Source organism: Sipha flava, unplaced genomic scaffold, assembly GCF_003268045.1.
Source record: "Sipha flava isolate LNK unplaced genomic scaffold, YSA_version1 20183_pilon_pilon, whole genome shotgun sequence".
Classification (NCBI taxonomy): Eukaryota; Metazoa; Arthropoda; class Insecta; order Hemiptera; family Aphididae; genus Sipha; species Sipha flava.
In genome coordinates, this window is record NW_020272788.1 from 808 (window position 1) to 62,668 (window position 61,861).

At 33.3% G+C, this 61,861-nt stretch overlaps 2 protein-coding genes across 4 annotated transcripts; both read left to right on the forward strand.

Moving 5' to 3' along the window:
• The first annotated feature begins 21,673 nt into the window (after positions 1-21,673).
• Positions 21,674-52,469, forward strand: LOC112682250 (transcription factor Sp9-like). 3 transcript variants are annotated; one of them, XM_025552784.1, is made up of 6 exons: positions 21,674-21,789; positions 21,861-22,096; positions 22,160-22,266; positions 43,905-43,976; positions 50,043-50,649; positions 51,311-52,469. In XM_025552784.1, exons 3-6 carry the CDS (start codon positions 22,189-22,191, stop codon positions 52,372-52,374), a joined length of 1,821 nt encoding a protein of 606 aa, XP_025408569.1. In that variant the 5' UTR covers positions 21,674-21,789; positions 21,861-22,096; positions 22,160-22,188; the 3' UTR covers positions 52,375-52,469. The 3 variants fall into 3 exon arrangements, with proteins under 3 accessions (XP_025408569.1, XP_025408568.1, XP_025408570.1); XM_025552783.1 differs by having other exon boundaries at positions 21,861-22,266; XM_025552785.1 differs by lacking the exons at positions 21,674-21,789; positions 21,861-22,096; positions 22,160-22,266 and adding an exon at positions 35,210-35,898.
• LOC112682251 (POU domain, class 3, transcription factor 2-like) lies at positions 52,375-53,249 on the forward strand (the record flags this gene model as incomplete). The annotated part of the gene is made up of 1 exon (XM_025552786.1): positions 52,375-53,249. A coding segment is annotated over one exon (318 nt), but the record flags the coding sequence as incomplete, so codon positions are not given.
• Positions 53,250-61,861: the final 8,612 nt, after the last annotated feature.

The window sequence follows — 61,861 nt, forward strand, 5'->3', positions numbered from 1 at the left end:
ATACATGATACTCATATTATAAGTCGTAGTTTATAGATAAATTTAATATATAAGACAATACTTTCCAACGACATTATTTAAATATGAATACACTTTTAAATTATTTCAAAAGTACCTATATCTCTATATCTATTAAACTATTAACTAAATAAAAATTAAATCAAGTTAACTAAAATATTGGTTTTTATAAATGTTAATAACCTAACGGTACCCATTGTATATCACACGGAAATAAGAAATGTAAGTTATTGTAACAATTCTTGAAAAAACCAAACAAGCAATTATAAAAATATAATAATTGCAGACAATAAAAATTAAATTAATTCATAGAATAGAAGTAATGATCCTCTTAATATTAACCTTGGCCAAGTATAAAAAAAATGATAAAATAGTTTTTTTAGTGACTAATTTCCGTGTTGAAATTGTTTTTAATTATACTTTATAAGTATACTTTTAATTTAATTTTTTCAGTTTTTGTAATATATCAAAATCTCTATACTAACAGATAATTATCGAGGCATTTAAATGTGTTCGATATATAGAGGTGTCTTCTATTGAAAGGACTGAGAAAATGTATTATTAATGATATATTTCATATTTTAATAAGAGATGTTATTCTGTATGAATAATTTTCTATCGTTGGTTAACTTTTAGTTGTAAAAATAATTTTCATATTTAATAATTTATGATTTTAAATGAAAAAGCTTATATTTTATGTATAAACTAACTGCTATAAATATATATTTTTGGGCTTTTAAGTTAAATTATGTACATATACTTATGTATACTTGTATATACTCATATATATATATATATATGAATAGTAGTATTATATATAGTTTTTATTACTCTCTTCAACATTAAATTTTATGAAACTCTGTAAATGCACTAAACAGAAGAAATCACATTTTTTATGTTCGTGTATTTTCAAAGATTTTATATGAACCCTCGAAAAAATGCTCTTCCGCTATGTTAAACGGTGTGAAATAAACCAGAACGTATTTTAGTGTTATTATATTTACTTAATACTGGTTGGGGTGAGGAAACTTTTTTTGTAGTATAACTTAAGCGACAACATTACGACTCTATTCTATCATAAAATGTGTTCTGGACTTTGGAGCTCTTTTAATATCATTATATAGTATCATTATTGAATTCTACGAATAAACTTAATATAGTATGTAACGATAAAAATGTACTTTTATAAAAAAAAAATGTGTATGTTTTGTTTTGACATTAAATGGTGATTAATAAATAAAAAAAAATCGATTCACAATAAACATATAAGACACTGTAGAATTTGCGTGTTATGCATCTCCTGTGTTTATTATAGTTTGTTTTCAGTAGCATCAAAATATCATGCATTGTACACAAATTATTGTAAAAAAAAATATAAATAAATAAATGAAAGCAATTATCTTTTTCTTGGAGTACACGATATCCACATTTTTTTAATAATATCAATATTTTTAAATAACCTATACAAGGTCCTTCTTATAACATTTAATGGTTCATACAAAACATGAATAAAAAACACATATGAATCCAATCTATTTTAAAAAAATTGAAACGAGGTATCGTAATTACCTTCGTGTTGCATGTTTGTTTTTAGATATCTTCCTCTCTTTGTACATCCGTCGGCCTTGAAGGGGTCGAGGATAACCTGTTCTCATCAAATCAAGCTCCATTTTTCTAAAGTTCCTCAAAATATTTCTCCTTATATCTATTATACAGATTTACACTCTTCATTAAGTTTGTATTATTTTATCGTTTTTAATGTCATCTAGATGGTAATGATAAAAAATGAATGTGATTGGTTTGGCATAGATTAAGATCCTAATCGAGGATATGTATGAAAAAAAAATTCTTTATATTTTTTACGGTTTTAATAGGATTGAGGGTAAAAAAAAAAATGCATTGGTTATATTCTATATTCCTATATATAACTGGTTTATTTTTTAAATTTATGGATAATATGTATGAGGATTTCATAAATTTGGTGCGATTTTTGCATTGAAAGAGTTAACATTCTAAATGATTCACCTGAAGCAAATATTAATTCAGACAAGAATCTAAACATGATTTAGTTATATTATTCACCGACAATGTGTTTTATTATCATAATTCTCTGCTTTAGGCAATTATAAAAAGAATTTCTGTTATTATACTTTATATTGTAAATTAAAAATACCAATAAACAAAATAATAATAATAATATTTTGTGAAAATTATTATGATATTATAAGCCATTTTATTGAAATCATTTACATTGTCTATTAATTTTAATTTTTTACGATATTAAAAATTTTAATTATTTTACTTAATACAGGATTTAATTTGGTAACTAATTATACACGAGTAATATAACTATAATATGTTATTAATTATTATTGGTAATGCATTTTTGTTGCAGTTTTATTCCTTGGCATTGAATAATAATAACTCTAAAATATTGGTATCTATCGAGTTTGTAGAGAATTTTTTTTATTATTTTAAAATTAAACCAGTATTGCTAATTGTTTGGCTATGATCTAAAGCTCAGAATGCATATGGATAATAGATATACATGTATGATATACACACATACTGTACGCATGCACTCACACGCGCATGCACACTCACACACACTCTCTCTCACACACACACACACACACACACACACACACACTTACAAAAATAGTTTTCCTCGTGTAGACGTGCTCCGTCAGATAATTATAGGTTGTATGCAGCCACAAAATATGTTCACCCAATCTTTGGCCGTGAGAAGAGAGAGGAGACTTATTTTTTCGTATTTGATCACATAAGGTGTAGAAAAATGTTTTAACACAGACTTTATAATGGTCACATAGTTTTTGAAATACATTTTAATCCATATTGGTTGAAATGGTATTGTATATGCATATGTAAGTGGTATATAATTTGTTATTATTTTTAACAAGTACTAGCTTTCGTCGTATTAAAATAAAAAAAAAAGAATTATATTTTTATTTTAATATTAGAAGAAATAAAAAATGTTCTTGAAATAAATAAATAAAATATGTGTTTTGTTTAATGCATCATAATCAAAGATTTATCACTGTATAATAAAAACCTTTTCATATTAAATATTCTATAAATAGCATAAAACATGTCTTAACTCACGAATATAAAAACGAGTTGTGAGATCGTAATTGGATAGTATAATAATAAATTAGAAAAAACATTTAATTAAAAGATACGTAAATTAAGCATCCAATACACCAATTATATTTGTTTGTTGGATACCATCTTAATAAAGGTTTTACGTAGATTCTAGTGTCCTATCGAGTATAATACATGTGGGTGGAGTTCTAAAAATAAAAAAAACGCCTTCAACTCATTTGATATAGCGGAGAATAAGTTTGAGGTTCAGTACATCAGAAAATCTTGGTTAAACAATAGATACATCGAATAATATACCACTCGCAAAAAATGTAATTCGATTTTCAGAACATAAATCAATATTACTCGTAGTCAATATAACCTTGTGATTTTTTATTTTTCAATCTGATGGTATGAAATATATTCAGCAAGTTTTTATAATTTGCAGATAAATAATTGCATTGAATCAACTTTCGCAGTATAAATACATATTTTTCGATCGTTTTATTTTTATTTTTTTTCGCCATTAATGTTTTTAATACTGTTAAAACCAACACTGTTATAATAAATTATTCCCTCTAAAAAAGCTATACAAAATAATACTGACTATTCAAAAGGTGTTGTCATTTGCGAGTGTTTGGTGACTGATGGCCGAAGGTAAAAAATATAATGGAAAATCGAAGGGTTGAAAAGTAATGGGTTAATGTTGATTGATGTCATCTGTTTTGAAGTACGGCTATTTGCAGGTTTATCATTATTTTATTTTTATTTATTCGATTCCAAACATATAGCTTTTGATTATTTTGATTGATCACTTATAAATTTTTTTTTTAAATATGTTAAATGGAAAACGGAAATAAACCGTATTTTACTTTCAATACAATAATTATAGTACTATACTGTCAGTCATTAAAAATATATATAAATCACAAAGAGAATAAGCAATACATTTTATTGGTCCCTTTTTTTTTTATTATTCCCGGACATGGCGTTTTTTTAATATGATTGATAATCTATTTGTAAATAAAACGGTTCCGGTATTCATACACTTTATACAACAAGATATCTTATAATTTTTAAAATTAAAAAATATTTGCTTTATATTTTAGTTTATAAATTTCAAACTGTCTAAATTTCAAATAGTATCTCACCTATTGTATAATTAAGTATAATTAAAGATCAAATAAAAAATTGTTAACTAATAAAATTATATTTTTCAATTTTTTTTTAAAGAATTCATATAATGTAGAAGAAATAAATTAATCATTATAAATTAAAACTATCTTTAAGTATTATTTTTAGTATCAATATTATTATTATTTATTATTACTAATAACTAATATTATTATTGTTGTATAAATGCTGTAAACTCAATTGCCCTAAATGGGCGTAAATAAATTATTATTATTATTATTAAATTGAATTCTGATGTCATTTTTAACGTTATTATTCTAATTGAAATTCCACAAAAATGAATCATTTCCGTCCATAATCTTAATTGTTTATACTCATAAAAAACCAGAATAGATCATTAGAAGTTCTAAGAAAGCCTTAAGCGCCAAGTAAATCCTTATGTTAACATAGGATACATAGGTACATGTATTTTTGTTCTTATGAATTTATATTTTTTTTTTGTTATATTTTTATATTTTTATAAGTTCTTGATTTTTTAAAATTATATCATTAAATGATTTAAAAAAATAACTACTCGTATGTGGTTATACTAATTATACTTAAATGTTCTAATAACGTTAAACTATGTTAGATTTAATACATTAGAATAAGAAAAATTATTATATGTGAAATAGATGTTTAATATTGTAAGAACTACACAGGGATCTCGTCAAATCTAATATATAAGTATTTAAAAGATAATATTCTTATTGTTAATTTAAATTAAATTTTTACTAATCGTTGAATAGGATGAATTATTTATTATTTATATATTTTTTTTATTCTACAGTGATTTAAATATAAATCAGTAGTTTTTTCTACATTCGAAAATAAAAAAATCTTTTTTTTAATATATGTCCATTTGATAATAATTACAGGTTATAGATTTGAAAGCAGAAAGAGTAATAATATAATATATAGACAGTACACAGACCGCATGTTCCCAAAGCCTGCAATACCTAAACCTACCTCTTTATTCATATACAATTCATGTCTTACACATATGTGAGCATGCACCATATATATTACTGCTATATAAATATTTTGAAATTACTTCTCTAAAATTATGAACTCGAATAAAAAAAATGTATTCTATGTATTAGATTTTAAATTAAAATACTTAATAATATATAAAACTAAATTGTAATTTAACTTACAACTTTATATTATAATAATAGTTTGTACTACTAATTGCAGTCTTGGGTTAAGGGTAAGATTCGTAACAAACGTTTACTAATGGAAACATATTCTTTCAGTCGGTTCAATTTTTCTTTTCTGTAAATAGGCTTTTATAATAAAGTTATCGGCAATTTCATTGAATAATTTCAATGACTCCTCCCAAATATCACTTAATGTCATCGGCCTTGTTGTAGCCAAGTACGTTTTAATCGCATTTATTTTATTTAACAGTCTTTAAATATATTAAACATTAAATATGACAATCATGTATATGGTTTTTAATTTATATTAAAATACTTAATATGTTTACGATTATATAAAATAGCAATTCATAATTATACTAGATGCTATTACCGGACTATAAAACTTAAGTAACGCATTTTTTCCATGTAGTTAAACCGTACTAAATATTTCAACAAAGTCTAAATTGCTACTTTAATTTCCAGTTTCGATTGCTTTATTATGCATAAGCCATAACTATATATCTTATTAAGTTTTTTCAAAGCGACATTATAAAGTGCAACTTTTTTACGTATATCAATTTCTGTATGCGATGTACAATTAATGAAAATGTATTATAATCATACAACATATATTGGAATCATCGAAATAGTGCTATCAGTGGATCAAATAATACGAACAATATAAATGGAACAGGGGCCTTACCTGATCTAATTGTGCTTCAACAACAATTTATACGGTATTTTTCTTGAATTTACACCGTGTAATGTGGAGTCTCTTGATGAACTCGTTAAACATCGATTAACTTCATTTATATATAATATACCTGTCTGGCGCACAAACCCAAACAAAACGATATTTTTCCTTTGGGCTGCGCGCGTATACAAAAAATAAAAAAATCATTAGTTCAAAATTCCGGTAGTTGAGTGGATGATAATAATTTGTCAGGACTCGCTTAAAGCGTTTTTTTCCCCCAGTTCCCCCAGCGTGACGTATTTTCGTTGAGGAGGTTCGAAAATAGTATACGTACAATGTTCGGTCGGTGCGATGATGGTGAAACGGATTAACGATGCGAAAATGAACGATTATACGGGTCGATGTGTATATGTATTTTTGTACGCTACGTACGAGACGCGACGTGTATTACACGCAGCTGTATAATATTACGACGTATCTACCTATATACGATTTGATTTTGGTGTGATTCAATTGAACGCCGTAAACATTTATCCATTGGGCTATAAAAGTATACAAGCGTAAAAGACGCAATAACGTCTTGATTTAGTTTTAACGTATTGAAGGAAGCAATGACAATAGAGATCACGGTTACAAAAGCATATGGTTAAAAGAAAAACTGCGGTCCTAAACGTTTGGTCAAATATATGGGGAAACGGAGACAATTAGAACGTAGGGCATTTATATACGTACGTCGATATGTATACAGTGTACGGGCATATTTGGATTTATGAATTATGGGTTTTACGGATTGCCCGAGTAATTCGGATATCCCGCTAATTTTCGTCGTTCGAAAATTGCCCATTTTCATATTCTTATCAATTGAATTTCTACAAAAATTGATTAGAACTTAACGTTTTAAATGTTTATAACAATAAATAAAAAATAAACTATCAAGCCGGGTTCACAATACACCGTGAAGTGTATTTTACCGGACCGTGTACTTTGAAAATGTGTGAAAGTACCAATATATATCTTACGGTGATGCTATCAAATTTTGGTTACATATTACCGCAGTTTTTTTATTAGATATGAAATATTTTCAATAAATAATAACTGATGAATATTAAATTATATAGTAGACAGTATGTGTTATAACACATATATTATTATTAGGGCTCGGAACTTAATGCACTTAAAAAGTACTTAATATGCTTTAAAAATATTTAATATACTTGTACCCGTACGTAACCACAGTACAAATGTTGTTGGTATATTATACTAAGCTAAACTTAATTTCTAGGTATAAATATATAAGATAAAACAAAAAGTTTGAAATTTGAAATTTTCTTTCAAAACGTTCCCATTAGGTTTTTCGTAGTGTCATGAAAATAATTTCAAGGTTACTTAGTAATAAATTGAATAGCCCAATAAAATCATGCAAATGCAGCAACATCTTCCCAGCCCTTTGTTATTATGTATAATGTTATCATAGAATATTAAATTATTACTATTAAAATCGGTAACCACGCGTTCAAAAGTTGGCTGAAATCAACTTCGCGGTAACATATGATTAGTGAGGTAACTTGTACGGTATACCTTGATGTAACAACATGGTTCAGTCAATCGGAGATAATTATTTTAGAAGACACGGCACGATGGTAATGGTAGTTAACCCGGCTTTAGTCATGTCGAGAAAACAAATCGTTGAATCCGGATGATTCGGAAAATCCGGATAAGAAATCGATTCAAATCCGGGTTTTAATATCCGAATATTCGGATTTCATGCCCACCGCTGGTACGCATAACGTCGCATGAAATATTTTTATAAAACGTAATACGCCGCAGCGGTACTGTCGTGAACAAAGACCGAATAAATACTACGGAAACCTGTGTACAAATCTCGAGCGCAAGTACTATTATATATATATATATATATATTATTATTATATAGAGGTTAGGTGTTCATATACATAACGTTTAAATAAATATGCGTATACGTGTTGATGTCGATTGTTGCATTTCCGATTCGCCCGATGACAGTCCGGTCATCGACGGTAATCGACGCCCATCAATCAGAAATTACCGGGCCATCGCGAGCGGCAAATCGTGCACGCGCGTTCAGCGGCGACCATAAATCCACCGCGGCGGTCACTCGCGCGCGCACAGTGGCTACCAAAAGATTACGATGCCTGACGGGCTCGTACAGCATTTAACACATACGCGGCGTGTACACGATAATTCCGAACGCCAGCCGGTGTACAATTAAAATTATCTCCACCGATAAATTACCGCTTTCGCCGGTTTGTATTCTTATTTATCTCGCGCGTTTAGCGTGTGTGTGTGTGTGTGTGTGTATGTATGGGGGGGGGGGGGGGGGGGGGGGTCGATGAATCTGCCATAAAACACATGCGTGCACGTCGCAGCGCGTCTGTATTGTACCGGTACCAGTTGTAATACCCTTGATCGGGTTGTAAACACGGCGTACGATAATTTTTTTCATACGATTCTCTCGTATAGTTATATCATACTCAGGCGTTTGTAGGAAGAAATAAAAAATCGTACGGATTGCGTGAACCACGCGGGTCTGCAGGGCGATTAGCAATGCAATTTAAACGAAACCGGCAATTTGAACGTCAACCGCAGACAGATCCGTTCGCCGTCGACGGCCGCATCGTTCCCGCGCGCACCGTACGCGTAAACGTATACGCCGTATTTTAATGTAATGCGGAGACTGTGATAGACCGTGATCGGCGCATTATGAATTATTATGTTTGATTTATTGCAAATATTACACACGTATAGTGTACGACATGTACCGAAAATAGTACAACGTGTTTCACAGTCAATCTGTTCCTTTTATTTTTTTTTTTTTTTTTTACGGCATATACGAAATAATATTTCTGTGTTCAACATATACATAAACATACATACATGATACGCAAGTGGGTACGCGCAGTTGAACCGGACCGCAGATATAATCAAAACTAATAAATAATCGTTTCAGAGTACCAGTGAAAAAAATAATAATAATAATAACAACCATTGGTCATCAAACCGATTCTCACGAAAAGCGACTGGTTTTTTTTTATGAATAAACAATCCACTTGTCGTGTATCTTTTTTTTTTATACGTTACACCTGCTGCAGTCGTCCAAAATGCAATTAATACATGTACGTAATTAACCTATTGACCTTACATTAAAATCGATATAATAACTATTAAAGTATTTTAAACAGACGGAGGCGGGCTCTATATGTTTATAGGAGTCGATTATGATTTGTAAACAATAGCCATTTAAATTAAAAAAAGAAAACAACCAAGTATTTGTTATTTATAATGTTAACGGCTTAAATTAACAAAAATGTTGTTCTGAAGAACGACCAATAATAGTCATAGATTTGCAAAGTTATTATTATGAGACTTGATAATGTATATTTTATAACAAAGAGTCAATTTCATTTAAAAATTATTGTCATCTCCAAGCTATTTGTATATATGCGTGAGTATCACACATAGTAAGAGTTAAAAATATTCATGTTCACATTATGATTTTAAAAATAAATATATGCATCTATAGTTCATAATAGAAAGTAAAATCATACACTAAATGTTATGAATATTAAACTAGAGTAAATTCTTGAACATATTATTTTTTATTACAAAAAAACGACTTATCGACAATGTATATTTATATCTATATACAGGTACCTACATATTATATATAAACGAACAAAAAAAGGGTTTTTCGTAATTAATGCAAAACCTAGTATGGAATAATAAAGAAAAACTATTAGGTCAGTTGCATACGAACTGATGAATACTGTAAGTTATTTTCAACATAAATGTTTTATTTTTATATATTAGCATAAATGATGATATTTTAGAAATAAAGAGCACAACCGATTCCTTTTAAGATATAGTTTTGGGCTTTACACTTTTTATAATATATATGTTTTAAAATGTAAATGTATATTGTTAAAAGAGAAAATGTTTTCTTAGGAAAAAATAATGATAAAAATAATGAATAATGTGTATACTTTCACGATATGCTTGTATAGAAAGGTTAAATAAGCAAAAACAAATGATGAATTTACATAAAAAAAATGCTTAAAAATTTTGCAAGATTCTGTACATATAAATTAATCCAGGAATTTTTTTTATTATTCACATATTACATCAATCTTTAAAATCAAAAACGAAATCCATTATATTCAAATTTAAAAAGTTCTTACCAACGTTCTCACACAGGATGAATGAATATCTGTGAAACAGACAAATTATATTTATTATTTTTCTTTTTGACTTGTCTACTTCTTTAGATTTATCGACTAACCATTTACAAATGTCTACATATAAAACATTATAGATACTATTTACCAAACGGTCGACGTAAAAATAGATTTTCACTAGAATATACTACATATATACCTAGTACATTTAGTGTGTGTAACATAAAAATTCATAGGGCTATCATCATATGCGCCGAGGGTCATGTGATGGAAATTTGTTATTCATGACGTTACACACGCATACAATATATATATATATATATATGAATAAATGTATTTTGCAGTATAATATGTGAACTTGTGTGAAGTCAGTCCGGGAGTCGGGGGTAGTGTATGGTAGAAAGTGACTCTTCGGCGAGTGGTGGTCGCGGCAGCAGCAACCGTGGTGGTAGCGGTGGCGGCGGCTCAGGTTGATTTATTGTTAATGCGGAACGCCCACCGTGCGCGAGCGTAACGCCGGTCGGGGGTTTTTGTGAAAAAATAAGCGGTGCCGCCGATTTCAGACGAGCCAGCGATTGATAATGGGCGGAAACGGCACTTCTAGTCGACCCTGCGCCGACATTTGGTGAGTGTGTGCGCTGCGTGTGCGACGTATATGTATGTGCGTGTGTGCGTGTGGTATATGTGTGTGTGTGTAAGACGCGGACGAGGGTTGTGCAGTGGCGGTCGAAAGCGATGCGAGAAAAGGGACGGTGGTGGCGCTCTCGAAGAAAACGCCATGCTTTACAAATAAGGGAGGTGATGATGTCAACTTTTCCGCACACACCGTACATATAGTATCATATTATCATTGTGTATAATGTGACCGGGTGCACGGCGCGTGTGCGCCCGTTGACTGGCAAGCTGATTGATATTTCGCACCATCGTTTGGTTTATATTCTTATTCGTATTATAATCTGCACGCGCCCGAGAGACTCTTGCCATTTGCGATTGATTTAAAGTAAATGAAGATCAATGTGCAGTTGGAGGTATCAGTATTATAATGAAAAACAAAGATTAGTTATCGTTAGGTTAGATTAAATTATTATACATCAACAATTAATAAGAACACGAAGGTTATAATAACAAAAGTAGCAGTTAATTACATAGATTAAAATAAAATAAAAAAAATAGAAATGATACAATTTCCAGAAAATATGGACAACTATTTGTTATCATATACCAACAAATTAAATCGTAATTATGACTCTAGCCATATGGAATAGGTACATAAAATAGCTAATTACTTTTATGTACTAGCCAGAAATATCCATATGATGAACTATTATTAATTATTATAATTTACTGGCTACTTTATGTTGTTTATGTACTAAATTGAACATTCATATCAATCAATGAAAAATTAAATGAATAATGATTTTTAAAAAATATTGATGTAACTAGTAGAATATAATGGTATAATAATTTATACTATACACGAGTATTTAATATAGAACAATTGAAATATGAAAATTAAGATGCTCGTGCTCCCCAAAATCATTGAGAGGGTTAATCGAATATGCCAACATAAATTACTCGTTTAATTCGAAATATTGATGTGAAATTATGAAAAAGTACACTTCATATTATAAAACTTATGATATAAAAATCTGACATTTTGCACTTGCAAAGTCGAGAAAAAGAAAAAAATAACCTTTGATGATTTTGTAAGCTTCATAAAATTATAAAATTATTATTATTGTGGTCTTATTATGATCAAATAATACTGAAATAAATTTTAAAATTGTTCAATAACGTATATTTAAAATAAGTAAATGTCAGTAATTTATTTTTATGAACTTTATTTAAATATTTATAATTTTTATATACATATGCAAACGTCATTAATTTTTTAAAACAATGAAAATATTTAATAGCTCTATACACAATACATAATTTATTTTTAATTATGATCAATTATTATTCTTATTATATTCATTTTTATGATTTAAAATTTATGTATATAGTACATATATGTATACAATTTACATAATTATATTCAAGTGTTATAGTTTACATATATTTAAATTTAAATTATGTCTGAATCAATTAAAATGAAATAATTTAATGAAAAAATACACTTCTAATTAGTTTCACGTTTAAAATATATAATCGGTAATGAAAAATCCTACAGTAATAACTTTCTTAAATATAATGAGTCCATATACAAACCTAATAGATTATCTGTAATTTTTATGAATAGTGTTTAAATATTTTCATGAAAAAAAAACTTATTTTTCAAATATCCGGCTTATGAGATAGTATATATAGGTATATTTCTGGAAGTATTACACGGGTATAAGTCAATTTGTTCGCGGGTATAGTTAACACACATATACGACAGGTGCGAAGACCTGTCGATAACCAATTTCCGTCGTAGAAAAAGAAAAAAAAATCTTTGATCCTTTTCCAAAGATTAATTAAAACCGAATTTTCATTTTGTAAACCGATTAACCACCAAATCATAATATACAAAACCGGATTGTATTTTTCATGACGGTGGTCTGAGTGGTGAACGAACGAAATTAACCTGAACCGACTAATGTCTACCACGATGCGGACGAGAACATATTACGTGACCGGCAAGAAAGATTGGGCTTTTTACCGTGCTTGTGATTGCGCGGTGATAGTTATTAACTAGCACTACAGACGTAAAATATAATGTTATAACTTAATATTCTGCTATTCAATATATTATATAGTTATTGTATGTGATCGGAAAGAAATAAAAATTTATAGTGTTTGAAAATTGCTTAATTTTTTAAGTATCAAAATAGTGTGGTAAATTATTGTTTCTAAGATTTTTTTTCATGATTGAAATCCGATAATTTTATGAATCTACTTATACAGTCAATACGTACCTATACATAATGTATCACGTATGGGTAAGTGATAATCTAAGATCAAAAACAATATATATAGTTATGGAGATAGACCGACGGATTTCCTGAAACTCTGACCCTGTAATTATATCTGGTACACGGGTAGAATAAGAAATTAATTTTATAACAAGTTCATTCGTTATTACGGATACGCATACAATCTAGTACCAAAATATAATCCCAAATAATACCTAATAAGTCTATATTACCTATATATTTTTATGGAATTACCATCCATGTGTATAGATATATTAATTCGTATATATATTACATACATAGGTATATAAAGACGATTTATGGGTATATAATATATGTATCTGTATGGTTTATTCAATCAGTATCCTATATAACAGAATTTAAATCTATATGATGCATATATATACAAAAATAATTATTGTTTAAATATAAATTAGTACAATTATTTCACTAATATCTATCAAATTAGATTAGGTATTTATTTGCATTAACGGTTTTTGCAATCTTGTTAAATAGTATTATACAAATAAAATTAAAAATAGTGTATATACATGTAATAAATTATTTAAAAATATCAATAAATATTAAAATATTGTTGGTCTAATACTGATTCGAAATGTTTTAAAGTTCTTTTGATGTATCAATTTAATTGTGTTATATTGTGTTATTTTTTATATAAGTATAGTCGTTTGTTATCAGTGCAGTTAACATACGTTCAAACGTATAATTATATGAATAAATATGATGAACAAGTAAGTTAACACTATTAGCACAAATGCTTATGAACAATATATTATTTTGTTTGGTGTATCTATATATAAAATATATAGCTTGTGCCTTTTCGCTCTCTTACTGTAGCACACCGAAATTTCTGAAAGTTTGTGTAAAATATTTTATTGCCCTTGTTCTGTGGATTGTTGCCACGGGAAAATAGTTTTTCACCATTTCTCTACCCTTACTGCCGCCGCAGAGTTTTCCTCGAGGGCACGTGGTTACCGCCCATTCGCGTCTCCCGTGGCAACACGACTTCCGACCATTGGCCGCCACCGCCGCCGCAAGGCTCGTCGCGACATTAATTAATGATTCACAAAGACAACTTACTTTTGCCTCAGAGCTCAGAAGACAACTCAGGACTAGACTTTATATACTAATATAAAAATTAATAATAACACTAAATCGTCCATAGTAATATTTAAAAAAAAAAAATTAATAGGTATATTTTAGACAATATATTGATTAGAATATTTTGAAATTTTATTTTTATATATTATATTTTTTTAATATATATATATATGTATTATATTCATAATGTTTACTTGTAGAAACATTTTACCGCATTTACATATTATTATATTAATGTATTTTGAAAATTAAATATAAAAAAAAGTTTTAGTTAGCAAGTTATACTTACGTAGTTATAGATTGCTTTTACTAATAGCACACTTATTAACATAGGCGTGCGCACAGGGTGTGCCAGGTGTGTCGTGGCACACCCTATGGCCCGTGGTTTTTTTTTACGACTTTTATTCATTCGGGAACTTAGTTTAAATTTTAAGCTACAAATAGTGAAAATTAGATTAAATAAATTAAGATCTCCATTAAAAATGACAAAATACTAACCCAAATTTATTATTTTTTTTTTTAGGAGAGAGGGTTAGGTGAGATTTGGTAAGGCTCATATAAAGGAAAGTGGTCAAATTTCAAAACCCCTTACAAAATTCCTGCACACATCTATGATTATTACATATAAATTACAATCATAAATTAGGTGATTGTATCGTCTGATTACTGCAAACAGATGTACTTAAGTATAGTATGTGCCACATAGATAATAGATACTTAACAGGAGGTATAATCATTGACATTGTAGTGCTTGAACAAATTAATAATTACATTCATATTGTGTGCTTGTAGAAACGAAAAATTCAACAGTCCTATTAAAAATATTGATTTACTAACCATTAATGTTGACAGGAATATAAATTTAAAACATGATATTCTAGAATATATTCTCGATAAGTTTTAACTAATTGTACAATTACTATTTCCTTCATTCAAGGTATTGATGCAGCGAATTGTTGTTAAAAAATTTAATTTGTAGTTATTAAAGTATTATAGACTTGGTAAAGATATAAAACATACTATACGTTAATATATTAATGATCAGATGATCGGTTCGAGTGATTAATCAGATAAAATAGATTACTTCTCTTTGCACGAGTGTAGAAGGTCATTTGAAAATTGTGCAATGAGAAATGTCGTGATTTTATTATTCGATGGGACCGGATAACTAGAGATGACAAGATATACGAAGAGTTTCACACATTTCCAAACTTCTATAAGTTAGATACATGTGTAATAACTCGTTCATGCCGCTTAATTTTTAATTTTTATTATTATATAGTGTTTATAAGACGATGTGATTATTTCGTTAAGGAATAAAAAAACAATACTCGTGAATTATAATTTATTACAAACGGTTGTAAGAAGAAAAAAAAATATACATATCCATATGTGTGTGTACAGGTTTTCTATATAAGTGGTTCCTCTATATACGTTTATAAATACGATTCGATGCGCGCTTTTTCCGCTTTGTCAGTTTTTTAACGCGGCGGCGGCAATGAATCATATTGGCGGCGGCGGTTCGGTTAAAATTCGACCGCCGCCGCCGCCGCCGCCGTAGTACGGTCGCAGAGGATTATCCCCCTAAGCCTATAATTAAATACGGTCGCTTCCCCTGTAATTATAGCCTGTAAATTTTCGTCCCGTCCGTCCGGACGGATTGTACACACGTACGTGCGCGCACGCACTGGGGTCCACTCGCGCGCAGATTATCTCACGGAGAATCTCCTCCGTCTAACTCTTTTCCACTCGCAGCACCGAATTATATTGTACGTCATATGTACATTACGCAGAATACGACGATGTTGTGTGGCACGTCTCATATTTCATACGACCGTATGCTCTTAGGTCGGTATACGAGTGTATACTTGTAAACGTATACGTACGTGAACGTGTGTTACACGTACGTAGGTACGTGCGTATACGTGTACCCGTGTGCACGGTTTATTTATGTACATTCGCGCGTGTGTACGTACAAAATGTTAATTTATGTATGGTCGTAAATTACGTAAACGGCCGTTTAAAATATTACTCGTGATATATTTTTTTTTTTTTTTTTAATAAATTATCGCTATCGATGCTATAAGTTTCAATAGACAAGCGCACGCGCACGTATTCACGTACGTACTTGTATAAATGTATCAAAATGTATCGTCACCGCAGGGGCATATTTTAGGGGGAGGCCAAAGGGGGCGATTGCCCCTCCCTTGAATCCGTATTTAAAGAATCGATCATATGTGAGATACACATTTAAATTTTTTTTTAATGTGGATCATTTCATAACGATACTTAGTGAAAAATGAAATAAAACACAAACGTAACTTTCAAAACACAGACAGGTGTTAAAAAAGAACTACACAAAAGTCGATTCTAGAAGATCCGGCATTAGATTAAAAAAAAAAAAAACCACAAATATTAAGGATTCATCTGATTTAAATATTACCAAAAATTTTACTTGTAACTTTTGAGCTTGAATTAAAGAAAAAATTTGAATCATTCCCCATAGAATAAAGTTTATATACGCCCCTACATCACCGGTACATGTCATTCCAAGGAAAACTGTGCGTGAGGTAAAATACACTACGTACGAGTTTAAGCTCTGGGCCGTATTTATAACTTAAAAATAATCTAAATAATGTTACGTGTGTGTACGTGTCTGTTGCCAATCAATAACACACGGTTATAACCCTAAGGTCACGTGTGGTGAATATTTTACAAGTGTTTATTATTTAGTGTGAAAACGACTTGAATAAATCGTCATGCGCGCGTACCTTGTGGATTTCCGTGTTGTATATATGGATTGGATTGTTATATATATATATATATGCTTTGGTTTTTATAAATAAAATAATGTGGAAAATGAACAAAAATGGATGTTAAAAACAAAAATAAAACGTTCGGGGGGATCGCTGTTTATAAAATTAAAATCTTAGTTCTCATTTCCGGTTAACCCTCCGAAACGCTCTATAGGAGTGTACTGTTGTGATCACGGATTAATAAATTCTAAAATACGAAATTCGAGAACCAAAAATTTACGAAAAAAGGTATATAATAAACTACTGTAGAACCATATAATTGATTTATGATTTATGAGGGTCTTGAACAATACACCTGGACTTTATCAAAAAATAATTTTAGATTTTTTCAGAGGATTTTAAAATCTCTTTATATTGTTAACATTTAATGCACAAGTATGACTGAAATTTTATAAAGCTACACAGTCGATTTTAAAATTTTTAGCTTAGATGGTCGAACTGCAGTAAATTAGAATATAAGTATAGAAATTAACTTTATAATTGTATGATATTTTTGAACACAAGGAGACTATAATATATTCAATTATTTAAAATAATTCAGACTTTGTACAAAGCATTTTATAGTAATGGCCGAAAAGAATTCTTAAACTCATAACATTTTGATCATATAGTAAGATACTGCAAAACTTTAGCTGTATCTATTTCAATGAATTATTTATTAAAGTTAAGAACTATTTTAAAATTCTCACTATTTTACTAAGAATATTTCACAAATAAAAAAAAGATTGGTTTAATTTTTCGTATGAAAAAAAATTTGATTAAAAACGGTTTTTTTCTCAAAAAAAAAAAAAATCTTCGACGTTACTTAGGGGTGGTAGTTAGTAGTTATAGTTATACTGAGGATAAACCATTTTAGTGGTTTCGTCATACTTTCGTCGGGGAAGGGCTGCTAAACTTCCTAGCCACACTTCCTGGACGTGTAAAATATATGTAAAATATTATAATACACCGTATTAACGCACTTACTACACACCAAAATAACGTTTTTAAAGACAGACTTGGATTTCGGATATAACATTGATGAAATGTTTAACCACCTGCACTTTTTAAAAATTATCTTTATTTTTTAGTCGCTGAACAATAATAATACAGATTTGTTTCAGATAATACTTATATATATATATATTGTATGGCAAATAATTTATAAGCGTTTCGTAGTGTCGACGAAATTCAATTAAAATTACGGAAAGTGAATTGTAAATAAACGATCCGGCCCGTGGTCCACTGACGCAGACTTGACGCGGAAATCGATTCCTGTTTCCGGGATTCTCGTCGCTTCGCCGGTCGATCCGAGTGCGGAAGCGTGACGTTTTTGACGTTCGTCCCCAAAACAGTGTCCGTACACTCGTCGAACGACAAATAATACACAATAAGAATATAGGACATACGTGTGTGTGTGTGTGTGTTTGTTCCGAATGGAATAATAATTTCGTCTTCTACCGTACAAACAGCACTCCCTTGCTCGAAACGAGTGATGATACGTGTTCGGCGGGTACGTGGTGGAGGGGGGATGTCATCGACAAACAAACGCGTTGTTTTATGACAAATGACCGCAACATACACGCGCGAGTGCAATGCACAGTGCAGTCCCTCGGCCGTCGAAAACAAACGGTGGCGGCGAGAGACGGCCGCGCGTGAAACGATCGAGCGCGCGACCAACTCGAGGGACGAGCGGAACGAACAAAAAGACCGTGGGCCGCGGTAATTATTCAAACGCGCCGCCGCCGCCACACGTACAGATCACGCGCGTGCGACACGGCGGCACGGCCAGCGGACAGGACTGGAACGGGACGCGGGGCCACGCGACGCACGTCGTCCCGAATTCGTCGTCGCGACGGCCGCCGTACAATACGTGTGGCGTACCCGCAACGCTTGGCTCCGCTCTCTGTCCACGGCAGCGCGCCCTCGATAATTTATTCCTCGTTATATTATCAACGCGCACCGCCGCCCGCTCCGGGTCGATCATCCCACCCACCCGTATCTCTAACCCCGTCTCGCTCCGCGTGTTTCTGCAGCCGCGAGTGCCGCGAAATTAATATTATCATAACACGCGGTCTCGCGCGGCTCATAACGAGGCCCGGTCCCGGCCAAGTTAATTCCGCAGACCGTTTTCCGGCGATCCCTCCGCCACGGTCGGCCGGAATTGTCAACGCCAATCCGCAGCGTTTTGTAAGATCACTGTTATCGGAACCACTGGTATGGTATTTTATTCACGACCACGAAACGAGTAGCGCGTGATACGTGAATAATCCCTGTGACCAGGCTTGACGAGAAGGGCGGAAAAAGATGATCTTCCCCGGGCCCGGAAATTAGGGACTACAATTAATTAAAAATTTAATACAATGATAAAAATGTAATAAACACTGCAAAAAAATTTATGATACACTCCTCGGGCCCCGGTTTCTCTCTCCGCGACCCTGCCTGTAACGGTGCGGCCCGTCCGGTTGCGTGAAGCAACGGGTAACACTGCGCAGCACATTGTGATTTACGCACGTTGCACAAACGGCTCGATTCAACGTCTACACCTTATTTATTGTTTATGCTATCAGCGCGGTTCAGCATGCGTTTCACTAGACCAGCGTTTTTGGCAAAAAGCTATAGCAAAACTATATAACACTGGAAACTTTCAGGATGATAACAATTTTCTTTTCTTCCGATTACAAATCGGCGAGAGCAATGATTTATCGGAAAACGTTCAACTGCTACGTCTTACGAATCCACGGTATACCCGTTTACAGACCATCCACATGCATGTATTCACTCACTCTTATGTGTAAACACGAGCCGGAGAAAATTACATTGTTCATTAGTGTCCATCGTTCGAATTCTCTTGATTCAGGATAGTAATCACTATGAGTATAACAATATTATAACGCCTTGTTCGATTGTTTTGCAACTGTTCATTAACGTTATGATATTATTGCACGTATTTAAATACTGCAGTTTTATTGTACACATATATTTTGGGTATAAATACGCCATGTACCATAATAAATTATCCACTTTTATACACGAACAAAAAAAATTGGATACCATTGGAGCAGACTCGGGTAGTACCAAACTACGGTCATTATCACTCCCTTTTAATAGCTTAAAAATTATGTTAACGAAACCCTTTATAAGTGTTGAGTTATAAAAAAAATCTCGTTTCGACGACATGCTTTTACTCATAAAAAAGGATAAAGGTCAGCTTTACAATAATATTTACAATATAGGCATTCATATAGATTCCGTATCTGTCTTCGTAAAATTAAAAAATACGTATGGACTTTTCAAAAGTCAAAATGTACTTTCAGTGTTATCTATTATCCCGAGAAGCGAGATAAATTACATGGTTAATATTTTACACTTATATTTTTGGGGGTTCTGTAGCAAATCGAATTTATTTTTAGTTTAAAATATTACATTTTGTAACATCGTGATTCAATGTTAATCGTCATAATTATCTAAATTAATTACATCAGTAAACCTACAGGAGTAGGTACTCGTATAACTATTAAAAATATAACCCAATACCTTTTGAAAATGAATAAAAAATATATTTTTTTTTCTTAATGAAAATAATTTCGATTATTTAGGTTAAAAATTGTATTTATTAATGTTTAGGGTATACTGCAGCAGGTAACTGTATATTTATTGCGTAACTGCGGGCCAATAAATCCTATATCCGTGATATTAGAACGGCGCACGGAGTATACCGCCTCTGGCGTCAAAACGATTTTTTGCGCCATCCAATTTAATTTGGTTTTTTATTAACTATAAATTGTAGCATTAAATCTCTAAACTAACACTTTTGTATTTTAACACATATTATATTCATTTTCTCATATAAAATCGAAATGAAAAATAACATAGATGAATAATACTTTTTTCTTCGTAAAACATGATTTCTAGTTCTTATATACGTGATGATACAATTTGTCTATTGTGCAGTTACTCTCTTTATGTATATAAATATATATAAAAATACACACGCCCATGCAGCCGACCTATGTTTCGGGCGTTGGCCTATGCTGCCCCTTTAACACCATGGCTGTTTGCAATCACTTAATAATTTACATTACTTTTTTTTTTTTTTTTTGTAATGAAAAGTCAATAAATTAAATGGACAAGCCCGGGGTAAAATATGTTTTAATTCTTAAATTACCTGCACAAATATACTTTAAATTGATATATTGACAGTTAACGAGCGAGTATATATGTAAACACATTGTGAAAATTCAAACAATAGCTGGTCCTAATTCTCATACGTAACAGTAACACTGGTATTACGAAATACATATTCATAAACATCATCTTTCAACATGATTTTACACTATTAACTAAATGTTTTTTTTAATTTTAATTTTAATATAATGCACATAATATATACGCGATTATATTCATTAAATCTATAGGATACAGCGGAGTATGCTCATTAATTTGTTTTGTATTTTTATTAATACGTTATTTATATGTGTACTGAAATGTGAATGTTAATTTTTTTTTTTTTTTATAGACTAAAGACCATATATACGTATATGAAGCGCGGTGTTCGGAGTATATATAGTAGACGGCTATTTTACGGTATTAAACGGCTTACAATCACGCGGCAGGTTTAATTGTAATAAACCCGTAAGTGCGGTATTGAGTCGATTTCGCTTTTGTTTTTCGAAAATTAATTAATAATTTTTTTTTTTTTAAAGGTGCGTAGAACGCCGGTTTGTAAGACTAATCAAAGTGGTGGTTATAGTGTGGGTGTAGTAAACGACTAATTATCGTTGAGCCAATGAAACGGCAAGACACGTTTAGACCGTCTTTCCTTTTTTTTTTCCAAACACGGGTATAGATACATTTTTTTCTTGTGCCTTATTTTTTTTATTTATATACTGCGTCAGTCTTATACGAAATCTCGACAAGCCCACAAGTTCTCGGATTAAAAGTGATTATTTTTTTTTTTTTTTACTTCCAAACGTTCGGTGTTTAGTTGTATCTACTATTGCAGTTTAGTGCGAAAATAAGGTGATCGTCGAAATGACAACACTCGACATGTCCTATCCGTACAGCAGTTATCATTTAGCAGACAACTGCAACGCGTCGTGCTACGAAAAAGTAAGACAATAATAATATTTTTACTAATTCAAAAACGGTAATTTTACGTCGTGAGCATACGTTATAGTTACCGGTATGATGTAATTACACTACATACATTTATACAAAGAAAAACTAAACGTACTTTAATAATATATATAAACGTACGTACGTATGTAATGAGTTTTCTAGATTAGTAATTTCAAACGGGTAAACATCTTAATTAAAAAAATTGTTATATATAAAAAAATCAACTTACCAATTTTCAACAACGTTGTGATTACTAATCTTTGTAAACATGTGAACACGCTTAATATATATATATACATATATATATATATATGTATAGTAATGATGATGATATAACGGTGTGATACCTATATATGCTGTCTAAGAATAAACCTAGCTCTATACCAATAATTAAAACAGGAAGAATATTTCTTAGGACGTAATTAGATAATAAATATAGATAAACAAAACGTTCATATAAATATTTTAATCAAAACAATAATGAGGTACTTTATATAAAAAATTTAATATTTCTCACGAAGAACTGATGATATCAACCACGTTTATGAACAAATAATATATTTATGGTCCTTTTGTAAATAATATGTTGTAAATAAAAAGTATTACAATCTCATATTAAAAGTCTATTTTTCAGTAATAATAACACTTAGTTTATGAAGTTTCATATTAAATTTCAATGCTTAAATTTATTTTTGTGTATATGTGCATGAACACCAAAAATATATTTAATTTTCAGCATACTTCATTGAATAATTAATTTCTATGATTGTATTGATGTATTGTACATACAATGAAATCAATAAACTTATTATTTTTATTAATTTTATTAATGTATATTTTTAAATGGGATAATTTAAAAGTCAGGATAATTTACAATGATCAATTATAGATCAATTTTTATTTTGTAATAATAATTTTCATTTTTTAATAATTATAAAAATGATATACTACAGATTTACACTAAATAGGTGGTTAAATGAGTAAGATAATTTAACGAACTTGTTTTCAATTTAATATTTATATGGTACGTAAACGCGATATAATAAAAATTAAAAAGTAAATTGCTTGCGAATTTAATAACATATTCAATTTTGTTTTTTACACTAAATGCTAATAATATTAAAATGTATTTCGTTTTTAATTAAATTCTATTTAAACTTTGAGTTAGTAATAATGTACGATATAATCGTGCATATCTCATTTAAATAAACAATGATAATACATCACTATTTACACTTATACGAGTGATCTATGTCGAATACACGTTTAGCATTAAAATAAATCTGTTCTACTTTTTAACATAGAAATGAAATAATAAAATTAAAAATACATTTTTATTTGTGAACAATGCGATTTATTGATAGATGTAATCTGTTTATAACTAATTGTTTTATAATATGTTTATAAATCTGACGATATTTGAATTTCAAAATGTTTCATGTAGATGTTTGAACTTTTCATTTGAAAAAACAATTTGTTTAATACATTAGTATACCATTACAATAATTAAATGTAACAAATACATCTAAAAATGAACGTGCATAGAGGACTTATTTTGATAATTAGATAGCAGATGCATTTAACGCTTTAATAAGTAATCGACTGACTTTTATTCGAAAACAAGTATAAATATTTATACTTTTAATATTTTTAATTCATTGTTAACAAGTATTTAAAAAAATAATATCATTTTATTCTTGGATTTTGTGTTGAATGTACTAGAAATAATACTCTAGAGCAGAGGAGGCCAACATGAATATGTTCATGAGCCACATGGATAAATACAATGTTATCAAAAGTCAAAATGTTTATAAATACATTTTATAATTTTTATAATTTGATCTAAGTTAAATAATTGGTGAAATTAAGATACTACAGTTTTCGTTGGAATATAAAGAAAAATATGCTTTATCAGAATATCTAATAAGCAGAAAAATGATAAAAATTGAGTTACTGCCCATTTCGATGGAGGTGACGGTATGTGTATTCTATATAATAAAATATATTTTTTAAATAATGTATGCAAAAAAATTAAAACAAATTCAAAGTAATTGTAAGTGAATTATAATAAGTAAATTTTGGTTTTTGTTAATAAGACTCACGAGCCACAAGTTAGCCACCCCTGCTCTAGAGTATACTTCTATAAAACTTCTTTTGCTTATTGATCTAAAATAACTTCGGCAACATCAAAACTTTGGTCATTAGTATTTTTCACATAATATTTACTTACATAGTATTCGGAAAAATACGTAATTTACAAATGTATGTTTTAAAATATAGTTATTTTTTAATATTTTATTGATCATATAATTTTAAATTTGATTTTATACATTGACTTGTTTGAAAAGAACTTAATCAAATCTATATTTTAGTGGTTTTTGGCCCGAGAGTTGGGTCGAGACAATGTGGTATCTTGTATTCGATCCTATCTCGATTGTATTTTAAACAGTCCGATATCATGTGATTGACGAGGCTTTTGATTCTGTATATCGAGCAGATTTCTATGCAACTTATTTTAATCAACGCATATACAATTACATAGAAATATTCAGCAAATATATGTATATAAATGTAATGTTTACTACAACCTGTTAGTGAACAATGTTTACGTTTGACTTGCGGGCAAAAGGTACAATATATGTGTGCAGCACATACATACATAAAAACGTACCATACACTATATAATATATATTTACTATTTATTATATACACTGCCCGTGTCATATTATACATACATACTTTGGCGCCTCCAACAAACAATTTCATGGGATATTTTTTATTTACGATTTTATTTATAAATAATTTGCTGATCAACGATAATTATTTCACGACTAAATCGTCCACGCGCATATTTTCAAATGATCGATTGAAATATTAAACTTTACCGCTCTTAGATATTATTTTACGCATACTATTATATACCGCGGTGCGTGTACTAAACGGGCATATTAAATGATATTTATGGGCTCATAAAACTGAAATCAGTCTCTGACTTGTTTATGCGCCGATAAAATTTATGACGCTAGCTCATTAACTCCCTCTATATACACCACCACACACTAGCGACCATTGAGTTCCCTAAATTTTTCACGTACCCCCTTAAGTTTTGATAGAATATAAATCAAATCGATGCGCACTAGACAGTTTTGTCAATGACTTTTTGTACACATATATTAGGTGTATATACGTGCTTAAATATATAACTCATCGAAACCTATTTATTAAACCGTATAAATTGGCCGGAACGATATAATATATGATCCGGATTTCACCTACGTTTCGACGCTATTTTCATCTATTATTTATTTTAATTATTATCTACTGTGCAAAGGTGTGGTTACCTGCGTATAGTTGATTTCGCGTGCGATGACTGCAATATTTTCTATAATTCGTTGTAACTTGTAAGCCAATAATTTTACTAGACCACAATAATATGAGTAGTACGGAAAAAATCACTCTGATCAAAAACCGAAGGTTATACTCTAAACAATGTAATAATTGTATTTCGATGGTCAATTATGCGAACATATATTATTTTTTCGAATATATCTTTTATTTTTGCGTTCATTAACTTTACTTGAAAAATAAAAGTTTTTACTAACCTTGCAAAATATTGGTGTATATATATATACAAGAAAAATAACATTTACGGTAAAGTTTATTGTTTTGATTTATGATCATATTTTCAAGATACAGTAGTTTAAAAGTTTTTAGTTACAAAGTGTTTTTGAAACTAACACAACAATAAAAGTTTGAACGCTGTTATTAAAACAGCTCGGAAAATGATTTGTTTCTCAAATTAAAAATATTATACACAACGTTATAAGTTTTCGAATTACAAATTAAACACATTAAAAGTGATATTTAAACGGTCGAACTGTTGTTGAACCTAACTTTTTACAAAACTTATTCGTTCGTTGGACATTTTGAACATATCGCACTAATGCAGTCAGGGCTGGCTCAAGGTATAGGCAAGCTAGGCAGCTGCCTATAGCGGCACTTTAGTAGGAGTGGTATTTTCAAAATTGACTCGTACATTTTTTTAGTTCTATCGGTGTGTTATAAGAAAAATGTTTAAATTAATTCGTTCGTGAAAACCAATTATCTACATAATAAAATAATATTGTCTAAAGTTATTATAATACTTTATATTACGACCTACGCTTTTTCAATTATTCTAAAAATATAAATAACCACACGATCACTTCCACGATTTCCGACAGTCGCGATAGTGATGGGTTTCGAGTAATAATTATAGAAATCATTTTTTAAGTTTTTCTACACATAATTTAAAAAACATTTTTATGTAGATATGTCACATAAAAAACAGGGGGGAGGGACCAAGTTAAAATAAGAGCTAAATTAATTTTTTTTAGAGGCGGCAAAATTTAATTTTGCTTAGTGCACTATTTTTGCTTGGGCCGGCCCTGAATGCAGTGGTTTAAGGAAACAATACCGATAATTAAAACGTCGCTAGACCCGATCGTATCTGAATAGAAACGTACATTATTAATGTTTGGACGCTAGACGGTGACACATATTTTTCTATTACGTTTCGAGACCGTCATCCTGTAGTTGTACTCTCCAAACCGTTCGTGGACGTACCGCGCACTGTGTTACGTATTGTGACAATGTTGGGCACTTTGTTCTTTTCCGTTTTATAAGTCTGCTGCACCGCGCTTGTTCCCCATACAAACCGTGGGCTCAATTTGTTTCCGGGTCGCGTTCACTGCGGGGTGGCGTGCGTGTTGATCGCTGCTACATCGTAACCGTTCACGATGTTCTGCTGCGGGATACGCGCTAACACGCTCGTACCGTAGAAACGCAACGCAGGCACATTCTCTTGCACCGCATTTTACATCGTGTGCGGCTGCTATTGCGATTATAGGAAACGATTTGTGACCGTCTTATGGGTTTATACGTACCTACATTCGTACGTGCGATTATGTAGATACGTATTATATGCTGGACGATCGTTGATTGTCTTAAATGCGTATTTTCTATATATATAAATAAAAAAAAAAAATCAGGTTATCCGTGTAAATTAACTACCGACATACTGTTAACCAAGTTTGAACAGCTACGTGTTCAATAAATACATAGTTTAATTAAAAAAAATTATACGCGATGCGTGTATTTCTAGCAAAATTCTGCGAGTAATTATCATTATGTTCGTGATGTATATAGGTGTATTAGACATTTAAATTCTAAACCAATTGAAGAATATACGATCGTTGGTCGCGTGGTATTTACACATGCGATAACGTTTTTTATCGTTAGATCTACAGAAGTTCATTTAGACTAATCGACTGATAGATCTGAAAAACAGTAAAGAACAGCTTTCAAAAATTTCGAAAATCTATGTAGCTTAAAATATAGATACTATAATTCAATGATTTCAAAAATAATTGTGCACAATTATTTTACATGTGTAAATACTTAATAAGTATTGACGTCAGTTGATAATTATGTACTAATACGTTAATTTCTGCAACCCAATGCCTATATATTTGGACAAAAAATTTTAAAAATTATCGACGAGTTATGATGATCCGTACAGATATAATATTATGTTTACAAACCAAACTTGTTTGTGTCCGTATTAGAAAATTATATCCCGCATAATTACCCAGACATTTACATACCATCTATGTACATACGAGTGTCAATACATATTTCGTGTACGAAGATGTATTCATAATCATCGTAATACGTGTTCTTTTTGGTACTATTATTTTGCGCGAACGAGCTCACACACACACACACACACACACACACACACACACACGTACATAAACACACTCGTACATTATGCACTATGTTATTATATAAACACATCGAGAATATACGTTGGCGCACACCCATTTAAATATACACTCGATACTTAAGTACTCCGCCCCACGTTGTTATAAACCACGCAATATACACGCGTGTACGTGTACAGGTACATATCGTCGCGCCCCGTAGGCAGCCGTCCGCGTTTCCCTGACGTACAGACATTTTTACGCGTCTCGTCAAGTCGAATGCGTTTCGTCTGTACGGGCGCACGTGTCGGCGTGCCACCCTCCGGTAGCAATCCGTCGAGTTCAAGTCTCGTCAAAAATCGTCTATTATCTGTACGATACGATATAACTTATGTGCCAAAGACAGCTATACGCCACCGTATCGCATGCATAGTTTTGATAACACCTTGTATTTATCTAAACGCTAATACCAGTGGCGAACCAGCACATCATCACATATTATCGAGGAGTCTAGTGTTCATGATCGAATTTAATAGTGGTTCGTGGTTTTTAGTTGAAAATTGTCCGTTACTCGTATAGAATCTATAACTCGATGATTTATAATATACTTGTAATGTACGTTATTATTATAATCCAAACGAGTTTTATCAATCCTTTCGGTTTCAACGTCTTGAACCCGTAGTTCCTATGTGTACACGTACGTATATACGTACGATATACGTATATCTCGCCGCGCGCTGATACGCGACTAATGAGTACCCATGTAAACATGTACAAACGGTGTTTGACGTTTCTCGAGAATCGATTTTCTTACATTTAGAGTATTTTTATAATATAAATCGTAGAAAAACATATCTCTACGTTTATTCCAATGTAGAAATTAAAATACCCTACAGTTACAACGATAATACTTTTTTACCGACCGACGATTGGGTTTTTACTATTCAAATACCGACCAAATATCAGAAACATCGATTCGACAATTTGCATACTATTATTTAAGGACATATTTTTTATTTTTAATTAAAATTAAATTATTTTTCAATGTTTCATTTTGCATAATATTTTGAGCTTTTCCAATAGCGATAGAAGTTACTGGATCTAATTTTTAAATAATTTCTTGTATTTTCGTACGAAGGAGATGTATGAATGATGAAATGATAAAAATATGTATATATAATATATATACAAATTAGTGAAATATGTAAAAATATGTAAAATAAAAGTATCATCATTTTAATAAGAATGATTAAAATCATGAACATTTCTTATCGAATCTTAAATATCTCGTTTCAATAAAAATATGCATTTACATATAAATCCGTTCCCTAGTGATCAGTAATAATTCGCCACAATCATATTGGTTTCTGCTTTGATGGAGATGTTCCATCCGATATCGGCTGGATTTTTTTTCTTCTCCTTTATTTTTTTGATTAAACGGTGTACAATGAAAGCCGCACATACTTTTTTTTCATCATAACCAATGCATCAGACATAATGTACGGTTTAGTTACTATTTATGATTGTTTTTGAAACAGAAAAACACTGACAACGCGGGAATACGTCCACACTAGAACGATGTTGGGACGCGAATTTATGTTGCGCCACAAAAAACCCATTGTGTGTGTGTGTGTGTGTGTATGTGTGTGTGCGCTGTTATGCGGTGAACAAGTCCGCACGAACAAATTTACGGCAAATACGCAAATTGTTCAATAGTGTGGAGACGCAGTTTAACATTTGTTTGTAACTAACGTTTCCAATATTTCGTTTTTACTCAATATTTCTTTAGAAACGCCTAAATCAAAAGTCATAAGCGATATTATCAATGAAATAAAAAAATGTACTTATACATATACTAGGTGTTTTTTATCTGATGTAAATGGACGTTTTTTTTACCAGACGCACATTCTTACGAAAACTCGTAGATTATAATTTAAGGTTTTTACAAGTCCTTTAATATAGATATGTATACATTCTTTTTCGAATAATTACTCTTAGACAGAACCATTTACGCCTTGGAGTACGCATAAATTCGCAGTTGGTATGGTATTTCGTTACGGTTTAAGTACACACTATATTATCGTTATAAACCGAGTCCACAATAAACATTTCGCAGAACTTTCGAGTATATATTAATTAAACCGTACCCCTTTTATTAAAAGTTGTACGTGTAGCATCGCGGCGGCAGCGATAATAGGTGGTGCGCGGCCGAGTGGTAATATATGTTTTGGGACAGAAGTCGAGCGTGCACAACACCGATGACTGAGGTAATCATGTTTACCGTATACACGTGAGTGTATATTATACATTGTGTGTACATAAATAAATACGGTACGGTGTGGTGGTCGTCGTGCTTAAAACGAACGAAACGACCAGTTGAAACGCAATGCGGTTCACGATGTTGTACACGAGTGTATATCGGTGCGCTTTTAATATATTTAGTATTCGTTAACGATGGTCGATTTCTCTACGTCTCGTATTTAGCACCCACCGTCACTACCCGCTGCAGGACGCGGTCGTGAATAGGACAACGGCTGTATACATTCATTACGGACAAAACAGTTTATATGTTTATTCATTTTTCTTTTCCCCAGTCCGACCGAGTCGCCTCCTCCATTTTTTTTTTTTTCCAAACGTTGCGATCGTGTTGTATACATTACTTCTGTTGTGTGCACGCGTAAAGCTCGCGCGCGTAGGTATAAGCGATCCGGAAAATTGATTACACCAAATTAATTTCGTCGGCGAGTACAGTTGTATCCATTACGAAAACACGAAAATTAAATACGCCAAATATAGTTACGACACGGTGTACAATACACAACGTACATGTATCTACGTACAAAGTAAACTTGTGTGTACGCGTTTGGGTGTGCACGCGGTGTACACACAAGCGCGCGCGCGCGCGCGCGCACACACACACACAATGTGGGTGGTGTCGAGGGGCGGCGAGGTGGACAAGGGAGGTACCACCAGAAAGCGCCTAATGTTTGGTTAACGAGCTTGCGTATATACGTGCGAGTGTGCGCGCGTGTGCGTGCGCGTTGTGTGCGCGTCGTATGCTACACGATGGTGGCGCCTTTGGGTCGTATCATTAAGCCGACGACGACTAGAGATCACTGAAAAATCGTTTCTGATGCAGACACGACCGCTGCTGTGGAGGACAAATGATTTCCTTCTTGATGGCGGTAGTTTTTTTTTCTTTTTCTTCCGCACCATGCATTATATATTATATTTTCTCTCCGCCTCCCCTTTCGTCGTCATCGCCGTCCGACTGACTGCTCCGGTCTGTCTATTTCTCCCGTTCACTTTGTTTGTGTCTACATTCACATATATTTAGGTACACGCCGCGCCGCCGGTTGATACGTTGAACCCATTAACTGAAATACAGAAGACCAAACCCAACCGGTTTAATGTACCTTAAATATAGGGGTAGCAGAAATTGCAACAGAAATTTAGTTTGCGTTCATACTCTCATACACGCACGCGCACGTATTACATAAAACATATAACATGTATACGTTGTAAAAATTCAATTGGCGAGAACGCCGTTGTTAAATACACTATATATCGGTCATATCGTTAAATCTTCAATTAGCTTCTTCACTTTTTCTGATATTATATCACCGTCATCATAATCATCATTACTATCGTCATAATCATCATCAACATTTGTTGTTGTTTAATCTCTCGCTGCACGAGTATGATTGCACTACCGTCTTTATGCTCGTGCATGTACCTATCATTATTGGAGAACGCATTTTTCACAGTGTTTTTCACCGTAGGTATGTGCACTTGGTTGTCTACTAAACAATCATGTAGAAATAAAGTGCGATTATAGAACGTTGTGTTATTAAACGAATACATCGTATTGTACTATGTAAATTATGTATAATGATATTCGCAGCTTAGAATATGTACCTTTCGTATAAATTTGTAATAATTGTGTGCAGTTATATTCATTCTAAACGTGGTATTTTTCACACGATATAGAAAATTAATTTTAGACAACATATATTCGTAGTTCCTATACACAGCAGCAATTGTTCTTTCTTCCTCTATTGTTTTTGTCACTGGACGGCTTTTTTTTAAAATATTATAATTTGATTACATAATTTAACATCAAAATTGTTATACTTTTTCCACGTGTGTAGAGTGCCTGCATTATAAATTGATATAATTTATTGACACGGCACGTACTCATTCACCATCATTCGTGTACCCATATGTACCTATATAATAAATAGTACTCGTATATGAATAAAAAACGTATATTCAAATGTGCTTAAAATACATAAGTATTATTTACAATTATCAGATTCCAAAAACTATCCACATCATGTGACTACAGTCCACGCTCACATATAATTAATATAATTTATAAGTATTTTCTGTTAGAACGGTTAAATTACCGTCATTTAAAAAAAAAAACCAATACATGTATACATATAGGTATACCTATATGTTATGATTCTAAATATGTTTGGCAGGAAAAAAACGATACAGTACTATATTATTATATCCATGCGATTTCTTGGTACAGTGATAAAATATGATATTATCAAAAAAATATTAATATTTATTACTTGCAGTATAGTTACCATTATACAGCTAAAACTGTAAAAAATAATATCATATAACTGAATTTATAGATATATATTTTTAATATTTATTTCTTCAATAAAACTATTATGTCAGAAAATTATTTTGTAGCTATGTCATGTCGCACTATAACTTTAGATATGTTATATTATTAAATCTCGTTTGAATTAAAACAATCTGTAGAATTGTTTGAGTAAAATAAGTAATTTCTACGCATTTTAGATTTATTTTAATATTTTACTAGGGTAGATATTTTATGTAATAACTTTCTCTAATAAAAGTTATACGATTTTTTTTTTTTATTTTGTCTCTTATAGTTATATCTTCGTTAATTCATTTTGATGATTAAATTTTTGAAGAAAACTAACGATATTATTATGCTTATTTTTGGAATAGGTACCTAATGTTAAAATTAGAGCCATGGTCGATGGAAGAATTTTGAAAATTATTATCTATTAGTTAATTTCTTTAAATGAGCAATACATTAAATTATTATTGTATAATGATATAAGGGACTTTATTTGGAAATGTTGAAACTTTGATACATACGACCTATTATACCACACATTACATTTCGTCATAATACTAAATAAATATTTATGCATATAACCAAATATATAATATGTGCGGTGGTTTATTAACGAATTCGTATCTATATAACTGCTTTGTTTCGATAATCTTATTTCTTATACGGTATACATTCGGGGAGTACATAGTATAACTTTTAACGGAAATCTCTAATTAGAAACGAGATGGGTTATGCAACTTATAGTGCATCTGCTGCAGTGTATAAGATGTTTTAAACTGGTTTCGATTAAATTTTAAAACTATATTATCCGCACAGCTACTTTAAAGTAGACAATTGTCTTAAAAAAATTTACATGGTTTACACATACGCTAAACAATAAATAAATCTAAGGTATCGTGATCACCGAAAGGTTTTACATCACACATAAAATGTATGTGCATCCTATATTATGCTTATTTTAAACGCATTGTAAAAATGGAGGAAAACTATCCGTATTTTGACAAGCTGTAAGAATCAGGACTCGAGCCAAATATTTTTCACGTAAATATCGATACACGTACCCGTTTGAACTTTACCTGAACTGTACACACATATGTACATGTTAATGCGTGAGCGTATCGCACGTGCACACGCGGTTTCTATAAAATCGTTATGTACACCTACAGGCCGCGGATACGATGTAATAATAATAATATTAAAGTTATTATTATTATAACACGTATATTTCCTACTCGAGGTACGTCGTTTTTTGACAACTGCTGCGTTACCGACCGCGTACTGTTATATGTAGGTACCAGCAGAATATGCGTGTATATGTAGGTATAATAAAACAGTATACATATTCGCAATGTAAACATACGTATATGTAAATATACATTTATCTTGTATGCACGAAACGCGCGCGCGTAAAATTATAAAAAGGCGTGCGCACACTTCGTTTGTTAGGCACTGCTGCATCCAGGGGCGTATTTAAACTTACTTCGAGAGGGAGGGGATGCGACTCAAATGTTTTCTTTAATGCGAACTCAAAACATACGAATAACATTTTTGGTAATATCTTTTACCAAGTATGGACCCGACGAAAAGCCTGGTTCAGTACCTATTCACAGTCGCACGTAATTTTTATTTCGTGATAAAACGATGTACGTTAAAAAAATTTGAAACGCTAATCTCACGTATAATCGATTCCTTAAATACTGATTAAGAAGGGGTGGGCAATCGCCCCCCCCCCATAAAATACGCCCTTTTCTGCGTCGTATCCACTCGGGTGTACTAGGTACGAGCGCGGACACATAACAAGCGCACATCGCGGGTGTTATCGTCGACTATGATTGTGTGCGGTACAATTGCCGACCGCGGTCGCTGTCGACATGATGACCGGACCGACAGGTCACGGCTGCGGCGTACGTCCGGGGGGCCGAATAAAAAGCGCGGTTCAGGCGTTTTGTACGCGTACGCACACGCCGTGGACAGGTCACACGCGCCGAGTACGGTTCTTCGCTTCGTTTTTCCGTTTTCGAAAAGCGTTCCGATTGTACCGCCTCGTGTTGGGCAACGTTCCCGTTTTCCGTGACGTATGTGTGCGGATCCGGCATTACATTTCATGCGTGTTACAAACACGCGTCGAATAAAATGTCAAGTACGTAACATGAACGTGCGTGGTGAGCTCGCGTATTCTAATACGCCGTCTCTCAGCGCGCGCGGCAAATATCGATCGTCGGCCGGGCGACACCGGCGCCAATTTCAGGGTTCGCACGGCAGCGGCGGCGGCGGCGGCGGCGAAGACGATGACGATGACAACGGTGTCGGCGGCCGATTGTTGTCGTCGGGCCGACGCGGAGCGGCCGCGTGCAGGGGAAACGGGACGCGGAGCACCGCGGCTAGGCGTGGCCCGTGTGCCCCTATTTAATTGCGGTTTATACGTCGGTCGGCCGCGGCCACGGCAGCGGCGGGGAAACGCGACGCACGCGAAACGTGGGCGTGTCCGTCCATTGGCCGCCGCCGGGACCCCGGACAAGCGCCGCCCACTTGTAGCGGGACGCCGACGCCGCCGCCGACCGCGCTCGCTCGTCGGTGCTCCACTCGCGCGATCTCGAACAGTCTACACACATTGTCCGTTTCGGTGTAATCGTCGCGTCGTGTCGTCTCGAGCATAGGTTTTCGGTTTTTTTTTTATTCTTTTTTGTTCCGTACTCCACGAACTGACAATCCGCTTACGTGTAGTTTGCGCGCGTTATTGTTTTTCCGTACCAACAGCATCAACATAGTATTACCCCGACCGAAGATGTACGATTTATGTCCGTTAAGCCGCCGATGAACGCGTACTGCACGGTACATTACGACGTTACATCTCGCAAGTTGTGGTCTGCACAGCGGCGTATAAAAATATTTTATATTCGCACGGGATCTCGTTCGTTTCGCGGTCGTCGCGCCATGTACGCCGCCGCGTCGTTCATACAGTAAACGTTCGTTTTCGTCTTACCGCGGTAATTATGGTCGTGAAATATTAGCGCCCGCTACAACCGCGTTTAAGTCGCGACCAGTGATCTGTGCACGTACCTATACCACTTACTATTCGCGACGCACGCACACGAGCTGATTATCGATCGCAGGAGAAGACGCGCGGACACGATCTATTTAACATTAACATATACGCAGTTTCGTACTTGAATTCGGTACCAGAGAAACAACATGTTGGCAGACTATCCGATATCCCGCGTGCCCGGTGGACCACTTTACAACACGTCCGTGGTAAGTTCACGATAATAATGAAATGTACATAGTCCAAATATTGATAAATACATTATGGGTACGTAGTAAATATTTGTGCGTTGGCCGCATATCTATTGTTTTTTTTTTTCCTACGATTGTTATACACGGTGGCGAAACACGAATATTTAAGTCGGGGAAAAAATAAGTTACCCTCCCCCCCATTTATAACTTTATATGTATGTATTATAAAAGGGACACGGTTTTGGTTGTTTTTTATTTCATATTTTTTTTTTTTCGTACGAGTAGTTTACTATTCCATCATTCAAAATGTCATTAATTAAATCGTCAGGCATAGTGGCAAATGACAATAGTATAATATTTTAATATTTAGATATGAATATCACACCAGAAATAAATAAATCGTAAAATAAAAACCAACCAATAACTAAGAAATTGCGTCGAACCATAACACAACAACGCGACAAGCAATGACGATTTCATTAACTTATATTAAAATGAAAGAATAAATACGAACGCATTTTATTAATTAATTATAATAAAACCAAATTATTTGTCCGTATTAAAAGTGGGTAGACGTTGTCTCATTGTGTCCTATGACGCTTCGCCACTGGTTGTAGGTACATCATATTCGTGTTGGATACATATGATTATCCAAATAGCCGCATTTTTGTCCGATAACTTGTAATAATAATAATTTTATAATTTAATACATTTTATTCAATTTTAATCAATTGAAGCAATTGTCATCACGATAATTCGACTATTTTTAGTTCATTTCGTGAGTTTGTCCAATACGTTTTAGTACTTATTGCGTTGGATAGTTTTTAGTTTTTATTTTAATTAAACATCAAACACTATACCGTATTATTTTAATATGTTAAATACTTATTTAATATGACTAGTCTTCGCAGTGTTATTAACACATTTCGAGTGCACTTAAGCATGTCGAGCTGTTCACAGTAGTTTCACGTGGTACCCATAATATACATACAATATACATAAAAACACAGATAATCTAAGATTTTCGTATTTTAATATAAATTTATGAGCGCAGATACCGAATTACGTTGTATTATGTTTTATGTATAATGTATATAATTTTAATTATTTCAATTTTGAATATCAATAATAGAACAATATAAACATCCGATCCCGAGTGTGAGTTAAAAAGTATGTGGAAACATTTTTTAATCAAACGTCAACACTTATAAATTAATGTAGACTTGTTCGTAGAGAGTTCTAATAGAGTTCAAAGTCTAAAGGAATAGTTATTGAACATTATAAAAGGGCTTCATTTATAATAAAAATATATGTGTGCTTAAATATAAGTACCAAAATGTAAAAAATAAACAATAACGTTATAATTTTGTTTGATTATTTATATTATGTGGTATTTAAAAAAATTTGCTCACTTATGTTTCAATGTTAATCTCAAGTATATATAATTATATTTATTATGCATTCAAGTTTTGATGCGCGTCTTATATTGACGGGAAAGTGTGAGAAACGATTTGATTAGTAAAAATATGGACATGGGTTAGTTATATTTTTAACCGTAAAATACAAGTTTTCTCTCAGAAAAATAATCAGTAAATTGCATTTTGAGACGACCCAAATAACAGTGAAAAACAATAGGTTATTCGTGAAATATGTGTCAGGAAATTTGACGTTTATAATGTGTTTTTGTATACGTATAATGTATTCTGGGTCGGCGTGGGTTCAAAGGGCGACTCGACGGGGGTGCGAATCGTAAAACGAGCCTCTAAAAATTATTGTATTTTCTGGGACCAAAAAAATCGCGGCGCGTATTATTATTATGATTATTATTGTCGTTCGCAAAGAAGCCGCCACTTCTTGTATAATATGTGTGTACTGCACGATAATAAGATAAAGAGAGATAGAAGTTTTTGTCACATTTACATCTTGTATTGGGTCTTGTGTTATTTATTGGTTCCAATTATTATACGTATGTATATAGATGTATAAATTGTTTTCACCCCAAACTATATTTCGAAGTTTCGAAGGCAGTATGTTATAATACAAACACGGATTTTCGTACATTAATATCTTACACCACATAAATGTGCAGTTCTCAGCGTTGTAATCTAATGGATAGCGAATTCACACTTCAATATTATCGGTTGCGTAATATTTTTATAGGAATTTTTATTATTATTTTTAAAAAACACGATCCAATACAGAGGATAAAATATATACTATTATATTTTACTACTTGATTTTCTGTACGGTTTATATACCTATTGTATTAGTTAATATATTTACAATATTATTTGCATGAATACATAGTTAGAATATATTTATATAAATATACCGAAATTCGTTAACACTTGTAAAATGTGATTTCTTTGAATCTTTGTTGTTTGTACATATAAACGTAAAATCTCATCCCGTTAACCCTCCCGTTTTATACTTATATAGCTTATAACCTTTTCATATTGTATTGCTACATAAATATTTAGTGGTGACACCTATATGTATGTACGCAAGAATAGTCTAATACAAAACCGCAAAAAGGGGTTTTACAAAAGACAAAATTCTGAGCACATAACACAAGCACGGGTTTATTATTATAGATATTGCGTCCCGCTGATAATATTCTGTCTCGGCGGGTGTCGGCCGCCGGGATTTAACCCTCCTTGAGGTTCACTGCATGTGCATCGATTGTCCTTAAATGCGCTCTTCGCCGACGTGACCGCTGGTCATCATGTCATCGTGGGAAAGGGTCCAAAAGAAGGTTTTTGTATGTATAAACCTACGGAAAAGACAGAAAAAAATCGCTACTGTAGGCCGGCCATAAATTGTCGGCAAAATTGAATGAGAAAACGTTTTAAAAACATAATATACTGTTAACGGCAAACGCATATAGAATTTAGGTAACGGGTTTTTTCGGAAGCAGTGGGTGTCGACCGTTGACTGAAATGATGGCCTTTATTATTATCGTTTTTTTTTGTATTTATGTATTTACTTTTTTCTCCAACTCAGAAAATCTTAAACCGTTAAATTCTGTACTGAGCTATGTATTATGAGCTATACCTACTAACACATAGGTAAAATACCTTTACCTCTTAACGGTAAATAATCATTTATACAACTGTATAAAAATAATAATATAGCAAAAGAATAAGTAAATAGTATAAATCGTTTTCCGCGTGTAATAAAAATAAAAATTTCGTCACATAAAATATATTTACATATAGGTACTTTAGACTTTAAAACGTTTAAGGTTTAATTAAATAAATATAACTATAAAATAAATAATTATTTAATAGCGTGCATTTTCGATTATAAATCGACAAATATATATCATTAATAGAAGCGCGTATTGAAATTTTAAACATAGTGTACGTATTGAAGTATATTCTTAATTTCGAGCAGTTGGAAATTTAATCACTACTATATGCGTATTTGTGTTACGCTTGTAATTACTTATAACCAAATTTCGCGTTCGCACATAATTATTTATTAATATATGTATATATATTTATTATTATTATTATTATAAATGAAGTATTTACATATAATTGTAAGATGCAAAACTAACGAAACTCATCGGTCGTAGTATAGTATGTATATATATTTGATATGAGCTCAGGTTTTAATTGAGGGTTTCATGATAAATATGTTAGTATTTAAATTGTTTATTACGGTTAAGAAATCTTCATGAATAAATATAAGATAATGTATTTGCTACAATTGGATAAATAAACAAATTACTGTCGAAACGTTTACTATTATTATATCAACGTAGACGTTGATTAAGAGTTTAACAAAACTTGCATATACTCTATGATTATAATCATATCAAGCATATCACAAGTACCTATACAGTACTTACATATGTATATATGTGTACGTTTTTCTTCAATTGAAATATTCACGTCTTATATCCTTGGACGCGCCTAATCACACGAACCAACAATTTAAATTAACATAAATATGTATTCATATTGTGACATGTTACATAATAATAATAATAACATTGTTATAATACTTAATCATTCAGTGAAGCGACTAATTTTCACAAATAACATGAAGACCAGATCATTCATAACTATTTTTGTCCAACCAAGGTTGCTGATTGTTTATAATAATAAAACATAGGTGCACTACAACATAATATCTGTTTATTAGAAATTCAATGATGGAACTCCTGACGAATTTAGATCAAATTTATTCTAAACCGTAAATGATTCGCATTGTATTGAAATGCAGTTTACAATATATCACGCATAATCATAATGCAATTAATATTATACGTATAATATGTCTACAATATATTACACGTGTGTATGTATAATAGTAATTAATTTATGTTTCAATTTATTTTGTATGCACTTTGAATTTGACCCACGCCTTATAATGACGAACGAGTTAAATTCTATACGTGTAGATGAATATATGAATCAAATAAATAATACCTATACTTACGAGTAATACGTTATCGTCATAAAGTATATACGTTGAGGGTATCAATAAAATTGTGTATTAATGATTTAAATTTGATAAATAAATTAGTCTTTATGTTTTCATAAGACTTTTAAATAATTATTGATTTTATAATTACTCATATACAAGATAAAAATAAATTAGATATATGCAAATTATTAATGGTTAGTTAGCTGTAATTTTTATTTTTTATTTGTTTACTGTAATTCGAATTTTTTTTACATATGTATAGTTCCATTAACTTTATTTAATAAAGTATTCAAAATATGATATTTATATTTGTGAATATAATTACAATGTTTATTATTATTTTTTTTTTTAATAATAATAAACAGTGCAATTGCTTGTTTTTATCTTAGTGGCATGGCGGTGCCTTCAAATGTAATATATTATACAGTACACGTCAAAAATTGCTGTAGCCTCTAGGCACAATATATCCATTGGGCTGATTACACTGACACGATTTCAAACCTTGAGGGGCTGCTAATTCTCGTGTTCGTTTATTGTTCGGGCCTTTGATTTTTTCTCTCTCTTCTTTTTACTTTATTCAACACACTTATACGCATATATATATTTTATATGCCTCATTGTTGACGGAACGTGCGCCTTCATAGAGACGGTTTTCAAACCGCTATCAAAATAAATTGCGGTCAATAAAGACTGGAACACGGGAAACGGTGGTGGCTGCACGCGATTTTAATTCACTTTGTATAAAGAAGAAATCTGCCCCTTTTCATTCTGTTGACGTTTCGTCCGTCAAACCGTTTGACACTTGAATGCGTTGGTGCACGCGGATCGTCTCTTTTGAAATAATAATAATAATAATAATAATAATAATAATAGTAATAATGTAACCACAAAAAGACCCGAACGAAAAAGATTCCACAGAATTAAGGTCATCCTCTTTAGAGTGTTATCCGAATATTCTAAAATTTAAAAAAAAAACTGGCTCCTTGTATAATATAAGAGTTTATTCATATGCATGCTTAAACTTACCTATATAATATATATATATATATATATGTATTCAATTATGTTGAGAGTTATTATATTATTTTATATACTAATATATACACTCGTAGGCGCCGACAAGAAATTCGTCAGAGGGGTGCATCATGCATAATATATACGATGATTTCTAAATAATGCTTAAATTATTTAAGTTAAATACATAGGAATATTTTTTAAAATTGTAATACAACACAAAATTCGTTTAGTTTTTTTGATGACTACAAAGTAATGAAGGCTACTAAAAAAATCTGATAATGATAATAATAGCCTCTATCCTACATTTGAAAATGTTATTATTTTTATTTTTAAAATATCCAGGGGTGCGAGTTCACCCCCTTGCACCCCTCTTGTGACGCCTTGTATATATAACACTTGACGTTATATGCAGTTTTCACATGCATTAAAAAATTATTTATAAATTAAAAATTATTATAGACATATTATTGTATATTATCTGTATATTAGGTGTGTAAGTGCTCTTATATTGTTATAACACTACACCTTATACTATAACGCGTTTTCGATTTTGGGAATCGAATAATTGATCCATATTTTATTGTGTTTTATTAATGACTTTTCGTGAGGTGTGCGATGTGTTTGCACATCTGTCGGATACCTCGTGGGAAATAGCCTGAGGATTAATTGTTTTTAATAAACCGATTGAAGAATGTACCTTAATCACTCCAATGCGTATGCGCGGTAGGACTTCATTCATAACATATTTTGTATTCATATATATTTAAATATCAACCGACTTTGCCCCGAGGACATAATTAACGTTTTCTTATTAAAACTCGATATTTAAGTTCAACCCTATTTATAATATATGACCAGATGACTTATATGGATGTTTTCAGTCGCTTCTGTATTTTTGTTTTTAAAAGATTTTTTTTTCGTTTATATTTTATAATGCTGCCGGTTATACTAACGTGTACCTACTTTTATACTTTTGTACCTACTTTTATGTATGTATATATGAACACCATGTTGGAATTGAAACCAATATTAATAACTCAAAATATAATTAGAAAAAACTTATAATGACCCTAGGCGGCAGTGTGTGAATGATAAATATTAATATATAGTACACGCAATGAATATTTGCACTTGTTACAACGCATTAAAAAATATAAAATGCTACTGTAATATTGTTTCTACGCATATATCCTCAAGCGACCGTTGTTTCAACGATGAAGAACTAATTAAAAAATGAATATTCTATAGAATATATATCCTATATCTATATATATATATATATACTGTTGTATTATATATACCTGTTCTCGCTATCATTTCTCGTCATACCTATTCTATACAATTGCATTCTGTTGTTTAATATACTGTAATTTAGCATAAATTACCTATGTCATTACGAAATATTTAACGGAAGATATTTGTATTCAATATTATTTTAGTATAATAATAATTTTACCGTATTAGATTTGTGCGATTGACAATTGTTATTTTGATGATCAATACGGTTTCTTACATGTTGAGTGCAAATATATTATATATATATGTATGTAAGGATACTATCGTTTAACGAAAACACATCTGACGTTCTCAAGCTGTGAACGAGAACCCAGATCATTTTAAGTAGACGTTTCGATTCAATATATAATAAATATACAATATGTGCGCGTTGCACGAGATTCCGTAAGCGGATTTTCAGCGACCGAAAAGGGGAAAATATTTTTAAGAAGAAAAATTTATTATTTTGGAGTATACGCGCGTAAATCGGTAGCCCGACGGGAAATTATAAATACCCAAGAAACAACTCGATATAAATTCAATACGATATTAATAACGTCGCATCCACATTCCAATATTATGCGCACGTCTTCGGAAGAGAGACAGATTAACGCTGGATGAAAGGATTTATGACATGCGTTTTGTCCGAAACACATGTTTTTTAGCTAAAGGCGGTCTCGTCCAGATAGTAGTGGCGAGCCTCCATTATTGTGTATACCTACTCGTATACGTTTATACGAACCGTATATGCGTTATCTTTGATGGTGTGCCGTCAAATTATTCATGTGTAAAATATGTATATTACGCCCGGAGGATGTATTAATGAACCCGTTTTCGGGACGGCCTTCGTTTAACGGCGACCACTGTATATATGTATTATGTAAAAACATATGCGTATGTGCCTGTTGTCGCGTTTTCGAAATACGCCTGTCGCCAATGTCGTCACTCCCCGTGTGTTCTGTACGTTTTGTATTTTATTACAATAATTTTTTCTCGTATCCGTATTGTGTTACGATACTCGAGGGTGAACGATCAAAAGTTAACTTACTTAGTGACAATAATCTCAGCTCAAACAAAAGTTTTATCAAATGTTTATGTTCCATAGTATTATGTAATTGTTCAAAATTAAAATATATACACATGAATTATTATATCATTTTTAATACGGGTGTTTGATTAATAATTCTAAATAACTTTATATTGGTATAATACCTACTCAAGTTCTATAAAATATTTGTAATAACTATATATGCTTATTTTGCTAATTGTTTTTTTTTTTTTTTTTAATGTTACAGGTCCCCGATTTTCAAAGCGCCCTAACTGGAAAATCTTGCAATGAAGGATGGCCCACAGAACAAGAGATAATGGTGAGTTGTCCATTTCTTCATTTTTTTTTCATTTTAATTTAGCCGCCGTTTTTCGATTAGGCTGCCGGTAGAAAATGGATTTTAAACGCGTATACCCATCACTAAGAGCCCGGGGCTTGTATAATGAGAGTAGTAAAAACACTATGTACGCATTACACACACACACACACACGTATATATGTTCGTAAGCGCTGCAGTGTAGAGAGACAGAAAAAGAAAATTATAAAAATCGCTTCATCACGGGCCGTCGGTGTTGAATCTTTGAACCCAACATGACATGTGGCGCCACCTAATCTGGTGATGTTATTACAGAACGGAAAAAAGAAGCCATTCTAAGAGTAAATATAATAATAACTCCACAAAAAAAAAAAAAATCATAAAATCATGAAAGAATATCTCCTCCTTCTCCTCCTCCTCTTCATGGTACACAAAGTACTAACAGAATATAATGTATAATATATAAGTATATATAAATGTATGTATATATATATATGTGTGTGTGTGTAAGTGTATATACCTGTATGAGTGTGGAATATTCTATTGTCATTTATGTTAGTGCGTAAAAAGTCATAGCTGGTAATATATAAAATGTTTGTCAAATAATACACCGAGTAGATTAAAATCACGACGTTTATCTTTCTGCCGTCTTTATTGACAAAAATATTAAATTGTTTATTATGTAGCTAATTTTAGACAGCAAAAATTAAAAATGTACATATTATTGTTGCACCATATCATAAACATCCGTATTGTCGTGCGCAAAACTTTACCTTAAACCATGTTACAGTCACTGGTTATAGTAAAATACTGAATACCGAGTATTAATAAAAACAAACTAATAATAATTACGGATATATATTAATTATACCTCTCTATTCACACACATTTTGATATGTACATTATTTTGTTTCCCATGTAAAATATTTATCTCGAGCACGTTATTTAATCCCTGAAAATTGAAATATTCTTACTATTTTGTGCATTTTTTTGTCAGCAAATTCTCTGTGGGTTTAAGAATACAGCATAATAAATGTAAACTTTACGATTAAAAACATTTTGTGCGTATTGACTATTTATCGGTCGGTATATATCACAAACGTTCGTTTGTTATATGTTCACAATAGTAATAAAAAAAAATCATCTTATTGAATTTTTTTTTTTTATATTCACTCCTCTATATGTATTATATACTTTTGCTTGCCGCCACAAACCGCACACTCATCGTCATTAAAACGAGCACACATTGATAAAAAAAGAGTAAAAAAGTGTACATATAATTAATTTTATGACGTCGTCAGATATAACGTTGACTAATGGCGCGGCTTATCTCGTGATCTTTTTGTTAGTTAAAAGAATATAAACAAGGTGTGCCTTCTTCAGCACCTATGGGCCTCAGGAACTAACGGGTTTCTGTTTGTATATATATTATATATCGTGAACGGAAACGAGAGTTGAACATAATGAATTTTTTTAAACTAATTCTTATTAGAACTTATTTTAGTGGTATTACTTGTATTATTATTCTTTTTATAGTTTCTAAAATTATTACAGAAGTTGCGTGGGTCACGTTTGTGTTATAGTGCACTATATATAGTACAATATCAGTAACTTATGACTGTTAGTCAAACACTCTAATTAAAAATGTATGTAAATATATTAAAATTAACCATGTTAAATACTATGGTATATCTACTAATACGTGCAATACTAGCGAAAATCGCGTATTTCTTACCATCGTACGCGCGTGTACAAAAAAATTGTACTCGCACGGATATTTTCATTTGTCTCGTGAAGTCATTTTGTTCTCAGTAGTTTTACGTTGACATTATCTCAGATGCATATTTTATATACATATATTATATTCGTGTACGTATAGTTAGGCGTATATAGCGTATACGGTTATGGGTGAGTGTGTGTGTATGAATATAATATATACGTATGGTAATAATACAATAAAACTACCTGTAACCAGTGTTATGTGGAACAAATTTGTGGAATCGCGTTTTTCAATTCGATTATAGAAAAAATTCGTCAATGGACGATTTTAGCGTGCATGACAGGTGATGCTATAGGTTATACCTTCTGGACAATGTGACATTATTATTATTATTATTACTTTATTCGACGGCTGCGTATACTTTCAAGTCTCCGTTCGACGAATGTCCGTATTTTATTGAAATGTTTACGTTGTTTCCGTGAACGTCACGACGATGACAATAATGCCGCGGCATTCGCGTATATCCGGTGTCGGGTTACGCGGTAGTTCTTTTTTTTTTTTCTGTAGTTGTTGTCAAATGCATTTTCGACCCTCCCGTTTTACTGAAGATTGCTTCCCTTGACATTTGGCTTATCTCATCTCGGTGATTCAGTTAAAAAAACACTGCGACTACCAATGACCACTTTACGATAGTTATAGATACATAACGTATCACCTTGCGGCTGGACTGGTGTACCGCGGAGCGTTTATGAGACGGTTTTAAAACTGTATATGCAAATTGCTGATGAATCTGTTTAAAATATTAATTATAACAATGAACTCAAGAATAATAATGAATTTCATAAAAAAATGAAATGTTTATTTATATAAATATAAGAGGTATAGATAACACTATTATAACTATAATAGGTATCACTATAATGCCTACATGATATGGGTAAAATAAGAAATAAGTCATTATGAAATTTGTCAAGCTTAGCGTGACGTCCATTTTCGATAAAATTATTATATCCATACATTGCGATGCCGTCGATGAATAGGTTATCAAATTCGCTTGAGTGATTATTGTTGAAACTCGTTGTGAACATATATGTATAGAAATATTTTATATTTATATTGAGGTTATAATAACAGCACTTTATGCGTTTATATGAAATTAGGTTGCGGGTTGTTCGTCGAAAAATAATATCATTGAAAATAATTTTTTTTTCTATTAGTATGATCTGAATATAAATTATAGTATTAAAATGTAATAATTTTATTATTTTTGTTTTCCATTTTCGAACGGTTGCATAGAGTGTAAAGTTTACATGCAATTAAACATTTATCAGATTTGAACTAATATTACTTAACAATAGCAATTTTTATTTAATATTCGTACTTCATATTTTTATTTATCCCCTTACACGGTACACTCATAAAATATCCTTATAATAACAACATTGTTTGTTGTGTACATATATGAATAGGAAGTTAGAAGGTAAACATTTCAGAAGATTTAATCAATTTCAGTGTAACACAAGAATATACGAGTATAAATAATGCTAATTTACTTGTAGACATATCAAGTAGATTTATCAAGAACGTTATTTTTACAAATAATTATTATATGGGCAAGCAAAGTTTTGTAAAAATATATCTATAATTCCAACAGTTTTTTAACTTTTATGCATAATTTTTTATTAATTGTAATGATGAGTTTTCATCGTATACCTCTATAACGTTCAGTGAGAGAAGACACTATGCCAATTCTCTATATACATACTTAATAAATAATTAAGTTCCATTGAAAACTATCTATGCGTTCAAAATCGTCCAAACATAATGATACATAGATTTTTATGAATGAATAATCGTGCATTGAAGACGCTGCAGTTATCAGCTGTATATTAATATAATACTGCTCGCATTGACTCACGCATAATTCACGCTTGTGAACTCGAAGAAGAGCCTTCGTTAAACAACATTATAGACATTTTCAAAATCACTGTTACTTTTTTTTTATACACATATGTTTATTTATAGGTATATATATATTGTATTTATATACGAGTACATATAGTATATTCTATCGTATTCTATTATTTTCTTTTAGTCCACCTTTATCATAATATTATATAGTTCTATCAATATCATATGAATATCTAATATTTTCAGTCTTATCCATATAATTGTTGCAGATCACTTACTATTTCTACCCATAATCAAATTATAATTATTGATTGATAATATATTGTAGTTTTTATTTAATATATTCAGTGAAGACGTTCGTGTCTTTGGACCATTTGTAGCTTATAGTGCTTCCGTTGTTTTATTGGTTATTATTTTCATTTTTTTTTCTTCAAACCTATTATATTAGAATGGCCTTTTTTTTTCATCAGCAGGTAAAATTCGTATGTATGCACTGTAGTATTTAATTCTGACAGTAGGTAGTAGCTATTATTTCCCTAGAGCCTTATTATATGGAAAAATATGATAATGATTCGATAAAAATAATACCTGACGGTTCTATCATTATATAACACTATACACTCTTCGTGTATAGAAATATATCGTGTAGGATAAAGAATATACGAATATACAGTTAAAATTTGTTATAGTTGACGTTGGTTCTAGCCATTGGCTATCAGATATTGAGATCGGATTCGAATGTCTTTTTTTTCTTCTTTATTTTTTTGTGATAATTTTGAAACCTAATTTATTTAAAATGATTCAATGGTTATCGAAAATATAAATATATATATATACAGCAGTCTACATACATCATAAACACGTTACGTACAGCCCTTGGGCGTCTTCGCGCGCGCTGCACGAAATATACAATAGGTATACATTTATAATGAATATGTAAATAACTGTTAATAAAGATTGAAATAAGGAAGTGTGTGGGGTGGTCGACGTAAGTAGCGAGTGACGTTAATTATGCATGTAAGCTAGATCCGTCGTCTACGGATGCAAAAACTTAAAAAACACTTCTGATAATTTAAACACGTGCACATTGGTTTATCCTTTCCGTGAACGAGTTTATTTTTACCGCAGGACGATCGGAAAAGGACACTATTGATATTAAAATAATAACATCATATTGTAATTTAATATATATGCAGGTGGCGTACGTTTTTATCATCGCCGATCCATTTGATGTGGTCCACGAATATATATTCATAAAATGCAATATGTCATACATTATACATTGACCGTTAACCATTATACATTGTTGATCTGGTTCAATTCTCGGTTATGAGTATTGTGCGCACGCGAGTTTTCGTATTTCTCGTTTCACAAACAGGTTCTGTTGGATTGCTCCACACATTATATGCACTTACATAAAAGGCAATATATTTTATTGTTATTCATTTTGAATATTATCTGTATCGTGAACCTATAAATGTTTTGTACATCGTATAATAATATATTGATCCTTAATCTTATATTAATGATTACGGTCCAAAAGTATACACACGGTTAATCGAGGTTCCACTGCACACGAATCACTGCGGTGACTAGGTATGTCGACTGGTAACTGTATACATGGGATTTTATTTATACGCAATGGACATATTATTTTTTTTTTTTTGTTCATATTGTTTCTCTATTTTTTCACGTCACATAATAAATTATGATCGTACGAAATCTACTACGTACTATAACAAATCATCGTTATTAAAACCACTTCACAGTTTTAGTAAATACCTAGGTACATAAATCATGAATACATTACGGTAACATCGATGACACGCTATGCTAGTAAATTAAATAATACATACAAAGTTTTCCTTGTTAAAAATATAAATTTTTGAAGTATTTGGAGTGTACCTTTAAAGGGTTCGTTTCGAATTCGTAGAAAACTTAACGAAAACCAGAAGCACGATATTTAAAATAATAAAAATTGGTTCCCGACAAAAAGTGCTTACTTAGATTTTTTCAATATTTCTTTCGTATATGTATTTTATATAATAATTCCCCAGAACATTTTACTCTTATCGTCTTTGAACTTGTGTCAATTAGACAAATGTTCAGCGACCTATTAGTTATTAACTATTACAAATAAATAATGATTTACCTATTAATTATTTATCAATACGTTGATCTGAAGACCCGTACGGAACAAATTTGTAATTTGACTGTAAGTTCGGTTATAAATTATCTAGACCCGGTTGTTTGTTTACGGAATTATTTTATACGCAGTCGGTCGGTCGCGTCGCACTAAACTTGTCGTAGCAATTTATGATTAACTTATCGATTGTCACGTTACAATAACACAACAGTACCACTGATTCATTATCTATGTCTAACCCTATGTACAATCCTGTTTGAATATACTAACGGCACGTCCTTGTATGTTCCAGGAACATCCGGGTCTCCGGAACACTCCATTGGCCATGTTGGCAGCGCAGTGCAACAAGCTACAGAGTAAATCACCGCCGCCGCTCGCTGACGCCGCCGTAGGCAAAGGTTTCTACCCGTGGAAGAAAAGCCCGCAACAGCAGTCCAATGACATGTCCGGTTCACCGTTGCAACAGCAGCAACAACAACAACAGCAACAGCAGCAGCAGCAACAGCAACAGCAGCAACAACAACAATGCCAACAGCAACAGAGGACGTCGTCGAGCGCGGGCGAGTCGCCCAGGCCTGTGGTCACGTCCACGTCGTCGGCTCCGTCAACACCCGTGCCACCCGGGGCCGGTTATCCGCCTCCGCCGCCACCGCACCACGGTAACATCTATTTCGGCGGTGGTCATCAGACGCTGGCCGACAACAACGGCCATCATCATCACCAGAGCCCGTTACTAGGCAAGGTGGACAATCACAGCGCGCTGTACGGCCGTCATCCGTACGAGTGGCCGTTCAACTCGATGGGCACCACCGGACACCACGCGCCGGCCATCAAAACCGAGTCCGTGAATCCCGCCTGGTGGGACGTGCACGGAAGCGGATGGTTGGACATGAGCGGAGGTAAATATGCGCATCTATAAAACGATAATGATATACTATGTAAATATCTAATGCTTGGTATACAGAGCTATTTGGTAATTAGTATATTGTACACTGATAATGATATAAGTAATGGAATTTCACGCGCGTGGTTTGAATAGATATAAATGAAAAAAATTATAATGTGCTCGCGAAACGCGATTAAAAAAATATTATAATATTCGAAATAATAATCGTACGCGTTTTCGAAATACCGCAGGTTCCGAGCGCGCAAGGTCGATTATTACAAGCGCGCGAATCGTGATCCTCTAATATACATATATAAAAGTATAAACACCGCGTACTCGACCGCTACACGGACTTGGATCATATTTCCTTTCACATTTCACAACCGTAATTTTATTATTGTAATTTTTCTCGGACGTTTAATACTTGTACATTAAACATAATAATTGACCTAGCGCGTACACTCGGGCATGTAACCTACACGGTACCTACATGGCATTTAAGCGTAAAAACAACGCGTTTATGTACCGCTTTCCGATTTCCAATCAGCAATGTGTTGCGCAACAATACGCGCACTGATATCGGCGGTATAGGGAGATAAAATAATCGTGCAGTTACAATGCTATACACGCAGTTGAAATCATTTGGTTTTTTTTTCTTTCTGATTTTCTCGTAGGCATGCACGCTCAGATGGCCAACTACGCGGCGCAATCGGACTACTCGTCGCTGAGCCACTCGCTGGCCGCATCCAACACGGCGGCCGCTCACCACCTGTTCTCCAACCAGCACTTCTTGCAGGATACGTACAAGTCCATACTGCCGGGCGCGCAGGCGTCGTTCGGCCTTGGTCACCATCTCCACCCGTCCGTCGTCACATCCTCGTCGTCCTCGTCGTCGGCCACTTCTCCCGGCTCGGCGGCCGCGGCCGCGGTGTCGGCCGCGTACAACGCGGCTCCTCAGACGCCGTCGCCGCGCACGCAGCGCCGGTACACGGGCCGCGCCACGTGCGACTGCCCCAACTGCCAGGAGGCCGAGCGCCTGGGCCCGGCCGGCGGCCATCTCAAGAAGAACGTGCACAGCTGCCATATACCCGGCTGCGGTAAGGTGTACGGCAAGACGTCGCACTTGAAGGCGCACCTCCGGTGGCACACGGGCGAGCGACCGTTCGTGTGCAACTGGCTGTTCTGCGGCAAGCGGTTCACGCGATCCGACGAGCTGCAGCGGCACTTGCGCACGCACACCGGCGAAAAGCGTTTCGCGTGCCCCGTGTGCAACAAGCGGTTCATGCGGTCCGACCATCTGGCCAAGCACGTCAAGACGCACAACGGCAACGGTGGCAGCAAGAAGGGCAGCAGCGAGTCGTGCTCGGACTCGGAGAACAGCCAGAGCGCGGCCGATGGTACATCTCCGCATCACCAGCACCAGCAGCAGCAGCAGCAACAGCAACAGCAGCAGCACCAACAGCAGCAACAACAGCACGTGCAACCGTTGCACATGGCCGACATGGTGGACGTGAAACCACCTCTGTCCGTGGGCGGACCCACCGGTCTGGTCCGGTGGAGCCCGGTGGTTAGTTCCGTCGGTTCCGTGGTACCGCTGTCGCCCCCGACGTCGCACGTGGTCCCATCACCGTTCATCACGGTGCAACAGCAGCAGCAGCAGCAGCACAAGGACCAGAAGAACTTTTGCTGGACGAACACCGGCAAAGAGCCGAAGATGTATCAGGAAAAACTGGAATGAGCGTCACCTCCGCCGGTGCCGTCGGCGGCCGCGTTGAGCGGTCGGACCACTAGCGGTGGCGGCAGCGGCGGTGGTGCTACTCCTGGCACACAGTTGTTCTCTAGTCTCCAGCAGCAGTACAAGAACGAACTCCAACAGCATCAGCAGCAACAGCAGCATCAGCAGCAGCACCAGCAGCATCAACAGCAACAGGAGCAGCTGCAACTGCAGCATAATCTTCATCATCATCACCATCAGCACCATCAACTGCACCATCAGCACAGCAGTAACATGGTCACTCACTATGCCGCCTTAGGAAGCGCGTTTTACACGTACTGATTCGTAAGAACGTGTACACGTGTCACCACGCGATGATGAGCCGTCGCTATCGTCCTAACACGTGTTGCCACGTCGCACAAGACTTAACGTGAATGTAAATAAATGAAAATATACTCGTGTACATAACTCGTTTCTATTATTACTGTTTCATCTCTCTCGTGTAGCGAAGAAAAAATAATCATATTATTATTATTATTATTATTATTATTATTATTATTATTACAATTATTACAATTATTATTATTAACGTTTTCATTAGTGTTACTACTTTGGCGATGTTTTTGATCCGCTTCACGCGCATAGGGTAAAATAAAAAAATAAAATATATTATTTATATGTATTGTGCGTTTAAATAATTGAAAAAAAATTGAATAATAAACCGTTTGCGGAGCCGGCAATCGAATGTGCCGCCGGACGCCACAGCTTTTGTTCTTCGTCGTCGTCGATTTACTTCTATAATAAGATATTTTAATGTACGCATACTGTATATACTTCTAAGTTTATGTACATATTTATATACACATGCCGTATTCGTATAGATGTTATGTGTGTACAGAGAAGACCGCGTTCGACGTTTCCATACATGTGTATGTATTATACTTAAGTACTGTATTTTTATTACCTATATAGTACGTGCCTATATTATCTGAATGGTATAATATGCGTATTGATAATTATGAAATAAATTATAATTTTTTGTTGTCTCATAACTTGAATTACTTTTTTTCTTTTCGCTGTACAAGGTACCTGTGTAATCATTATGTGTCGGCACATATACCACCTATGCCCAGGTCCCATACACGCGCTTTTAGTTTCTCGTTTATACGTATATATATATATATATATATATATATATATTATTTTACGATTACGCGAGTCCTTTCGTTTTTATTTATACATGTGTGTGTGTTTGTGTTCGAGCCAGTTTTTTTTTTTTTTTTTTATTGCCTTTCCGTGCCCGCGGCCATTGCGGTTTTACGAATAAAAAAAAGTTATACACAAAAACCTTGACGACGAAAAGCCAAACACACGACATTTCAACAGCCCGGCAAACACAACAACGGGTATTTATAATTTATAAATTTGTATATATGAGAATATGTACAAGCGCTCATAATGACCACAAATATGAAGTACGCGTATCATAATCATCCGAAAAGTATTACTTATCGTGTTGTGTACAGTGCACTTGACTTTCCCACCGTATCCGATACGCTATCAGAGTCAAGCTGCCGTTTTTTAAACACGAATCGCGTTTGCGTTAAAAGTTACGTTTTTTAGGCGGCTAAGGCGTGCACGTACTTTCGAGGATCATTCGCACATCCGATCGGTCGACCACGAGCCGTTAAACGCGCGTTCTCCAATTGTTTTTTATTTTTATTTTATTTTTTCATTTCCTCCCCTTCCCCTCTGTTCTCAGCCCGGGCCAAACCCCGAAAACTCCGCGGACGATTCCGATACGGAATTACTACGACACGATTGTCGGTGTATATAATGTACAGGAAAATACGTACATATGTATTGGTGTTTCACTTCCGAAAAAAAATCATTGGTGCATTATTTTTTTATTTATTTTTTTTTTTCATCGTCGTTACACACCACACCGCCGTTCTGCCCGTATCGCTCGAGCACTGCACAAAAACTATAATGAAAAAGAGGAAAAAACCCGATTTCATTACACGCTATCGAGCGAGTACCCAATATACGCACGAACATCACGTAATAATAATAATAAATAAATAACGAATAATTAATACCGATTAATTGAATTCCATTCCACGATAAAGAGCGTGTTCATCTAGAACCATGTAAACTGTTTAAATTTTACTGTGAACGATTCATTCAAAACGACCTTCAAAAGTGAAGAACCGTGTAAACGCTGCTTAATATAGGTCTACCGTCCGATCGGTTTTATTTATTTCCCTAAAAACGTATCTCAAAGATGAGACTAAAAACATTCCCACTCCACGTAAAGGTATTCTACCGAGTTCGTTTATTTTTTTTCAATTATTATCTTGATTAAATAACTGCAAACGATTGTTGACAATGCTGAATCGTGTAAAGAACAAATTATTGAGCTCGCGTAAAAGTGAAAAAAAAATCAAAAATTAAAAACTTAATGATTAATATTTCGAGATAGTTACGCTCGAATAATATCATTTGTTACGATTTACCAATGGATTGAAAGTGTGCGATGCGAACAGATTTGTACTCGGTGGACGGAAGATGATCAATTTGCGCGCTCCTCTAATATGAGATTCCTTCCAAAGAGAGGATGAGGTACTTGCACGATACTGCTGCACGACATTTTTGTATATTTGCGTGCATTTTTACCGCTTGCTCGCTCACTGACCGACGTACACCAAAGAGTACCTTATCGATTCGTTTGTAATACGTTGGGCGTGATGAAAAATAATTTTTCTTAAGTCGTATTTAAAAGTGTAGATACGATTTTGGACTCCTGGCTGCATTTGTACACTCAGTGGCATATATAGTGGGGGGGAGGGTAGTGGGCTACAGCCTCCCCCCTCGAAATGTTTTAAACAACTTAAAAATTATTTTAAACGTATGTTATATTTTAATGGTGCTTTATACTTATTTAGAATTTGCGTCCAACGTCAAATCGTTTTGGAACATTCTGTAAATGAAATGTTGATAAAAGTACCTACTGTGTCTTGTTAGTAATTCTTAGATATCAGTGGTAATTTAACTCTGTCCATAGTAGCCCCTCCCAAAAATATTTTCTGTATACGCCACTGCGTACACTTTTCGATCATTTACAATGTACATTTTCGTTTAGTGTGTTTAGCGATTACCGATCGAGGTGTACATCATATGAGTTAACACCACACGAGTGGGTACGAAAAAATATCACTAGAACACATGACGGTCATGCGTTTTTTTCAACACATTTTTATTTATTTATTTATTTTTTTTTTTACATTACAATTACTATCTGTAATTGCTCCGCTTTGAAATTATGGTAGAATACCTCGCGGGCGATTCGACGCCATGGTTACGCGATAAAACGAAGCGTACGCTACTGCTACGAAATTATTATTGCCTAACGTTATTGTTCACCAGCGGGACAAGATTAAGAATAAACAAATATAAAATATGCATTATTACGTTCTGCTGGTCATTACGTCCCAGGACGATTTCACCGACACGACGGTGTGCAGGAGTCTGTCCCCGGGCTCGTTTCGGTCGAGTACCAATAGGTGTCGCGCTTAATGCGGTGGAATCGCAACGCGACAAGCCGGGACGAAACTAGGGGGTGGAAGATAGAGATATATTCCTGGGCGTAAAATTTTAGAGGGTGTAATTTTTATAGTTATTGACAACTAGTTTGATGTTTTAACATTGTTCAGTACTGATATCAGGTTCAAAACTCAACAAGTATGATTTTGTGTTAATTGTTAGAAAAAAATTCTCGAGAAGAGTATTTGATTATTGGTCTACGAAAGGGCGTAATCTTAACGTTTTTCTCGGACGTAAAAATTCATAGTTTCACCTCTAGCGACAAGTCATCCGGACGCGGGCAGATCACGGATAAGATTGCGGGTAGATTGCGGATGGGCACATAGACTGTAACTGACTGTAACACGCGTGCGCGTTTAGAAGACATCTTGTCGGACGTGCAGTGGCCGAAACGCTCCGGGTGTGTTCTCGTCGTTTCGTTTCCTCCGGAACGTATTAGTTCACACAACAATAAGCTTTTGCACGCATCCACACGTGCCCTGCCGATGCGGTCGCAAGCGTACAGGGTGTGCACAACGCTCATCCGGACGTCCGTTCGTTTGCAATAGTTCTACAAACGAATGTAATGCAATACGGGTGTGAACTTGGAATCGGTCAGTTAAAGTTTACGAATTAATTCCCGAAAAATATATTTTCCACTGCACAACTTTTCGAATTGGTTCATGAATAAAATTACTTATCAGTTTATCAGTGTACAACTCACTGTTACAAGATAAGTATATGTATTATTCAGCCACTTCAGAACGAACAACTGAATTCTAGATTTTATTCCGCCCACCCAAATATTTTTCTATTGATCAAACAATTAGAAGCGGTGCAATGCGAAAAACATAAATAAACAAAAGAAGCTCACTTAAAATTAAAGTAAAAAAAAAAAAATTGCTGAAAAGGAAGTTTATTGATTAAAATATTAAAAAATTGAAAGGAGGCCAAATTTCGAACCTACGGTTCGTTAAAAATGTGTGTAGTAAATTCATATCACACTATTTTTTTCCTAATATTATTTACCTGTTATGACTTATTATAACATAATAATTTGAAGAGTTGATTTAACAAGGTTATATATCATGAAAGTCTGCGGGAACCGATTCGACCAATTCGTAGTCGTCCCAATACGGGGCAGGGGAAGCAGTGGCATTGTTATCTCCGCGAAGATAACCGGTGACACTCGGGACGGATTGTACACGATTGGATACCACCGCGTTTACGTCCGCGATTCCACGTGTAATTTCGCAAAACCAACACGGCCACCTGCGTATAAAATATAATACTTTCATACGCGTAAACATTCGTTGACGAGACGTGTTAACGAGGTTCCACTCAAATGTGCTATTACGTTTTTTTTTTGATTTCATTCGACCACGCGTGAAACACGAACGCCCGCTCGCGCATGTATAATTGCAATGGCCTTAAATGATTATTATGATTCGCGAGTTGTTCGTTTATCTCTGTACGAACATCGGTTACGGTTCGGTCATAACGACATTACTGCCAGTCGATAAGGGTTTATACGTTTATACTCTTATTTATTTTTTATTTTTATTTTTTTTTTATTGGCACACCGTATAAGTTTGTAAACAGTTTTTAAACGATTTGTTCACATAATGATTATAATATGTGCGCGACAAGTCATCATTCTATGTTTACCTATTATACATTGACGTTTGAAATCATTAAAACGTGTTTCTGCGAAAAAGAAACCAAAAGGGATGTGAACAATGTATGAAAAATATTAAAAAAAAAAAAAAAAACAATAATTTTAAATCACCGCATTACGTTTTTATCCGCAATATAATTGTAATGACATAGATACACATCATTCGACTTATAATACTCGTCATACTCTTTACCAACCATAAAAACAACCAAAAACTTCTTTGCTACTACACAAATCGAAAAATAAATACGTACGTTTATTGTTGCGTGTATAATATCTATATATATATATGAATATGTATTAATGGCGGATACAGATTGTTCTGACCTCAGATGTAAACTCGAAGTACCTAATTAGTTTGCACTTATGATTTTATTAAGTATGAACAAATTACTTGTTCAGGACAATCAAAAAGGCGTTAGTCTTAATATGTGGTCGATGACAAATATTTTATACTTAAGCTAAATACGTTTATTTCGTAACGGTCGATTATTACACAAGTATATTAATATATTATTATGATTATACCCTCGTATAACTACGGGTTTATCATAATAAAGCGGATCTATGTTATACTTAATTATCCACACACACACGCATACACACATACCTAACTGAATACTTGTTTAACATATTTACGTATATATAATAAATGTATTGTTCCTTTGCACTCTTTTACACTTTGAAAACGTCTTAAGAAAATATGATCAATCGCACAATTTGTTCATAAAATTATAATGGGCGCAGTTAACGATAAAATCGTCGTTTGAAACACGTATAGTGTTCTTTATATCACGTAAATAACATTAAACCATGAATATTTAATACAATCATTACAACAACGCGAACAATGCACTAGAAAACATGTATCCACCCCGAAGTGTTTTGAGTAGGCACCTATTTATGTTTATAATATAATGTATAGGTACGTATTGTTTTTAGAACAATCAATGCGCTGAAGTATGATGAATCTCGTGAATAATATCCCGTTTCGCGGCGCACAATACGTGTTTTTTTTTTTACATTGCCACGTACCAGCAGCTGTTACTAAACTGCCATAAACCCGTAAAGGGTTTTTACTCATTACGATGATCGATAGTAAACGGTACACTATGTGAGTATAAGACGTACTGCTTCCGGTCACGACTCATTACGTCTCGTGGCGAATATGCTGTGCATTAGATGTGCACAAAGTTATGTACAAACAACTAACAAGTGAAGTGTCATAAAACGATGAGAGTAAACAGCAGTGCATAAACTTTACGTGTAAGAGTAGAAATTAAACGACCGTTCGAGATTGACGGATAAAACCAAAATCAACCTTTTATTGAATATTTCCTTTTTATGTCGCAAAGAGAATTGTAAAATATTGTTTCCGTTTACCAACTTCCAACGGTGCCGGCCGCCGCGGTGTTCTTTGAGACGAAACGCAGTCCACGCGCTCAACGAACAAATCATCATACGACGTCTGCAATTAAATAATACATCGACGAAAACGATAAAATGTACATTCGATGTCGAACGACCGTATAAATGATGGTATACGTATTACCAAGGACTAAAATCGTGTGCAGTGCGACACACTTTGTGTAAAACGAAATGTTAAGTGAGTAGTAAGAAATTAAAAAGTGGCTGTTCTCTTATGTCGTTTGTTTTTAATCTTACGTTTTTTTAAAAATTATTTTACATATTTTTAAAATTCCGAGATGTATCATCAGCGAATTATAAAATATCAACTGTTTTAACCGTGTTACTGTTTGACGTTTGAAAATGGAATAATCAAATCCTTAAGCGTGCAGTACGAAAAACTATATATAATTTAGCCTCTGCGTATTGCCGTCGCACGACGGTTTCGTCCGTACGGATATTGAATGGCAAGTAAACGAAAGTGATTGCGGCTGTAACACTGGAGGGATTTCATGACAGCCGTATCCGACGGCTGATAAGTACTTATCAGCGGCAAGCGTGATTCAGCACGCGCTTTTACGGAAGTCGATTTTTGTTCGTCCGTTGCTAAAAAAGCCGCTCGTCGAAACTTTTCGCAATGAATATCGACGTAGAATTGTCGATCCTTGATGTGGAGTGCAGATTTACCTCACGGGATAAGTCTCAAGACTTTTAAAAGTATAGAAATGTAACCGTAAACGTTAGGGAAGAAGCGTCATCAATTGGGTGTATCCGGTAAATACGATTGTTACGTCGTTTTCCACGTACACAGGGGCAATGACACGTTTCGGTTCACGTCGAAAGCCAACAGAGTCAAAAATTTAAAAGCAGAACACAACCAAACGTAGACGACTCGAGGGAAAGAACCGTCGGGACGTGTGTGAAACGGGCGCGAAATATGGCATCGTAAACGGGAAGTACGCATCAGCGTGGCTGTTACTGAATATCGAAACAGTGCGCGGCAATCGTACACGTGCAGAGTGATACCGTTATGTACCCGCCGGCGCACGCGTGGGAGTTAAGGGTTCGCTCTCACCCTCCGAAACATCTTCATGCGGGAAAGCGATTTCAACAACAAAACCGATTAAATAGCTCATGGACCGCAACAATGTGTTGTTTATTATCAACTATTTATTTATTCACTTATTCATTTATTTATTGTAATATTTAGAACTATTGCGTATTACGTATTAGAAATCTAGTATTTAAGATGGTTAATTTGTTTTTCATAATGGGCCAATATGAACGTACGGGGTCCATGTATGGGGATCGGCGAAGAGATCTAATTTTGACAAAACACAAGCATTTAAAAATATCACACTTCGCAGGATTACAAACACCCTCTATGCCCAATCTGATCCTACCCGAATATCTCGGTATTAAAACAATCGAGGAACGAGTAGTAGTTCTTTACAATCGCGTCCTTGCTAGATTAGAAAACCACGGAATAACATTGATAAAATACTTACATTTTACATAAGAAAATTGTATAGAGATCTTCTAACGTTGTCCCATGCTAAGTAATCACTAGTAGGTCGTTTCTTAATCACGCGACTCCAATCTGTTTTCATTCACTACTTCACATATATAATACTAATTACAGTATTTGTTTGATGTAGATTGTACTCGTATATTTATTTTAATAAATAATTAAAAAATAAAAAACTTTTACTTTAAACAGTTAAGCTCAATAATTACCTAGCCTACTATCCAACTGCTAATATGTTCTGCTATAATTGTTGTCGTAAATATTTCTCTAAAACGAGTTCTACTCGAAATGCTCTTCTCTTGAAAATTATTTTGAGCACAACTTCCAACCCTTTACCAGAAAAAATCCTACACGTACTGCTGGGTATGTCGCATAGATATAATTTCATATCGGATGTATCTACTGCACGTTCACAGTGGTGTATGATGTCGTTCATTTTTAATTTAACGCCAAATATAACATCGTACACGTTCTATAGAACGTTTAATAAACGAATTTTTTCTGTTTTTCAGGCAAGTTATAATGCCTATAATTTATTTAAATTTTACGTGACATTTTATATATGATGAATATGTATTCGTTGCGTTTTGTGTGAATGCGTTTTATTATAAAAATACAGTCTTATATAGGAAGCGCGCTGTTTCAAATAAGTGTTAAAGGGCTAATTACACTTCGTTGACGACCTCGTGAACTTACTATTATTCTATTTAAATTAATATAAAATCATTGTACGCGATGCCGGTCGTTGAAAACATGAATATTTTTATTATCACATCTATTAGACTTAATCAATTTTACCATCGAAAATGTTATTACCAAACGAAAAATGTCAATACACATCTGTAAACACATGTGCGATGTTAAATTGGCGTATGATGAAATAAAAATTGTAAATAGTATTGATCCCTTATTTGAACGTTTCTCTGTGACTTTCACAGATGCATGTAAACCTGCTATAATACATGGTATCATATACTTCGCCGCTTTGATTTTGGTTTTGATCTGACCGCTATTCTCACGATCGTACGGACGTGATAATCGAGACGATGTAGAACGTCTCGTAGAAATAAAAAATAACTGGTCGAAATCCAATTTTAAAGCACATCAGTAGATCTAATTAATAATTTTATCGTGCGCATAGTTGTTATAATATAAATATCAAAAATCATATTATAAATGCGTCGTATTCGTTTATTAAAATAATACCTATGGCGGGTCGAAGACATTCTTTTTTTTGTATTATGCATAGTTTATGTCTACTACACACATACACACACACACACACACACACACACACACACACACACACACACACA

Bases quoted from the DNA above. Each gene is read 5' to 3' on its own strand.
- LOC112682250 (XM_025552783.1), top strand. From the start codon at position 22,189: ATGACAACACTCGACATGTCCTATCCGTACAGCAGTTATCATTTAGCA. The intron at 22,267-43,904 runs GTAAGACAATAA...TTAATGTTACAG, and splicing joins ACGCGTCGTGCTACGAAAAA to GTCCCCGATTTTCAAAGCGC. The intron at 50,650-51,310 runs GTAAATATGCGC...ATTTTCTCGTAG, and splicing joins ATGGTTGGACATGAGCGGAG to GCATGCACGCTCAGATGGCC.